General features: G+C 48.5%; 1 protein-coding gene and 1 long non-coding RNA gene across 2 annotated transcripts; one reads left to right on the forward strand and one right to left on the reverse strand.

Annotated features, from left to right (window-relative positions):
* Window positions 1–13,294: 13,294 nt before the first annotated feature.
* On the forward strand, window positions 13,295–15,435 carry LOC135978414 (uncharacterized). The gene is made up of 2 exons (XM_065579361.1): window positions 13,295–13,871; window positions 14,866–15,435. Exons 1-2 carry the CDS (start codon window positions 13,295–13,297, stop codon window positions 15,339–15,341), a joined length of 1,053 nt encoding a protein of 350 aa, XP_065435433.1. The 3' UTR covers window positions 15,342–15,435.
* A 4,512-nt stretch (window positions 15,436–19,947) lies between these two features.
* On the reverse strand, window positions 19,948–32,023 carry LOC135978415 (uncharacterized). The gene is made up of 3 exons (XR_010595805.1): window positions 31,895–32,023; window positions 29,145–29,263; window positions 19,948–20,072 (listed from the first exon to the last, which is right to left on the reverse strand). It is a non-coding gene; the product is annotated as an uncharacterized LOC135978415 (long non-coding RNA).
* Window positions 32,024–71,896: the final 39,873 nt, after the last annotated feature.

Genomic DNA, 71,896 nt, shown 5'->3' on the forward strand with positions numbered 1-71,896 from the left:
CTGGGGGGCAGTTAGGGGCAGGGGTCCCAGGAGGGGGCAGTCAGGGGACAAGGAACGGGGGGAGGGTTGAGGGTTCTGGGGGGTGGGAAGTGGGAGGGGCAGGGGTGGGGCTCCTCCCGTCCTCTGTTTTGCTTGCTGAAATATGGTAACCCTAGCTAAGCAGAACTCAAGTTTTACTATATAGTCTGCAGTCAATCAGGAAGTAGGGGGGAATGGGAACAGAGACTGTGGGTGGGGGAATTGGGATCATGTTTTGCTAAGGGCAGGAATGGGAACAGGGAATGGGAACAGGAACAGGGACACAGGCAAGGCTCTGTGGTGTCAGAGCTGGGAAGGGGGACACTAGGGTACGTCTTCACTACGCGCCGTATCGGCGGGTAGCAATCGATTTATCTGGGATCGATATATCGATCCCCGAACGTGCACACCGTCGACTCCGGAACTCCACCAGAGTGAGCGGCGGTAGTGCAGTTGACGGGGGAGCCACGGCCACCGATCCCGTGCTGTCTGGACCCCAGGTAATTCGATCCAAGATACTTCGACTTCAGCTATGCTATTCACGTAGCTGAAGTTGCGTATCTTGGATTGAGAAGGAAACTGGAATCATGCTTCCTGGAAGTTCATCGAATTGTTTGCACCTTCGGACTTTGGGTATTGTTACTCTCTGTTCATGCGAGAAGGACCAGGGAAGTGAGAGGGTGAAGGAATAAGCCCCCTAACAATGTTCCCTCAGTTATTGCCAGGCATGAATGTACATTAGCCTACTCAGTTTTGAATTACACAGAGCATCAGCATCCCTCCCTCCCCCTTTTCCAGTACGATGTCCATCATTCACTTGGTGAGGAAAGCTTCCTTGTCCATCGTGATTACCCCGCATTGCCTCCCCGTAACTCACATTTCCAGGTGTGTGGGGAACCATGTTTGGCCTGCTGGGTGCACAGCTCGGCCCCAGTTACATTTGTCTGCCTATTGACTGATCTTCCTTCAGTGGCTCCCGAAGGCCTCTCGATGAAGTGTCAGACAAATGTCTGCTCTATTTCTATCAGTGTCATAGCTTTCAACAACACTGAATCCGATAAGATACAATGTCTTGGCAGATGGTATCCAAGCCATCAGAGTGTTCTTCTCCTTAAAGTATTGAGTCAGGGTAAATGGTGATTCTGAATTGCTTTATATGGCGTATTCTGTATTATTGATTCTATCTAAATAATCTTCATTCCTGGGGAGTGAAGATTCTTGGTAATCAGAATGCAGGTCAAGATAAAACCCATACAGTTTATCTGATTTTTATTTATCTTGCCTCTTGTTAGGTGTTGAGGTTGGGGGTTCTGTCGAAAGCAGCTGTGTGTGTTACATACTGTGAGAATGTTCTTGACTTGTAATATTTATAACATACCCATACGTGTTCATATTAGGGGTCAGGAATGTACCAGCTGGGGGAAGGATAGGATTGGAAATTTAGTTGAAATTTCAGATATTTAGTGGTTTGGTTTGGTTTAATATTTATATAACACATTCGTCTAGTGTGTGTTTTTTCTAATATTAAACCTGACACAAAGTTAACAGAGTTGTCAGTTTGAGATGCTTTGAAGGGAAGGATTTTCATGGGAACAAGGGACACTTCGGTACCCAACTCCCACTATTTAAATTTGAGAAGGCTCTGAATAGAGATTGACTGAAACATATTTTTAAGGACTTTATTTGAGTGTTAGAGTAGAAGCTCCCAGGTTATTTACTGTCTATTCATTTCTGCTTGTTTGTTTGTACCGCGATCCTGCCCAAATTTTGTAAATCTCATTAATTCCTAATATAGACTGAAAGTGCATACTATTCAGAGTGTCTATGTTCAGGGGAGTTCTCATCGCTCACTTTCTCCTTGTTTCAGGGAGGAGCAGAGCCACAAGACACCAAGGTAAGTTCAGGGCCGCCCAGAGGATTCAGGGGGCCTGGGGCAAAGCAATTTTGGGGGCCCCTTCCATAAAAAAAAGTTGCAATACTATAGAATACTATATTCTCGTGGGGACCCCTGTGGCCATGGGGCAAATTGCCCCATTTGCCTCCCCCCACCCCCCGGGTGGCCCTGGGAAAAATAAACATTTAAAAACCTTCCACATCTCAGCACAAACTCAGTTTTGAGAAAACTTCTTTTCAAGTCACCTTTACAAGGTATCACTGGTTCTCAGCATCAGCTAGTGCTAAAAGGCACTAAAAGGGTTGGGAAAATATTTTCCGTCAAAACTTTTTTTGGATCGAAAACTTAGGGGTTTTTAAAAAGCAGAAAAAATCACGGACAATGTCTGCTTTCCTTCAAAATTTGTTGTGGTTTTTTTTTAATTGAAAAGCTGAAATTAGTCTGCCAAAACCTGAACATGGTTTGGGGTTTCAGAAATGTGTGGCCAAATATTTGCTGCTTGCTGTGTTTGATTGTTTAAAGAAACAATAAAAAATTCTGCTTAAAAAAAATCTAAAACTTTTGAACCACCTCAGCTTGTGACCAAACGCCTGAGCCCATCCAGTCAGAGATTCTTCCAGGTTTCTGATACTCTGCTGGCTTCCTTGACTCATATCTGTCTCCAGAACTTTGGGTTCATTTAGATTAGAACATAAGAAAGGCCGTACTGGGTCAGACCAAAGGTCCGTCCAGCCCAGTATCCTGTCTACCGACAGTGGCCAATGCCAAGTGCCCCAGAGGAAGTGAACCTAACACGTAATGATCAAGTGATCTCTCTCCTGCCATCCATCTCCACCCTCTGACAAACAGAGGCTAGGGACACCATTTGAGAAGTGAAAGGGATGGTAGCCCTAAGGGAAAAGATAACAGCTTGACTCATTGTGTTAAATAGCTGTCTGCAAGCCTCCAACTGCTGAATGAGCTTTAGGGTAGGGAAGGCTGTGCCTCCCCAAACAGCCTGGTCCTGCCCCCTATCTGACCCCCACCCACTTCCTGCCCCCCAACTGCCCCCTCAGAATCCCTGACCTATCCTTCTCCTTGTCCCCCCAACGCCCTCCCCAACCAGATGGATCAGACTGAGTAGGTTCCAAAACCTCTTGGAGGCTCTTACCTTGTAAACTGGGACGTCTGTTTTCTAGTAAAATCAGTAAAAGGAAAGGAGAAAACTCGAAAGAGGCTCCTGCTCGCACTCAAATACGTGAACCCTAATATTCTCTTAGGCCTCAAAGAGAGACCTCGAGAAGGAGACTTGCTGAAGCAAAGCCACAGGGGTCTCTGAGGTTTCCCTGGTCCTGCGCCCCTGTCCTGCCTGGCTGATGTCAGCATCTCTCTCTGAGGTCACCACCTCCCTAACACCTTTGACCAATAGGCTGAGGTCCTGCAAAAGGCCTTTGTGATGTCACTGCCACACCCACCCATCCCGTGAAGTGCTAATCACCTGCTGCTGAACAGACACTTTGAAGGTTTGAGCTACTCTCTACAGATCACCCCACTCAATGCGTCTTCATTCTAGGAAGCAAGCCGGCTAGACGGTAAAACATCAGAGGCTGCTCTCAATGCTACACTCAGTGTTTCCAAAATTAGTAGACTTTATGGCCAGAAGAGACCTTTAGAGCATTGCATCTAACCCCCTGCATATCATGGGCTTCCTGTATAGTACAATAGTTACTTTTTGGGCACACACATTCCAGAAAGACATCTAGTCTTCAATCAATGACATCAAGAGATGGAGAATCCACCACTTTCCCATTTAGTGAGTGCCAGGGGGCTCCATTTCCACTTCCACTAGCTCCCCATTTACAGTGAGCCAGAGCAGTACCTGCAGCAGGGAGCGGGAGTTGCTGATGGCCCCGCAACCCAGTGAAGTGGGTTGCGGGGAAGTTGAGATCTTGCCCCAAGTCATCCCAGACACTAATGCCAAGCCACAGGATGGCAGCATCTAGTGTCAGTGGAGTCCGAACACTATTTCAACCCCACAGTTTTCGATGAACTTCCCACAAGGGGAGGTGATGAGCACCCCCAGCAACACACACACACACACCACTCCTGGTGGTGGGAGGGGAACAGGAGAAAGGACAAAAGAAGTAAGAGATGAAGAGAAAGGAAGGAGGGATGGAGGAAAAGGTAAAACAAAAAGGACAAACCCTAATGTCCCCAGTGATTCTACGGCACAAAATCCAAGGGATGGAATAAAATTCTGCCATCTTAAACTACTGTTTTCCATGCCTAGAATTCAGCTGGCACCACGTGGATCAGACTGAGCAGCTGCCAAAACCTCTTGGAGGCTCTTACCTTCTAAACAGGGACGTCTGTTTTCTAGTAAAATCAGTAAAAGGAAAGGAGAAAACTCGAAAGAGGCTCCTGCACGCACTCACGTACGTGAACCCTAATACTCTCTCAGTCCTCAAAGAGAGACCTCGAGAAGGAGACTTGCTGAAGCAAAGCCACAGGGGTCTCTGAGGTTTCCCTGGCCCTGTGCTCCTGTCCTGCCAGGCTGATGTCAGCATCTCTCTCTGAGGTCACCACCTCCCTAACACATTTGACCAATAAGCTGACATCCTGCAAAAGGCCTTTGTGATGTCACTGCCACACCCAACCAAACCCTGAAGTGCTAATGTCCTGCTGCTGGCCTGACACTTTGAAGCTTTGAGGTTGTCATAACTATAAAGGGAAGGGTAACAGCTGTCCTGTGTACAGTACTATAAAATCCTCCTGGCCAGAGACTCCAAAATCCTTTTCCCTGTAAAGGGTTAAGAAGCTCAGGTAACCTGGCTGGCATCTGACCTAAAGGACCAATAAGGGGACAAGATACTTTCAAATCTTGGGGAGGGGAAGGCTTTTGTTTGTGTTCTTTGTTTGTGTGGGTGTTCGCCCTCGGGACTGAGAGGGACCAGACATCAATCCAGGTTCTCCACATCTTTCTAAACAAGTCTCTCCTATTTCAAACAAGGCGTGTTAGTTTTCCTTTGTTTTCTCAACTTGTAAATGTACCTTTTACTAGAGTGTTTATCTTTGTTTGCTGTACTTTGAACCTAAGACTAGAGGGGAGTCCTCTGAGCTCTTTAAGTTTGATTACCCTGTAAGGTTAATTTCCATACTGATTTTACAGAGATGATTTTTACCTTTTTCTTTAACTAAAAGCCTTATTTTTAAGAACCTGATTGATTTTTCCTTGTTTTAAGATCCAAGGAGTTTGGATCTTGATTCACCAGGAGTTGGTGGGAGGAAGGAGGGGAATGGTTAATTTCTCCTTCTTTTAGATCCAAGGGGGTTGGATCTGTATTCACCAGAAGTTGGTGGGAGGAAGGAGGGGGGACGGTTTATTTCTCCTTGTTTTAAGATCCAAGGGGTTTGGATCTGTATTCACCAGGGAATTGCTGAAAGGTTTCTCAAGGCTACCCAGGGGAGGAAATTAGCCTTGGGATGGTGGTTAAGCTTACAAGTTTTCATGCAGGCCCATACATTTGTACCCTAAACTTCAAAGTGGGGATACAGCCTTGACACAGGTACTCTCTGTGGATCACCCCACTCAATGCGTCTTCATTCTAGGAAGCAAGCCGGCTAGACAGTAAAACATCAGAGGCTGCTCCCAATACTACACTCAGTGTTTCCAAAATTTGTAGACTTTATGGCCACAAGAGACCTTTAGAGCATCTCATCTAAGCCCCTGCATATCATAGGCCTCCTGTATAGTACAATCGTTACTTTTTGGGCGCACACATTCCAGAAAGGCATCTAGTCTTCATTCAATGACATCAAGAGATGGAGAATCCACCACTTTCCCTTTTAGTGAGTGCCAGGGGGCTCCATTTCCCCTTCCACTAGCTCGCCATTTACAGGGAGACAGAGCAGTACCTGCAGCAGGGAGCGGGAGTTGCTGAAGGCCTCAGAGGCGCAGCCCCTGCAGTGTCTCAGGCACCTGGCGCAAGTGGCGGATGATGCGGGTGCATCACTTTTGCCGTGACGTCCTCCTGCTGCAAGGGAACGAGAACCTGTCAGAGACTCAAACGCCCCGAGGAATCAGGGGGAATTAAGGACACCGGGAACCAGCAGTATTTCCACTCAGCACCTGCCCACCACTGAGGGATGAATTCACCTCCTGAACCCCAGAATGGAGTCTTCTTGTCCTTTCTAGTAACCTCCAGTGCCAAATCCCCTCCTTGAAGGGTGAGCTGCTGCTACCTCCCTCTCAGTGCCCTTGACAGATGTTCCACCACCAAACCACAGCTCAAGTTATCAGAACCCTCTTCTCCACCCCCACCCAGGTTGGCCAGGGAGGTGGCTCTAGCAGGGGTGGCAGGAGGGATTCTGCCAGCAGTGAAGTGGGTTCCGGGGAGGTTGAGATCTTGCCCCAAGTCATCCCAGACACCAATGATAATCCACACGATGGCAGCATCTAGTGTCAGTGGAGTCCAAGCACTATTTCAACCACACAGGTTTGGATGAACTCCCCACAAAGGGAGGTGAAGAGCACCCCCAGCAACACACAAACACACACACACACACAAACCACTCCCGGTGGTGGGAGGGGAACAGGAGAAAGGACAAAAGAAGTAAGAGATGAAGAGAAAGGAAGGAGGGAGGGAGGAAAAGGTAAAATGAAAAGGACAAACACTAATGTCCCCAGTGATTCTACGGGACAAAATCACAGGGAGGGAATAAAATTCTGCCAGCTTGAACTAGTGTTTTCCATGCTTAGAATTCAGCTGGCACCAGGTGGATCAGACTGAACAGGATACAAACCTCTCCGAGGCACTTACTTTCCTCAAAGAGAGACCTCAAGGAGAGACTTGCTGAAGCAAAGCCAGAGGGGTCTCTGAGCTTTCCCTGGCCCTCATGTCAGCATCTCTCTCTGAGGTCAGCATCTCTCTCTGAGGTCACCACCTCCCTAACACATTTGACCAATAAGCTGACGTCCTGCAAAAGGCCTTTGTGATGTCACTGCCACACCCAACCAAACCCTGAAGTGCTAATGTCCTCCTGCTGGCCTGACACTTTGAAGGTTTGAGCTACTCTGTGTGAATCACCCCACTCAATGGGTCTTCATTCTAGGAAGCAAGCCGGCTAGACAATAAAACATCAGAGGCTGCTCCCAATGCTACACTCCGTGTTTCCAAAATTACTACACTTTATGGCCAGAAGAGACCTTTAGAGCATCTAATCTAAGCCCCTGCATATCATGGGCTTCCTGTATAGTACAATAGTTACTTTTTGGGTACAAACATTCCAGAAAGGTATCTAGTCTAAATTAAATGACATTAAGAGATGGAGAATCCATCACTTTCCCTTTTAGTGAGTGCCAGGGGGTTCCATTTCCCCTTCCACTAGCTCCCCATTTACAGTGAGCCAGAGCAGTACCTGCAACAGGGAGCGGGAGTTCCTGAAGGCCTCAGAGGCGCAGCCCCTGCAGTGTCTCAGGCACGTGGCGTAAGTGCAGGATGATGCGGAGCTGGTGCATCATTTTGGCCGTGACGTCCTCCTGCTGCAAGGGAACGAGAACCTGTCAGAGACTCAAACGCCCCGAGGAATCAGGGGGAATTAAGGGAACCTGGAACCAGCAGTATTTCCACCCAGCACCTGCCCATCAATGAGAGATGAATTCACCTCCTGAACCCCAAAATGGAGTCTTCTTGTCCTTTCTAGTAACCTCCAGAGCCAACCCCCCTCCTTGTAGGGTGAGCTCCTGCTACCTCCTGCTCAGTGCCCTTCACAGATATTCCACCTCCAAACCACAGCTCAAGTCATCAGAACCCTCTTCTCCACCCCGACACAGGTTGGGCTGGGAGGCGGCTCTAAGAGGGTGTGCAGGAGGGATTCTGACAGCAGTGAAGTAGGTTGCAGGGAGGTTGAGATCTTGACCCAAGTCATCCCAGGCACTAATGCTAAGTCACACAATGGCAGCATCTACTGTCAGTGGGGTCCAAGCACTATTTCAACCCCACAGTTTTGGATCAACTCCCCACAAGGGGAGGAGAAGAGAACCATCAGCACCACACACACACACACACACACACACACACACACACACACACCACTCCTGGTGGTGTGAGGGGAACAAGAGAAAGGACAAAAGAAGTAAGAGATGAAGAGAAAGGAAGGAGGGATGGAGGAAAAGGGAAAAGGAAAAGGACAAACCCTAATGTCCCCATGTCGGACATCAGGAATGGTAACATACATAAGCCAGTATGTGAACACTTCAATCTCCCTGGTCATTCTATTACAGATTTAAAAGTCACTATCATTGAACAAAAAAAACTTCAGAAACAGACTTCAAAGAGAAACAGCAGAACTAAAATTCATTTGCAAATTCAACACCATTAATCTGGGCTTGAATAGGGACTGGGAGTGGCTGGCTCACTACAGAAGCAGCTTTTCCTCTCCTGGAATTGACACCTCCTCATCTATTATTGGGAGTGGACTACATCCACCCTGATTTTTGAATTGGCCCTGTCAACACTGGTTCTCCACTTGTGAAGTAACTCCCTGCTCTCCATGTGTCAGTATATCATGCCTGCATCTGTAACTTTCACTCTATGCATCCGAAGAAGTGAGGTTTTTACTCACGAAAGCTTATGCCCAAATAAATCTGTTAGTCTTTAAGGTGCCACCAGACTCCTTGTTGTTTTTGTAGATACAGACTAACATGGCTACCCCCTGATACTTGACACCATGCAAGGCACTAAATTTAGCCGTATGGAGTGGAAATCCATCAACCTCAACAAAAAACTTGCACAGATACAGACAGACATCATCTTCCTCTCCAAATGCAAACAGATGGACATCATACCAAAAGGACTGAAGGTAAAAAATCCATTGCAATCAACATACTACACTGAGTATGGTGAGAGATTGTGCCACACACTCTCTCAAAGAAACTGAGGAACCACCTGATCAGCATCCTGTACAGCAGACAGGAGAAGATCAAGAATGAGCTCTCAGAACTGGAGACTCTCATACAATACCAGCCTTCTACACAAACTTCCACGTGGCTGGACTTTACAAAAATGAGACAAGCCATTTACAATACACACTTCACTTCTCTACAGAGGAAAAAGGACTGTAAGTTATCTAAACTAATACCTGCCACTAGGGGCTATAACAATGGTACCCTCAACTCATCTAACAACATTGTCAATCTTTCCAACCACACGCTTAGCCCAGCAGAAGAGTCTGTCCTATCTCGGGGACTCTCTTTCTGTCCCACCGTCCCCACGAACATGATACAGTTCTGCGGTGATCTGGAAGCCTACTTTCCTCGTCTCCGACTCAAGGAATATTTTCAACGCACCACTGAACAGTGCACTGACCCACAGGAACCCTCCTACCAACACTACAAAAAGAAGAATTCTGCGTGGACTCCTCCTGACGGTCGAAATGACAGACTGGACCTCTACATAGAGTGTTTCCGCAGACGTGCACAGGCTGAAATTGTGGACAAACAACATCACTTGTCCCATAACCTCAGCCGTACAGAACGCAATGCCATCCACAGCCTCAGAAACAACTCTGACATTATCATCAAAGGGGCTGACAAAGGAGGTGCTGTAGTCATAATGAACAGGTCAGATTATGAACAGGAGGCTGCCAGGCAACTCTCCAAGACCACATTCTACAGGCCACTATCCTCTGATCCCACTGAGGAATACCAAAAGAAACTACACCATCTGCTCAAGAAACTCCCAGCTATAGTACAGGAACAAATCTACATGGACACACCCCCAGAACCCCGACCAGGGGTATTCTATCTGCTACCCAAGATCCATAAACCCGGAAACCCTGGACGCCCCATCATCTCAGGCATTGGCACTCTGACGGCAGGATTATCTGGCTATTTGGCCTCTCTCCTCAGGCCCTATGCTACCAGCACTCCCAGCTATCTTCGAGACACCACCAACTTCCTGAGGAAACTACAATGCATTGATGTTCTTCCTGGAAACACCATCCTGGCCACCATGCATGTAGAAGCACTTTATACCAATATTCTACATGAGGATGGACTACAAGCTGTCAGGAACAGTATCCCTGATGAGGCCACAGCAAGCCTGGTGGCTGAGCTTTGTGACTTTGTCCTCACCCACAACCACTTCAGATTTGGGGACAACTTATACCTTCAAGTCAGTGGCACTGCTATGGGTACTCGCATGGCCCCACAGTATGCCAACATTTTTATGGCTGACTTAGAACAACGCTTCCTCAGCTCTCGTCCCCTAGTGCCCCTCCTCTACTTGCCCTACATTGACGACATCTTCATCATATGGACCCACGGAAAGGAGGCCCTTGAAGAATTCCACCTGGACTTCAACAATTTCCACCCCACCATCAACCTCAGCCTGGACCAGTCCACACAAGAGATCCACTTCCTGGACACTACAGTACAAATAAGTGATGGTCACATAAACACCACCCTATACCGGAAACCTACTGACCGCTAAACATACCTACATGCCTCCGGCTTCCATCCAAGACACATCACACGATCCATTGTCTACAGCCAAGCCCTAAGATACAACCGAATTTGCTCCAACCCCTCAGACAGAGACAAACACCTACAAGATCTTTATCAAGCATTCGTAAAACTACAATACCCACCTGGGGAAGTGAGGAAACAGATTGACAGAGCAAGACGGGTACCCAGAAATCACCTACTACAGGACAGGCCCAACAAGGACAATAACAGAACACCACTGGCCATCACATACAGCCCCCAGCTAAAACCTCTCCAGCGCATTATCCACGATCTACAACCTATCCTGGAAAATGATCCCTTACTCTCACAGACCTTGGGAGGCAGGCCAGTCCTCGCTTACAGACAACCCCCCAACCTGAAGCAAATACTCACCAGCAACTACACACCACACCACAGAAACACCAACCCAGGAACCTATCCCCGTAGCAAACCTCGTTGCCTACTCTGTCCCCATATCTACTCTGGCAACAGCATCAGAGGACCCAACCACATCAGCCACACCATCAGGGACTCATTCACCTGCACATCCACTAATGTCATATATGCCATCATGTGCCAGCAATGCCCCTCTCCCATGTACATTGGCCAAACCGGACAGTCCCTCCGCAAAAGAATAAATGGACACAAATCGGACATCAGGAGTGGTAACATACATAAGCCAGTAAGTGAACACTTCAATCTCCCTGGTCATTCTATTACAGATTTAAAAGTCACTATCATTGAACAAAAAAACTTCAGAAACAGACTTCAAAGAGAAACAGCAGAACTAAAATTCATTTGCAAATTCAACACCATTAATCTGGGCTTGAATAGGGACTGGGAGTGGCTGGCTCACTACAGAAGCAGCTTTTCCTCTCCTGGAATTGACACCTCCTCATCTATTATTTGGAGTGGACTACATCCACCCTGATTTTTGAATTGGCCCTGTCAACACTGGTTCTCCACTTGTGAAGTAACTCCCTGCTCTCCATGTGTCAGTATATAATGCCTGCATCTGTAACTTTCACTCTATGCATCCGAAGAAGTGAGGTTTTTACTCACGAAAGCTTATGCCCAAATAAATCTGTTAGTCTTTAAGGTGCCACCAGACTCCTTGTTGTTTTCCTAATATCCCCAGTGATTCTACGGGACAAAATCCCAGGGAGGGAATAAAATTCTGCCACCTTAAACTAGTGTTTTCCATGCCTAGAATTCAGATGGCACCAGGTGGATCAGCCTGAACAGGTTACAAACCTCTCCGAGGCACTTACTTTCTCAACAGGGACTTCTGTTTTCTAGTAAAATGGGTAAAAGGAAAGGAGAAAACTCGAAAGAGGCTCCTGCTCACACTCACATATGTGAACCCTAATACTCTCTCAGTCCTCAAAGAGAGCTCGAGAAGGAGACTTGCTGAAGCAAAGCCACAGGGGTCTCTGAGGTTTCCCTGGCCCTGCGCCCCTGTTTTGCCTGGCTGATGTGAGCATCTCTCTCTGAGGTCACCACCTCCCTAACAACTTTGACCAATAGGCTGAGCTCCTGCAAAAGGCCTTTGTGATGTCACTGCCACACCCACCCATCCCCTGAAGTGCTAATATCCTGCTGCTGGCCTGACACTTTGGAGGTTTGAGCTACTCTCTGTGGATCACCCCACTCAATGCGTCTTCATTCTAGGAAGCAAGCCGGTTAGACAGTAAAACATTAGAGGCTGCTCCCAATGCTACACTCAGTGTTTCCAAAATTAATACACTTTATGGCCAGAAGAGACCTTTAGAGCATCTCATCTAACCCCCTGCATATCATAGGCTTCCTGTATAGGACAATAGTTACTTTTTGGGCACAAACATTCCAGAAAGGCATCTAGTTTCATTCAATGACTTCAAGAGATGGAGAATCCACCACTTTCCCTTTCACTGAGTGCCAGGGGGCTCCATTTCCCCTTCCACTAGCTCCCCATTTACAGTGAGCCAGAGCAGTACCTGCAACAGAGAGCGGGAGTTGCTGAAGGCCTCAGAGGCACAACCCCTGCAGTGTCTCAGGCACCTGGCGCAAGTGATGGATGATGCGGAGCTGGTGCCTCACTTTGGCCGTGACGCCCTCCTGCTGCAAGGGAATGAGAACCTGTCAGACTCAAACGCCCCGAGGAATCAGGGGGAATTAAGGGCACCTGGAACCAGCAGTATTTCCACTCAGCACCTGCCCAACACTGAGGGATGAATTCACCTCCTGAATCCCAGAATGTAGTCTTCTTGTCCTTTCTAGTAACCTCCAGTGCCAATCCCCCTCCTTCTAGGGTGAGCTCCTGCTACCTCCCCCTCAGTGTCCTTGACAGCTGTTCCACCTCCAAACCACAGCTTAAGTCATCAGAAACCTCTTCTAGACCCCCACCAAGGTTGGGCTGGGAGGCGGGTCTAGCAGTGGGGGCAGGAGGGATTCTGGCAGCAGTGAAGTGGGTTGCGGGGAGGTTGAGATCTTGCCCAAGTCATCCAAGACACTAACGCTAAGGCCTGGTCTACACTAGGCGTTTATGTCGAAGTTAGCGCCGTTACATCGAATTAACCCTGCACCCGTCCACACTGCGATGCTATTTAGTTCGACATAGAGGTCTCTTTAATTCGACTTCTGTACTCCTCCCCGACGAGGGGAGTAGCGCCAAATTCGACATGGCCATGTCGAATTAGGCTAGGTGTGGATGGAAATCGACGCTAATAGCTCCGGGAGCTATCCCACAGTGCACCACTCTGTTGACGCTCTGGACAGCAGTGCGAGCTCGTATGCTCTGACCAGCCACACAGGAAAAGCCCCGGGAAAATTTGAATTGGAATTCCTTTTCCTGTCTGGCCAGTTTGAATCTCATTTCCTGTCTGGACATCGTGGCGAGCACAGCAGCACTGGCAACGATGCAGAGCTCTCCAGCAGTGATGGCCGTGCAGTCTGTGAATAGAAAGAGGGCCCCAGCATGGACTGATCGGGAAGTCTTGGATCTCATCGCTGTGTGGGGCGATGAGTCCGTGCTTTCCGAGCTGCGATCCAAAAGACGGAATGCAAAGATCTACGAGAAGATCTCTAAAGACATGGCAGAGAGAGGATACAGCCGGGATGCAACGCAGTGCCGCGTGAAAATCAAGGAGCTGAGACAAGGCTACCAGAAGACCAAAGAGGCAAACGGACGCTCCGGATCCCATCCCCAGACATCCCGTTTCTATGAGGCACTGCATTCCATCCTCGGTGCGGCCGCCACCACTACCCCACCAGTGACCGTGGACTCTGAGGATGGGGTAGTGTCCACGGCCGGTTCCTCGGACATGTTAGGGGACGTGGAAGATGAGGAAGGAGATGAGGAGGGCGAGGCAGTCGGCAGCGCTCACAACGCTGATTTCCCCGACAGCCAGGATCTCTTCATCACCCTTACAGAGATCCCCTACGAAGCGTCCCCAGCCGTTACCCCGGACACAGAATCTGGTGAAGGATCAGCCAGTAAGTGTTGTAAACATCTAAACATTTATTTTTAACAAAACAGGAATATTAACAATTTAAAGAATGGGTTGTTCATGATTAGTGTGCCCTATGCACTTAACGGTTTAGTCATGGGCAGTGCAAGTTTTGAAAAAAAATCTAGCAATGTCCGGTTTTCAGTGATTGTCCTGCACAAGCCGCTCTACTGTTTATTCCCTGCTACTGCAGCTACAGTAAAATGCGGTCTATATGTCCGGGGATAGAGCAGTAGTCCTCCTGGGATATCTCCACGAAGCTCTCCTGGAGGTAACTTGAAAGCCGTTCCATGAGGTTCCTGGGGAGAGCGGCCTTATTGGGTCCTCCGAAGTACGAGACGTTGCCGCGCCACGAGACTATCACGTACTCGGGAATCATTGCTCTGCATAGCAGGGCGGCATACGGCCCTGGTCTTTGGAGGCTTTCCCGGAGCATTCTCTGTCTGTCGCTCTCAGAGATCCTCATCAGGGTGATGTCGCCCATGGTGACCTGCTTTTAATTAGGTAGGGGAATGTTAGTGTTGGGACTGCTTTCCCGTTCCTTGACAGAACTGTAACCGCTGGTTTTTAGCCACGCGGTGGAGGCGGGAGAGGGGCAGCCGAAAGGGATCGTTCCCGGGGACAGCCGCGAGGGGGTGGGACAGGGGCAGAGTTCCCGCTTGCCGGATTGCTGGCTGCAGGAACTGACATAGCTTTAAATGTGAAATGAGGCCAGTGGTAATCTAAAAGTTTTAAACTGCCACAAGTGTACGGCTTACCATGTCTGCCTGCAACAGAAATTCCGTTGTGCTGCCCCGCTTCTCAAATGTGCTGTGCAAGACCCCAGGCACTGAATGCGAAGGCCGAAAATTCGACCTTGTGCTGAGTGCGCATGTGATAGGTGCTGTGCATGGTCTTGTTCACAGAGAAAGACTATGTTCTTTGTTCACAACTACATTTTTCTTTCTGAGGAATTCACTCCCTTTTTCCCATTTCCACAGCCCCATCTGTGACTGTCTCACAACCTAGCCTGGAATCACACTCCCAGAGGCTAGCGCGGATTAGGCGTAGGAAGAGGAGGACACGGGAGGACATGTTCTCTGAGCTTATGGCCTGTTCCCAAGCCCAGGCAGCACAGCAGACCCAGTGGCGGGAGAACTTGACCCGAATGCACCAAGCCAACATGGATCGGGAGGAGAGGTGGCGGCAGGAAGACCAGCAGGCGACTCAAACGCTGCTTGGACTACTGAGGGAGCAAACGGACACGCTCCGGCGCCTTGTGGATGTTCTGCAGGAACGGAGGCAGGAGGACAGAGCCCCGCTGCAGTCCATCTATAACCGCCCTCCCCTGCCACCAAGTCCCATACCCACCTCACCCAAAGTGCAAAGAAGGAGAGGCGGCAGAGTCCCTGCTAACTCTCACTCCACCCCTGCAGAGAGCTCTAGTAGCAGAAGGCTCTCATTTCCCAAAATTTGAACAGTTCTTTCCTTCCCGCCTGACACAAGCCCCCGTCCAAGTTTCACCTCCCAATGCCATGTGTAGTTGATAATAAAAAATATGTTTCTGTAAACTACTGTTTCAATCATGTTCTTTTGGAGGAGGATGGGAAAGGGGGTTGGTAATTGGACAGGACAGTCACCTTTGGCAGGGTACATAGTCGGGGGCAGGCACAGCAGCAGGGCACATACACAGTGCAGTGATGCAGTGACTAGTTACCCTGGTTAGTCTGGGAGGTTGTTTTCATGTTATGTGGTGGGGGGTGGGTTGCTCTGTGACTTTGTGGCAGGGGAGGGCAGTTACAGATCTTAAGCGGCGGTCCTTAGGCAGGATCACAGAGCCACACAGCAGGGGATCTGTAACCGTCCTCCCCCTGCCACAAAGTCACATAGACCCCCCCATACACACAGTCCCGATCAGGAGGGGTGACAGGCTCCGTTGAAACAACCATCCCACTGCAGCGGAGCCTGTCAATCCTTGAGTTTAGAAGCTGCATTCGCGTCACTACACTACACCCGCTCCGCACCACAGTCTGCGTCCCAGTTTTAAAAAATTCCCACGAAAACAGTATTAAAGAAAACGGTGTGCTTTAACAAAGTTGAACTATTTTTATTTCGCAACGTGTGTTGGAAGGGGGGTGAAGGGGGTATGTAACTGGATAGGATAGTCAACATTACCTGGGTAAAGAAACGGGGGCAGGTTTAGCTTCTCAGTACACAAACTTTAAAGTCACAGGTTACCCTGCTCACTGAGGAACTTTGCTTTCAAAGCCTCCCGGATGCACAGCGCGTCCCGCTGGTCTCTTCTAATCGCCCGGCTGTCTGGCTGTGAGTAATCAGCAGCCAGGCTATTTTCCTCAACCTCCCACCCCGCCATAAAGGTCTCCCCCTTGCTCTCACAGAGATTGTGGAGCACACAGCAAGCTGCTATAACAATGGGGATATTGGTTTCGCTGAGATCACAGCGAGTCAGTAAGCTTCTCCATCTCCCCTTGAGACGGCCAAAAGCACACTCCACCACCATTCTGCACTTGCTCAGCCGGTAGTTGAAGAGTTCTTTTTCAGTGTCCAGGGCGCCAGTATAGGGCTTCATGAGCCAGGGCATTAGCGGGTAGGCTGGGTCCCCGAGGATGACTATAGGCATCTCCACATCCCCAACAGTTATTTTGTGGTCTGGGAAGTAAATACCTTGTTGCAGCCGTCTAAACAGACCAGAGTTCCTGAAAACACGAGCGTCATGAACCTTGCCCGGCCATCCCACGTAGATGTTGGTAAAACGTCCCCTGTGGTCCACCAGTGCTTGCAGCACCATGGAAAAGTAGCCCTTTCGGTTAATGTACTGGGTGGCCTGGTGGTCCGGTGCCAGGATAGGGATGTGAGTTCCATCTATGGCCCCACCGCAGTTTGGGAATCCCATCGCTGCGAAGCCATCTATGATCGCCTCCACGTTTCCCAGGGTCACTACCTTTGGCAGCAGTACATCAACGATTGCCTTGGCTACTTGCATCACAACAACCCCCACGGTAGATTTGCCCACCCCAAACTGGTTCGCGACTGACCGGTAGCTGTCTGGCGTTGCAAGCTTCCAGAGGGCTATGGCCACTCGCTTCTGTACACTCAGTGCAGCTTGCAACCGGGTGTCACTGCGCTTCAGGGCAGGGGACAGCAACTCACAAAGTTCAAGGAAAGTTCCCTTCCGCATGCGAAAGTTTCGCAGCCACTGGGATTCATCCCAGACCTGCAGCACTATGCGGTCCCACCACTCAGTGCTTGTTTCCCGTGCCCAGAATCACCGTTCCACGGCATCAACATGACCCATTGCCACCGCGATGTCCTCGGCGCTGGGTCCCCTGCTTTCTGACAGGTCCGTGCTACTCTCAGACTTCAGGACATCACCGCGGTGCCGTAGCCTCCTTGCCTGACTTTTCTGCATCTGCCTCAGGGAAACCTGTATGATAAGCTGCGAGGCGTTGAGAGCGGCCACAACTGCAGCGATGGTCGCAGCGTGTTCCATGCTCGCAGTGCTGTGGCGTCCGCGCTGTCAATGACTGGAAAAGTGCGCGAAATGATTTCCCGCCGGCGCTTTCAGGGAGGGAGGGCAGGAGTGATGGACGGATGACGACAGTTACCCAAAAGCACCCTCGACACATTTTGTTACCCAGAAGGCATTGCCGGCTACACCCAGAATTCCAATGGGCAGAGGGGACTGCGGGAACTGTGGGATAGCTGACCACAGTGCACCGCTTCGAATGTCGACGCTTTCACCATTAGTGTGGACGCACAAAGTCGAATTACTGTCCTTAGTGTGGACACACACATTCGAATTTGCAATATCGATTACAAAAATTCGATGCAAGTAAAATCGAACTACTCTCGTAGTGTAGACAAGGCCTAAGCCACAGGATGGCAGCATCTAGTGTCTGTGGAGTCCAAGCACTATTTCAACCCCACAGTTTTGGATGAACTTCCCACAAGAGGAGGTGAAGATCATCCCCAGCAACACACACACACACACACACACACACACACCACTCCTGGTGGTGGGAGGGGAACAGGAGAAAGGACAAAAGAAGTAAGAGATGAAGAGAAAGGAAGGAGGGATGGTGGAAAAGGTAAAACGAAAAGGACAAACCCTAATGTCCCCAGTGATTCCACGGGACAAAATCCCGTGTGGACTACAAAATTCTGTCACCTTGAACTAGTGTTTTCCATGCCTAGAATTCAACGGGCACCAGGTGGATCAGACTGAGCAGGTTCAAAAACCTCTTGGAGGCTCTTACCTTCTAAACAGGGACGCCTGGGCTAACCCAAACTGACCCAGCTCCTGCTACAAGGCCTGGGCCGCTGACTGACTACTGGTTTGTTCCCCGCCCTGACCCAGGGCCGGAGCTGTTGATTGTGTGCTCAGTCCCTGCATAAGGGCCTGAGCTCTGAACTGTTGATTGTGTGCTCAGTCCCTGCACAAAGGCCTGAGCGCCGAACTGCTAATTGTGTGCTCAGCCCCTACCCAAAGGTCTGGGCCCTAGACTGTTATTCACTTTGTAGCGGGGCGGCCTGGCTCCCAGGTACCCCAGGAAGGGACGAGCCCCACCCCGGAACTACTACACTGCAAAAGGCCTTTGTGATGTCACTGCCACACCCACCCATCCCCTGAAGTGCTAATGTCCTGCTGCTGGCCTGACACTATGAAGGTTTGAGCTACTCTCTGTGGATCACCCCACTCAATGCGTCTTCATTCTAGGAAGCAAGTGGGCTAGACAGTAAAACATCAGAGGCTGCTCCCAATGCTACACTCAGTGTTTCCAAAATTAGTAGACTTTATGGCCACAAGAGACCTTTAGAGCATCTCATCTAAGCCCCTGCATATCACAGGCTTCCTGTATCGCACAATAGTTACTCTTTAGGCACACACATTCCAGAAAGGCATCTAGTCTTCATTCAATGACATCAAGAGATGGAGAATCCACCACTTTCCCTTTTAGTGAGTGCCAGGGGGTTCCATTTCCCCTTCCACTAGCACCCCATTTACAGTGAGCCAGAGCAGTACCTGCAGCAGGGAGTGGGAGTTGCTGATGTCCACAGAGGCACAGCCCTTGCAGTGTCAACTTCCCACAAGGGGAGGTGAAGAGCACCCCCAGCAACAAACACACACACACCACTCCTGGTGGTGGGAGGGGAACAAGAGAAAGCAAGGAGGGATGGAGGAAAAGGTAAAATGAAAAAGACAAACCCTAATGTCCCCAGTGATTCTACGGCACAAAATCCAAGGGATGGAATAAAATTCTGCCATCTTAAACTACTGTTTTCCATGCCTAGAATTCAGCTGGCACCACGTGGATCAGACTGAGCAGCTGCCAAAACCTCTTGGAGGCTCTTACCTTCTAAATAGGGACGTCTGTTTTCTAGTAAAATCCGTCAAAGGAAAGGAGAAAACTCGAAAGAGGCTCCTGCTCACACTCACATACGTCAACCCTAACACTCTCTCAGTCCTCAAAGAGAGACCTCGAGAAGGAGACTTGCTGAAGCAAAGCCACAGGGGTCTCTGAGGTTTCCCTGGCCCTGTGCTCCTGTCCTGCCAGGCTGATGTCAGCATCTCTCTCGGAGGTCACCACCTCCCTAACACCTTTGACCAATAGGCTGACGTCCTGCAAAAGGCCTTTGTGATATCACTGCCACACCCACCCTTCCCCGGAAGTGCTAATGTCCTGCTGCTGGCCTGACACTTTGAAGGTTTCAGCTACTCTCTGTGGATCACCCCACTCAATGCCTGTTCATTCTAGGAAGCAAGCCGGCTAGACAGTAAAACATCAGAGGCTGCTCCCAATGCTACACTCAGTGTTTCCAAAATTAGGGGACTTTATGGCCAGAAGAGACCTTTAGAGCATCTCATCTAACCCCTTGCATACCATAGGCTTGCTGTATAGTACAATAGTTACTTTTTGGGCACACACATTGCAGAAAGGCATCTAGTCTTCCTTCAATGACATCAAGAGATGGAGAATCCACCACTTTCCCTTTTAGTGAGTGCCAGGGGGCTCCATTTCCCCTTCCACTAGCTCCCCATTTACAGTGAGCCAGAGCAGTACCTGCAGCAGGGAGAGGGAGTTGCTGATGGCCTCAGAGGCACAGCCCCTGCAGTGTCTCAGGAATCTGGCGCAAGTGCCGGATGATGCGGAGCTGGTGCATCACTTTTGGCCGTGACGTCCTCCTGCTGCAAGGGAACGAGAACCTGTCAGAGACTCAAACGCCCCGAGGAATCAGCGGGAATTAAGGGCACCTGGAACCAGCACTACTTCCACCCATCACCTGCCCACCACTGAGGGATAAATTCACCTCCTGAACCCCAGAATGGAGTCTTTTTGTCCTTTCTAGTAACCTCCAGTGCCAACCCCCCTCCTTGAAGGATGAGCTCCTGCTATCTCCCCCTCAGTGCCCTTGACAGCTGTTCCACCTCCAAACCACAGCTCAAGTTATTAGTACCTTTGGACACAGACTGGCTAACCTAGTGAGGAGGGCTTTAAACTAGGTTCGACGGGGACAGGTGAGCAAAGCCCACAGGTAAGTGGGGAACATGGAGACCGGGGAGATGGGTCAAAAACGAGAGGGAGTGTGGGCTATATTGTCAGAGGGAAAGGAGGGTCAGGACAAAACTGGGAGGAAAGATCAAACCAGTATCTTAGATGCCTATATACAAATGCGAGAAGTATGGGGAATAAGCAGGAAGAACTGGAAGTGCTAATAAATAAATACAACTATGACATTGTTGGCATCACTGAAACTTGGTGGGATAATACACATGATTGGAATGTTGGTGTGGATGGGTACAGCTTGCTCAGGAAGGATAGACAGGGGAAAAAGGGAGGAGGTGTTGCCTTGTATATTAAAAATGTACACCCTTGGACTGAGGTAGAGATGGACATAGGAGACGGAAGTGTTGAGAGTCTCTGGGTTAGGCTAAAAGGGGTAAAAAACAAGGGAGATGTCATGCTAGGAGTCTACTACAGGCCACCTAACCAGGTGGAAGAGGTGGATGAGGCTTTTTTTAAGCAACTAACAAAATCATCCAAAGCCCAAGATTTGGTGGTGATGGGGGACTTCAACTATCCGGCTATATGTTGGGAAAATAACACAGCGGGGCACAGACTATCCAACAAATTCCTGGACTGCATTGGAGACAACTTTTTATTTCAGAAGGTTGAAAAAGCTACTGGGGGGAAGCTGTTCTAGACTTGATTTTAACAAATAGGGAGGAACTCGTTGAGAATTTGAAAGTAGAAGGCAGCCTGGGTGAAAGTGATCATGAAATCATAGAGTTTGCAATTCTAAGGAAGGGTAGAAGGGAGAACAGCAAAATAGAGACAATGGATTTCAGGAAGGCAGATTTTGGTAAGCTCAGAGAGCTGATAGGTAAGGTCCCATGGGAATCAAGACTGAGGGGAAAAACAACTGAGGAGAGTTGGCAGTTTTTCAAAGGGACACTATTAAGGGCCCAAAAGCAAGCTATTCCGCTGGTTAGGAAAGATAGAAACTGTGGCAAAAGACCACCTTGGCTTAACCATGAGATCTTGCATGATCTAAAAAATAAAAAGGAGTCATATAAAAAATGGAAACTGGGACAGATTACAAAGGATGAATATAGGCAAACAACACAGGAATGCAGGGGCAAGATTAGAAAGGCAAAGGCACAAAATGAGCTCAAACTAGCTACGGGAATAAAGGGAAACAAGAAGACTTTTTATCAATACATTAGAAGCAAGAGGAAGACCAAAGACAGGGTAGGCCCACTGCTTAGTGAAGAGGGAGAAACAGTAACAGGAAACTTGGAAATGGCGGAGATGCTTAATGACTTCTTTGTTTCGGTCTTCACCGAGAAGTCTGAAGGAATGCCTAACATAGTGAATGCTAATGGGAAGGGGGTAGGTTTAGCAGATAAAATAAAAAAAGAACAAGTTAAAAATCACTTAGAAAAGTTAGATGCCTGCAAGTCACCCGGGCCTGATGAAATGCATCCTAGAATACTCAAGGAGCTAATAGAGGAGGTATCTGAGCCTCTAGCTATTATCTTTGGAAAATCATGGGAGACGGGAGAGATTCCAGAAGACTGGAAAAGGGCAAATATAGTGCCCATCTATAAAAAGGGAAATAAAAACAACCCAGGAAACTACAGACCCCAGTGAGTTTAACTTCTGTGCCAGGGAAGATAATGGAGCAAGTAATTAAGGAAATCATCTGCAAACACTTGGAAGGTGGTAAGGTGATAGGGAACAGCCAGCATGGATTTGTGAAGAACAAATCATGTCAAACCAATCTGATAGCTTTCTTTGATAGGATAACGAGCCTTGTGGATAAGGGTGAGGCTGTGGATGTGGTATACCTAGACTTTAGTAAGGCATTTGATACGGTCTCGCATGATATTCTTATTGATAAACTAGGCAAATACAATTTAGATGGGGCTACTATAAGGTGGGTGCATAACTGGCTGGATAACCGTACTCAGAGAGTTGTTATTAATAGTTCCCAATCCTGCTGGAAAGCCATAACGAGTGGGGTATCGCAGGGGTCTGTTTTGGGACCGGCGCTGTTCAATATCTTCATCAACGACTTAGATATTGGCATAGAAAGTACGCTTATTAAGTTTGCGGATGATACCAAACTGGGAGGGATTGCAACTGCTTTGGAGGACAGGGTCATAATTCAAAATGATCTGGACAAATTGGAGAAATGGTCTGAGTTAAACAGGATGAAGTTTAACAAAGACAAATGCAAAGTGCTCCACTTAGGAAGGAACAATCAGTTTCACACATACAGAATGGGAAGAGACTGTCTAGGAAGGAGTATGGCAGAAAGGGATCTAGGGGTTATAGTGGACCACAAGCTAAATATGAGTCAACAGTGTGATGCTGTTGCAAAAAAAGCAAACCTGATTCTGGGATGTATTAACAGGTGTGTTGTGAGCAAGACACGAGAAGTCATTCTTCCGCTCTACTCTGCTCTGGTTAGGCCTCAGCTGGAGTATTGGGTCCAGTTCTGGGCACCGCATTTTAAAAAAGATGTGGAGAAATTGGAAAGGGTCCAGAGAAGAGCAACAAGAATGATTAAAGGTCTTGAGAACATGACCTATGAAGGAAGGCTGAAAGAATTGGCTTTGTTTAGTTTGGAAAAGAGAAGACTGAGAGGAGACATGATAGCAGTTTTCAGGTATTTAAAAGGGTGTCATAAGGAGGAGGGAGAAAACTTGTTCACCTTAGCCTCTAAGGATAGAACCAGAAGCAATGGGTTTAAAGTGCAGCAAGGGAGGTCTAGGTTGGACATTAGGAAAAAGTTCCTAACTGTCAGGGTGGTTAAACACTGGAATAAATTGCCGAGGGAGGTTGTGGAATCTCCATCTCTTGAGATATTTAAGAGTAGGTTAGATAAATGTCTATCAGGGATGGTCTAGATGGTATTTGGTCCTGCCACGCGGGCAGGGGACTGGACTCGATGACCTCTCGAGGTCCCTTCCAGTCCGATAATCTATGAATGTATGAAAAAAAACACTGTTCTCCACCCCCACCCAGGTTGGCCAGGGAGGCGGCTCTAGCAGGGGGGGCAGGAGGGATTCTGGCAGCAGTGAAGTGGGTTGCGGGGAAGTTGAGATCTTGACCCAAGTCATCCCAGACACTAATGCTAAGCCACAGGATGGCAGCATCTAGTGTCAGTGGAGTCCAAACACTCTTTCAACCCCACAGTTTTCGAGGAACAGGAGAAAGGACAAAAGAAGTAAGAGATGAAGAGAAAGGAAGGAGGGATGGAGGAAAAGGTAAAACAAAAAGGACAAACCCTAATGTCCCCAGTGATTCTACGGCACAAAATCCAAGGGATGGAATAAAATTCTGCCATCTTAAACTACTGTTTTCCATGCCTAGAATTCAGCTGGCACCAGATGGATCAGACTGAGCAGGTTCCAAAACCTCTTGGAGGCTCTTACCTTCTAAATAGGGACGTCTGTTTTCTAGTAAAATCCGTCAAAGGAAAGGAGAAAACTCGAAAGAGGCTCCTGCTCACACTCACATACTTCAACCCTAACACTCTCTCAGTCCTCAAAGAGAGACCTCGAGAAGGAGACTTGCTGAAGCAAAGCCACAGGGGTCTCTGAGGTTTCCCTGGCCCTGTGCTCCTGTCCTGCCAGGCTGATGTCAGCATCTCTCTCTGAGGTCACCACCTCCCTAACACATTTGACCAATAAGCTGACATCCTGCAAAAGGCCTTTGTGATGTCACTGCCACACCCAACCAAACCCTGAAGTGCTAATGTCCTGCTGCTGGCCTGACACTTTGAAGCTTTGAGGTTGTCATAACTATAAAGGGAAGGGTAACAGCTGTCCTGTGTACAGTACTATAAAATCCTCCTGGCCAGAGACTCCAAAATCCTTTTCCCTGTAAAGGGTTAAGAAGCTCAGGTAACCTGGCTGGCATCTGACCTAAAGGACCAATAAGGGGACAAGATACTTTCAAATCTTGGGGAGGGGAAGGCTTTTGTTTGTGTTCTTTGTTTGTGTGGGTGTTCGCCCTCGGGACTGAGAGGGACCAGACATCAATCCAGGTTCTCCACATCTTTCTAAACAAGTCTCTCCTATTTCAAACAGGGCGTGTTAGTTTTCCTTTGTTTTCTCAACTTGTAAATGTACCTTTTACTAGAGTGTTTATCTTTGTTTGCTGTACTTTGAACCTAAGACTAGAGGGGAGTCCTCTGAGCTCTTTAAGTTTGATTACCCTGTAAGGTTAATTTCCATACTGATTTTACAGAGATGATTTTTACCTTTTTCTTTAATTAAAAGCCTTATTTTTAAGAACCTGATTGATTTTTCCTTGTTTTAAGATCCAAGGAGTTTGGATCTTGATTCACCAGGAGTTGGTGGGAGGAAGGAGGGGAATGGTTAATTTCTCCTTCTTTTAGATCCAAGGGGGTTGGATCTGTATTCACCAGAAGTTGGTGGGAGGAAGGAGGGGGGACGGTTTATTTCTCCTTGTTTTAAGATCCAAGGGGTTTGGATCTGTATTCACCAGGGAATTGTTGAAAGGTTTCTCAAGGCTACCCAGGGGAGGAAATTAGCCTTGGGATGGTGGTTAAGCTTACAAGTTTTCATGCAGGCCCCTACATTTGTACCCTAAACTTCAAAGTGGGGATACAGCCTTGACACAGGTACTCTCTGTGGATCACCCCACTCAATGCGTCTTCATTCTAGGAAGCAAGCCGGCTAGACAGTAAAACATCACAGGCTGCTCCCAATACTACACTCAGTGTTTCCAAAATTTGTAGACTTTATGGCCACAAGAGACCTTTAGAGCATCTCATCTAAGCCCCTGCATATCATAGGCCTCCTGTATAGTACAATAGTTACTTTTTGGGCGCACACATTCCAGAAAGGCATCTAGTCTTCATTCAATGACATTAAGAGATGGAGAATCCACCACTTTCCCTTTTAGTGAGGGCCAGGGGGCTCCATTTCCCCTTCCACTAGCTCGCCATTTACAGGGAGACAGAGCAGTACCTGCAGCAGGGAGCGGGAGTTGCTGAAGGCCTCAGAGGCGCAGCCCCTGCAGTGTCTCAGGCACCTGGCGCAAGTGGCGGATGATTCCTCTCCAAATGCAAACAGATGGACATCATACCAAAAGGACTGAAGGTAAAAAATCCATTGCAATCAACCTACTACACTGAGTATGGTGAGAGATTGTGCCACACACTCTCTCAAAGAAACTGAGGAACCACCTGATCAGCATCCTGTACAGCAGACAGGAGAAGATCAAGAATGAACTCTCAGAACTGGAGACTCTCATACAATACCAGCCTTCTACACAAACTTCCACGTGGCTGGACTTTACAAAAATGAGACAAGCCATTTACAATGCACACTTCACTTCTCTACAGAGGAAAAAGGACTGTAAGTTATCTAAACTAATACCTGCCACTAGGGGCTATAACAATGGTACCCTCAACTCATCTAACAACATTGTCAATCTTTCCAACCACACGCTTAGCCCAGCAGAAGAGTCTGTCCTATCTCGGGGACTCTCTTTCTGTCCCACCGTCCCCACGAACATGATACAGTTCTGCGGTGATCTGGAAGCCTACTTTCCTCGTCTCCGACTCAAGGAATATTTTCAACGCACCACTGAACAGTGCACTGACCCACAGGAACCCTCCTACCAACACTACAAAAAGAAGAATTCTGCGTGGACTCCTCCTGACGGTCGAAATGACAGACTGGACCTCTACATAGAGTGTTTCCGCAGACGTGCACAGGCTGAAATTGTGGACAAACAACATCACTTGTCCCATAACCTCAGCCGTACAGAACGCAATGCCATCCACAGCCTCAGAAACAACTCTGACATTATCATCAAAGGGGCTGACAAAGGAGGTGCTGTAGTCATAATGAACAGGTCAGATTATGAACAGGAGGCTGCCAGGCAACTCTCCAAGACCACATTCTACAGGCCACTATCCTCTGATCCCACTGAGGAATACCAAAAGAAACTACACCATCTGCTCAAGAAACTCCCAGCTATAGTACGGGAACAAATCTACATGGACACACCCCCAGAACCCCGACCAGGGGTATTCTATCTGCTACCCAAGATCCATAAACCCGGAAACCCTGGACGCCCCATCATCTCAGGCATTGGCACTCTGACGGCAGGATTATCTGGCTATTTGGCCTCTCTCCTCAGGCCCTATGCTACCAGCACTCCCAGCTATCTTCGAGACACCACCAACTTCCTGAGGAAACTACAATGCATTGATGTTCTTCCTGGAAACACCATCCTGGCCACCATGCATGTAGAAGCACTTTATACCAATATTCTACATGAGGATGGACTACAAGCTGTCAGGAACAGTATCCCTGATGAGGCCACAGCAAGCCTGGTGGCTGAGCTTTGTGACTTTGTCCTCACCCACAACCACTTCAGATTTGGGGACAACTTATACCTTCAAGTCAGTGGCACTGCTATGGGTACTCGCATGGCCCCACAGTATGCCAACATTTTTATGGCTGACTTAGAACAACGCTTCCTCAGCTCTCGTCCCCTAGTGCCCCTCCTCTACTTGCCCTACATTGACGACATCTTCATCATATGGACCCACGGAAAGGAGGCCCTTGAAGAATTCCACCTGGACTTCAACAATTTCCACCCCACCATCAACCTCAGCCTGGACCAGTCCACACAAGAGATCCACTTCCTGGACACTACAGTACAAATAAGTGATGGTCACATAAACACCACCCTATACCGGAAACCTACTGACCGCTATACGTACCTACATGCCTCCGGCTTCCATCCAAGACACATCACACGATCCATTGTCTACAGCCAAGCCCTAAGATACAACCGAATTTGCTCCAACCCCTCAGACAGAGACAAACACCTACAAGATCTTTATCAAGCATTCGTAAAACTACAATACCCACCTGGGGAAGTGAGGAAACAGATTGACAGAGCAAGACGGGTACCCAGAAATCACCTACTACAGGACAGGCCCAACAAGGACAATAACAGAACACCACTGGCCATCACATACAGCCCCCAGCTAAAACCTCTCCAGCGCATTATCCACGATCTACAACCTATCCTGGAAAATGATCCCTTACTCTCACAGACCTTGGGAGGCAGGCCAGTCCTCGCTTACAGACAACCCCCCAACCTGAAGCAAATACTCACCAGCAACTACACACCACACCACAGAAACACCAACCCAGGAACCTATCCCCGTAGCAAACCTCGTTGCCTACTCTGTCCCCATATCTACTCTGGCAACAGCATCAGAGGACCCAACCACATCAGCCACACCATCAGGGACTCATTCACCTGCACATCCACTAATGTCATATATGCCATCATGTGCCAGCAATGCCCCTCTCCCATGTACATTGGCCAAACCGGACAGTCCCTCCGCAAAAGAATAAATGGACACAAATCGGACATCAGGAGTGGTAACATACATAAGCCAGTAAGTGAACACTTCAATCTCCCTGGTCATTCTATTACAGATTTAAAAGTCACTATCATTGAACAAAAAAACTTCAGAAACAGACTTCAAAGAGAAACAGCAGAACTAAAATTCATTTGCAAATTCAACACCATTAATCTGGGCTTGAATAGGGACTGGGAGTGGCTGGCTCACTACAGAAGCAGCTTTTCCTCTCCTGGAATTGACACCTCCTCATCTATTATTGGGAGTGGACTACATCCACCCTGATTTTTGAATTGGCCCTGTCAACACTGGTTCTCCACTTGTGAAGTAACTCCCTGCTCTCCATGTGTCAGTATATAATGCCTGCATCTGTAACTTTCACTCTATGCATCCGAAGAAGTGAGGTTTTTACTCACGAAAGCTTATGCCCAAATAAATCTGTTAGTCTTTAAGGTGCCACCAGACTCCTTGTTGTTTTCCTAATATCCCCAGTGATTCTACGGGACAAAATCCCAGGGAGGGAATAAAATTCTGCCACCTTAAACTAGTGTTTTCCATGCCTAGAATTCAGATGGCACCAGGTGGATCAGCCTGAACAGGTTACAAACCTCTCCGAGGCACTTACTTTCTCAACAGGGACTTCTGTTTTCTAGTAAAATGGGTAAAAGGAAAGGAGAAAACTCAAAAGAGGCTCCTGCTCACACTCACATATGTGAACCCTAATACTCTCTCAGTCCTCAAAGAGAGCTCGAGAAGGAGACTTGCTGAAGCAAAGCCACAGGGGTCTCTGAGGTTTCCCTGGCCCTGCGCCCCTGTTTTGCCTGGCTGATGTGAGCATCTCTCTCTGAGGTCACCACCTCCCTAACAACTTTGACCAATAGGCTGAGCTCCTGCAAAAGGCCTTTGTGATGTCACTGCCACACCCACCCATCCCCTGAAGTGCTAATATCCTGCTGCTGGCCTGACACTTTGGAGGTTTGAGCTACTCTCTGTGGATCACCCCACTCAATGCGTCTTCATTCTAGGAAGCAAGCCGGTTAGACAGTAAAACATTAGAGGCTGCTCCCAATGCTACACTCAGTGTTTCCAAAATTAAAACACTTTATGGCCAGAAGAGACCTTTAGAGCATCTCATCTAACCCCCTGCATATCATAGGCTTCCTGTATAGGACAATAGTTACTGTTTGGGCACAAACATTCCAGAAAGGCATCTAGTTTCATTCAATGACTTCAAGAGATGGAGAATCCACCACTTTCCCTTTTAGTGAGTGCCAGGGGGCTCCATTTCCCCTTCCACTAGCTCCCCATTTACAGTGAGCCAGAGCAGTACCTGCAACAGAGAGCGGGAGTTGCTGAAGGCCTCAGAGGCACAACCCCTGCAGTGTCTCAGGCACCTGGCGCAAGTGATGGATGATGCGGGTGCATCACTTTGGCCGTGACGTCCTCCTCCTGCAAAGGAACGAAAACCTGTCAGAGACTCAAACGCCCCGAGGAATCAGGGGGAATTAAGGGCACCTGGAACCAGCAGTATTTAAACTGACTACCTGCCCACCACTGAGGGATGAATTCACCTCCTGAACCCCAGAATGGAGTCTTCTTGTCCTTTCTAGTAACCTCCAGTGCCAACCCACCACCTTGTAGGGTGAGCTCCTGCTACCTCAGTACCCTTGACAGCTGTTCTACCTCCAAACCACAGCTCAACTTATCAGAACCCTCTTCTCCACCCCAACCCAGGTTGCACAGGGAGGCGGCCCTAGCAGGGGGGGCAGGAGGGATTCTGCCAGCAGTGAAGTGGGTTGCGGGGAAGTTGAGATCTTGCCCCAAGTTGTCCCAGACACTAATGCTAAGCTACAGGATGGCAGCATCTAGTGTCAGTGGAGTCCAAGCACTATTTGAACCCGACAGTTTTGGATCAATTTCACACAAGGGGAGGTGAAGAGCACCCCCAGCAACACACACACCACTCCTGGAGGTGTGAGGGGAACAAGAGAAAGGACAAAAGAAGTAAGAGATGAAGAGAAAGGAAGGAGGGATGGAGGAAAAGGTAAAATGAAAAGGACAAACGCTAATATCCCTAGTGATTCTACGGGATAAAATCCCAGGGACGGAATAAAATTCTGCCACCTTGAACTAGTGTTTTCCATGCCTAGAATTCAGCTGGCACCAGATGGATCAGACTGTGGAGGTTGCAAAACCTATTGGAGGCTCTTACCTTCTCAACAGGGAAGTCTGTTTTCATAGAATCATAAAATCATACAATATCAGAGTTGGAACGGACCTCAAGAGGTCATCTAGTCCAACCCCCTACTCAGAGAAGGACCAATTCCCAGCTAAATCATCCCAGCCAGGGCTTTGTCAAGCCGGGCCTTAAAAACCTCCAAGGAAGGAGACTCCATTTTTTTTCCCCATCTTATATGGAACCAATCACCAGAGACCCCAACCATCAAAAAATCACCAAATGTGCTTTGTTGCTTCTAACTGATTTCTAGTAAAATCAGTAAAAGGAAAGGAGAAAACTCGAAAGAGGCTCCTGCTCCCACTCACATACGTGAACCCTAATACTCTGTCAGTCCTCAAAGAGAGACCTCGAGAAGGAGACTTGCTGAAGCAAAATCACAGGGGTCTCTGAGGTTTCCCTGGCCCTGCCCCCCTGTCCTGCTTGGCTCATGTCAGCATCTCTCTCTGAGGTCACCACCTCCCTAACACCTTTGAGCAATTCACCTCCTCAACCCCAGAATGGAATCTTCTTGACCTTTCTAGTAACCTCCAGTGCCAACCCCACTCCTTGTAGGATGAGCTCCTGCTACCTCCCGCTCAGTGTCCTTGACAGCTGTTCCACCTCCAAACCACAGCTCAAGTTATCAGAACCCTCTTCTCCACCCCCACCCAGGTTGGGCAGGGAGGCGGATCTAGGAGGGGGGGCAGCAGGGATTCTGAAAGCAGAAAAGTGCGTTGCGGGGAGGTTGAGACCTTGCCCGAAGTCATCCCAGACAGTAATGTTAAGCCACAGGATGGGAGCATCTAGTGTCAGTGGAGTCCAAGCACTATTTCAACCTCACAGTATTGGATCAACTTTCCACAAGGGGAGGTGAAGCGCACCCCCAGCAACACACACACACCCCACTCCTGGTGGTGGGAGGGGAACAGGAGAAAGGACAAAAGAAGTAAGAGTTGAAGAGAAAGGAAGGAGGGATGGAGGAAAAGGTAAAACGAAAAGGACAAAACCTAATGTCCCCAGTGATTCCACGGGACAAAATCCCAGGGAGGGAATAAAATTCTGCCACCTTAAACTAGTGTTTTCCATGCCTAGAATTCAGCTGGCACGAGACATATCAGACTGAGCAGGTTCCAAAACCTCTTGGAGCCTCTTACCTTCTAAACAGGGACGTCTGTTTTCTAGGAAAATCATTAAAAGGAAAGGAGAAAACTGGAGAGAGGCTCCTGCTCGCACTCACATACGTGAACCCTAATACTCTCTCAGTCCTCAAAGAGAGACCTCGAGAAGGAGACTTGCTGAAGCAAAGCCACAGGAGTCTCTGAGGTTTCCCTGGCCCTGCCCCCCTGTCCTGCCTGGCTCATGTCAGCATCTCTCTCTGAGGTCACCACCTTCCTAACACCTTTGACCAGTACGCTGAGGTCCTTGAAAAAGCCTTTGTGATATCACTGCCACACCCAACCAAACCCTAAAGTGCTCATGTCCTGCTGTTGGCCTGACACTTTGAAGGTTTGAGCTACTCTCTGTGGATCACCCCACTCAATGCGTCTTCATTCTAGGAAGCAAGCCGGCTAGACAGTAAAACATCACAGGCTGCTCCCAATGCTACACTCAGTGTTTCCAAAATTACTACACTTTCTGGCCACAAGAGACCTTTAGAGCATCTCATCTAACCCCCTCCATATCATAGGCTTCCAGTATAGTATAATAGTTACTTTTTGGGCACACACATTCCAGAGAGGCATCTAGTCTTCATGAAATGACATCAAGAGATGGAGAATCCACCACTTTCCATTTTAGTGAGTGCCAGGTTGCTCCATTTCCCCTTCCACTAGCTCCCCATTTACAGTGAGCCAGAACAGTACCTGCAGCAGGGAGCAGGAGTTGCTGAAGGCCTCAGAGGCACAGCCCCTGCAGCGTCACAGGCACCTGGCGCAAGTGCCGGATGATGCGGAGCTGGTGCATCACTTTGGCCGTGACGTCCTCCTGCTGCAAGGGAACGAGAACCTGTCAGAGACTCAAACGCCCAGAGGTATCAGGGGGAATTAAGGCCACCTGGAAGCAGCAGTATTTCCACCCAGCACCTGCCCACCACTGAGGGATGAATTCTCCTCCTCAACACCAGAATGGAGTCTTCTTCTCCTTTCCGGTAACCTCCAGTGCCAACCCCCATCCTTGTAGGATTAGCATCTGCTACCTCCCCCTCAGTGCCCTTGACAGCTGTTCCACCTCCAAACCACAGCTCAAGTTATCAAAACCCTCTTCTCCACCCCCACCCAGGTTGGGCAGGGAGGTGGCTCTAGCAGGGGGGGCAGGAGGGATTCTGGCAGCAGTGAAGTGGGTTGCGGGGAGGTTGAGATCTTGCTCCAAGTCATCCCAGACACTAATGCTAAGCCACAGGATGGCAGCATCTAGTGTCAGTGGAGTCGAAGCACTATTTCAACCTCACAGTATTGGATCAACTTTCCACAAGGGGAGGTGAAGAGCACCCCCAGCAACACACACACACCCCACTCCTGGTGGTGGGAGGGGAACAGGAGAAAGGACAAAAGAAGTAAGAGTTGAAGAGAAAGGAAGGAGGGATGGAGGAAAAGGTAAAACAAAAAGGACAAAACCTAATGTCCCCAGTGATTCCACGGGACAAAATCCCAGGGAGGGAATAAAATTCTGCCACCTTGAGCTAGTGTTTTCCATGCCTAGAATTCAGCTGGCACCAGGTGGATCAGACTGAAAAGGTTACAAACCTCTCCGAGGCTCTTACCTTCTTAACAGGGACGTCTGTTTTCTAGTAAAATCAGTAAAGAGAAAGGAGAAATCTCGAAAGAGGCTCCTGCTCGTACTCACATACGTCAGCCCTAATACTCTCTCAGTCCTCAAAGAGAGACCTCGAGAAGGAGACTTGCTGAAGCAAAGCCACAGGTGTCTCTGAGGTTTCCCTGGCCCTCTGCTCCTGTCATGCCTGGCTGATGTCAGCATCTCTCTCTGAGGTCACCACCTCCCTAACAACTTTGACCAATAGGCTGAGCTCCTGCAAATGTCCTTTGTGATGTCACTGTCACACCCAACCATCCCCTGAAGTGCTAATGTCCTGCTGCTGGCCTGACACTATGAAGGTTTGAGCTACTCTCTGGGGATCACCCCACTCCATGCGTCTTCATTCTACGAAGCAAGCCGGCCAAACAGTAAAACATCAGAGGCTGCTCCCAATGCTACACTCAGTGTTTCCAAAATTAGTAGACTTGATGGGCAGAAGAGACCTTTAGAGCATCTAATCTAAGCCCCTGCATATCATAGGCTTCCTGTATAGTACAATAGTTACTTTTTGGGCACACACATTCCAGAAAGGCATCTTGTCTTGATTAAATGACATCAAGAGATGGAGAATCCATCACTTTCCCTTTTAGTGAGTGCCAGGGGGCTCCATTTCCCCTTCCACTAGCTCGCCATTTACAGTGAGCCAGAGCAGTACCTGCAGCAGGGAGTGGGAGTTGCTAAGGCCTCAGAGGAACAGCCCCTGCAGTGTCTCAGGCACCTGGCACAAGTGCCGGATGATGCGGAGCTGGTGCATCACTTTGGCCGTGGGGGGGGGAGGCTTTTGTTTGTGTTCTTTGTTTTGGTTGTGCGTTCGCTCTCGGGACTGAGGGAGACCAGACATCAATCCAGGTTCTCCACATCTTTCTAAACAAGTCTCTCCTATTTCTAACTTCTAAGTAAATAGCCAGGCAAGGCGTGTTAGTTTTCCTTTGTTTTCTCAACATGTAAATGTACCTTTTACTAGAGTGTTTATCTTTGTTTGCTGTACTTTGAACCTAAAACTAGAGGGGAGTCCTCTGAGCTCTTTAAGTTTGATTACCCTGTATGGTTATTTCCATACTGATTTTACAGAGATGATTTTTACCTTTTTCTTTAATTAAAAACCTTCTTTTTAAGAACCTGATCGATTTTTTCCTTGTTTTAGATCCAAGGGGGTTGGATCTGTATTCACCAGGAGTTGGTGGGAGAAAGAAGTGGGAATGGTTAATTTCTCCTTGTTTTAAGATCCAAGGGGTTTGGATCTGTATTCACCAGGGAATTGGTGAAGGTCTCTCAAGGCTACCCAGGGAAGGAAATTAGCCTTGGGATGGTTGCAGCGGACCAGAGCTAAGCTGGTAGTTAAGCTTAGAAGTTTTCATGCAGGCCCCTACATTTGTACCCTAAAGTTCAAAGTGGGGATACAGCCTTGACATGGTGGTAGCGGTGGGATCATTTTAAACCCAAAGCCAGTGAGATTTTTTTTTTCTTTCTAGCTGCTTGAAAAGCAGAGCTGGAGATAGATGCATATCTTCTCTCTCCTTGCCTGAAGGCAGAGGTGTTAAGTTTTTTTTAACAAGGTCCTTTGTTAAGAGAAGTATTCAAATGAGCAAACGACAGGGTAAAAGGAATTTACAAGCTGAATTGGTTTTTTTTTCTTTTTACATCCTCGGGAGTAGCTAGTTAGAAAGTCTCTCTTAACTCAGCAGCAGCCAGAGCTGAGAGCTTCCCAGTTTCAGTCAACTGCAGAGGGGGTGACCCAGCACAAGAAAACAGGAAAATGACTACCAAAGAAGTAGCTAAAAAAATAGAACTGGCCAAACTAAAAGCAGAAGAAAATGAAAGAAAACATCAGAGACTGCTTCAATTAACAAAACTCAAGACACAGCAGAGAAAAAGAGAAGAAAAAGCCAAAGAGGAGGCCCACAAGAGAGAGATGAAGTTGAAAGAAAAAGAAATGGAGCTGAAAACAAAAAGAGATGGAGGAGAGAGAAAAAGAAAGGAAGCATGAACTGGAAGTAGCAAAGGCTAAGCAAGCTTTCACCCCCATCCCTGTTCCTGAGCCGTCCACCAGGGCCCCGGCTGTGTTACCAGAGACCCAGACAAAGGTGGTGGAACCGGATCCCCTGCCAACGACTGCAACAGCCGTAGTGAATCCAATCCCAGAGACCCAGCCAAAGCCAGTCCCAGAACCGGAACTGGCAACGCAACCAGCACCAGGACCATTGCCAGCACTGAGTCCAGCGCTTGCAAACCCGTCTACAACTCCAACGCCAGAGGGCACCAGCGAGCCTGACCTGGCGGAAGCAGCAGATAACCCTACCCAAGAGGCTCAGCCAGAGCCTGAGATACCACATAGTGCACCAGTGGACAGCGGATCACAGTCAATGGAAACAGCCCCAGCACCTGCATCACTTCCAGAGGGACCAAGCCCCAGTCCACAATCCAAGGAGGAACTGATGTCTCCAGCATCAAGGAAACAGTTCCAGGCCGAGCAGGAAGCAGATAACAGCCTTCAGAAAGTTTGGGCGGCGGCGTGGAGCACCCCACCGCCTCTCAGCTCTTCTAACCGATCCCGGTTTGTTATAGAACAAGGACTTTTATACAAGGAGACTCTTTCTGGTGGGCACCAGAAAAACTGGCATCCTCAAAGACAGTTGGTAGTTCCCACTAAGTATCGGGTAAAGCTCTTGAGCTTAGCCCACGATCATCCCAGTGGCCATTCTGGGGTGAACAGAACCAAGGACCGGTTGGGGAAGTCCTTCCACTGGGAGGGAATGGGCAAGGACATTGCTAATTATGTCCAGTCTTGTGAGGTGTACCAACGAGTGGAAAAGCCCCAAGACCAGGTTAAAGCCCCTCTCCAGCCACTACCCATAATTAAGGTCCCATTTCAGCACGTAGCTGTGAATATTCTGGGTCCTTTTCCCAAAAAGACACCCAAAGGAAAGCAGTACGTACTGACTTTCATGGATTTTGTTACCCGATGGCCGGAAGCAGTACCCTTAAGCAACACCAGGGCTAAAAGTGTGTGCCAGGCATTAACAGACATTTTTGCCGGGGTAGATTGGCCCTCCAACATCCTTGCAGATTCGGGAACTAATTTCCTGGCAGGGACCATGAAAAACCTGTGGGAAGCTCATGGGGTGAATCACTTGGTTGCCACCCCTTACCACCATAAAACCAATGGCCTGGTGGAGAGGTTTAATAAAACTTTGGGGGCCATAATATGTAAATTCATAAATGAACACTCCAATAATTGGGACCTAGTGTTGCAGCAGTTGCTTTTCGCCTACAGGGCTGTACCACATCCCAGTTTAGGGTTTTCACCATTTGAACTTGTGTATGGCCGCGAGGTTAAGGGGCCATTACAGTTGGTGAAACAGCAATGGGAGGGGCTTACGCCTTCTCCAGGAACTAACATTCTAAACTTTGTAAGCAACCTACAAAGCACCCTCCGACACTCTTTAGCCCTTGCTAAAGAAAACCTAAAAAATGCTCAGAAAGAGTAAAAAGGCCTGGTATGATAAACATTCCAGAGAACGGTCCTTCAAAGTAGGAAACCAAGTCATGGTCTTAAAGGCGCTCCAGGCCCATAAAATGGAAGCGTCGTGGAAAGGACCATTCGCGGTCCAGGAGCGCCTAGGAGCTGTTAATTATCTCATAGCCTCCCCCACCTCCAACATAAAGCCCAAGGTATACCATGTTAATTCTCTTAAGCCCTTTTATTCCAAAAAATTAAACGTTTGCCAGTTTACAGCCCAGAAAACAAATAACGCAAAGTGGCCTAAAGGTGTCTATTACGAAGAAAAAAAGGATGGTGGCGTAGAAGAGGTGAACCTCTCCACGACCCTTGGACGTCTGCAGCGACAGCAGATCAAGGAGCTGTGCACAAGCTTTGCACCAATTTTCTCAGCCACTCCAAAACGGACCGAACGGGCATACCACTCCATTAACACAGGTAATGCTCACCCAATTAGAACCCCACCCTACCGGGAGTCACCTCATGACAAAACTGCTATACAAAGGGAGATCCAGGACATACTACTGATGGGTATAATCCGCCCCTCTAATAGGTGGTGGGAGGGGAACAGGAGAAAGGACAAAAGAAGTAAGAGATGAAGAGAAAGGAAGGAGGGATGGAGGAAAAGGTAAAACGAAAAGGACAAACCCTAATGTCCCCAGTGATTCTACGGGACAAAATCCCAGGGAGGGAATAAAATTCTGACACATTAAACTAGTGTTTTCCATGCCTAGAATTCAGCTGGCACCAGATGGATCAGACTGAGCAGGTTCCAAAACCTCTTGGAGGCTCTTACCTTCTCAACAGGGACGTCTGTTTTCTAGTAAAATCAGTAAAAGGAAAGGAAAAAACTCGAAAGAGGCTCCTGCTCGCACTCAAATACGTGAACCCTAATACTCTCTCAGTCCTCAAAGAGAGACTTGGAGAAGGAGCGGCGAACAGCAGAGGCTAAGAGCGGGAGTTTGACTGGGAGTTCGCTTGGGGAGAGCTCACTGAGGCTTACATCTGCAGGTTTCTCTGAGTAGTTCCTGCAACAGTTGAGGAAGTTCTTAAGAAGATGGTGTTGTGGAAGGTGAGCGATCAGAGATGACCTTGAGTGGATCACTGCAGACTATGTGGCTCTGGGAAGAAGGATAAAGGAGTTTGAGGCGCAAGTGGTGTTCTCGTCCATCCTCCCTGTGCAAGGAAAAGGCCGGGGTAGAGACCGTCGAATCGTGGAAGTCAACGAATGGCTACACAGGTGGTGTTGGAGACAAGGCTTTGGATTCTTCAACCATGGGATGGTGTTCCAAGAAGGAGGAGTGCTAGGCAGAGACGGGCTCCACCTAACGAAGAGAGAGAAGAGCATCTTCGCCAGCAGGCTGGCTAACCTAGTGAGGAGGGCTTTAAACTAGGTTCACCGGGGGAAGGAGACCAAAGCCCTGAGGTAAGTGGGGAAATGGGATCCTGGGAGGAAGCACAAGCAGGAGAGCGCAAGGGGGGAGGACTCCTGTCTCATGCTGAGAAAGAGGGACGATCGATGAGTTATCTTAAGTGCCTATACACAAATGCAAGAAGCCTGGGAAACAAGCTGGGAGAACTGGAAGTCCTGGCACAGTCAGGGAACTATGATGTGATTGGAATAACAGAGACTTGGTGGAATAACTCACGTGACTGGAGTACTGTCATGGATGGATATAAACTGTTCAGGAAGGACAGGCAGGGCAGAAAAGGTGGGGGAGTTGCATTGTATGTAAGAGAGGAGTATGACTGCTCAGAGGTCCGGTATGAAACTGTAGAAAAACCTGAGAGTCTCTGGATAAAGTTGAAAAGTGTGAGCAACAAGGGGGATGTCGTGGTTGGAGTCTGGTATAGACCACCAGACCAGGGGGATGAGGTGGACGAGGCTTTCTTCTGGCAACTAGCAGAAGTTGCTAGATCGCAGGCCCTGGTTCTCATGGGAGACTTTAATCACCCTGATATCTGCTAGGAGAGCAATACAGCGGTGAACAGACAATCCAGGAAGTTTTTGGAACGTGTAGGGCACAATTTCCTGGTGCAAGTGCTGGAGGAACCAACTAGGGGCAGAGCTTTTCTTGACCTGCTGCTCACAAACAGGGAAGAATTAGTAGGGGAAGCAAAAGTGGATGGGTACCTGGGAGGCAGTGACCATGAGATGGTCGAGTTCAGGATCCTGACACAAGGAAGAAAGGAGAGCAGCAGAATACGGACCCTGGACTTCAGAAAAGCAGACTTTGACTTCCTCAGGGAACAGATGGGCAGGATCCCCTGGGAGAATAACATGAAGGGCAAAGGGGTCCAGGAGAGCTGGCTGTATTTTAAAGAATCCTTATTGCGGTTGCAGGAACAAACCATCCCGATGTGTAGAAAGAATAGTAAATATGGCAGGCGACCAGCTTGGCTAAACAGTGAAATCCTTGCTGATCTTAAACGCAAAAAAGAAGCTTACAAGAAGTGGAAGATTGGAGAAATGACCAGGGAGGAGTATAAAAATATTGCTCAGGCATGCAGGAGTGAAATCAGGAAGGCCAAATCACACTTGGAGTTGCAGCTAGCAAGAGATGTTAAGAGTAACAAGAAGGGTTTCTTCAGGTATGTTAGCAACAAGAAGAAAGTCAAGGAAAGTGTGGGCCCCTTACTGAATGAGGGAGGCAACCTAGTGACCGAGGATGTGGAAAAAGCTAATGTACTCAATGCTTTTTTTGCCTCTGTCTTCACGAACAAGGTCAGCTCCCAGACTGCTGCACTGGGCAGCACAATATGGGGAGAAGGTGACCAGCCCTCTGTGGAGAAAGAAGTGGTTCGGGACTATTTAGAAAAACTGGACGTGCACAACTCCATGGGGCTGGATGCGCTGCATCCGAGGGTGCTAAAGGAGTTGGCGGATGAGATTGAACAGCCATTAGCCATTATTTTTGAAAACTCATGGCGATCGAGGGAGGTCCCGGATGACTGGAAAAAGGCTAATGTAGTGCCCATCTTTAAAAAAGGGAAGGAGGAGGATCCGGGGAACTACAGGCCAGTCAGCCTCACCTCAGTCCCTGGAAAAATCATGGAGCAGGTCCTCAAGGAATCAATGATGAAACACTTAGAGGAGAGGAAAGTGATCAGGAACAGTCAGCATGGATTCACCAAGGGGAAGTCATGCCTGACTAACCTAATTGCCTTCTATGATGAGATAACTGGCTCTGTGGATGAGGGGAAAGCAGTGGATGTGTTATTCCTTAACTTTAGCAAAGCTTTTGATATGCTCTCCCACAGTATTCTTGCCACCAAGTTAAAGAAGTATGGGCTGGATGAATGGACTGTAAGGTGGATAGAAAGCTGGCTGGATCGTCGGGCTCAACGGGTAGTGATCAATGGCTCCATGTCTAGTCGGCAGCCGGTTTCAAGCGGAGTAGCGCCCCAAGGGTCGGTCCTGGGGCCGGTTTTGTTTAATATCTTTATTAATGATCTGGAGGATGGTGTGGACTGCACTCTCAGCAAGTTTGCAGATGACACTAAACTAGGAGGCGTGGTAGATACGCTAGAGGGTAGGGATCGGATACAGAGGGACCTAGACAAATTAGAGGATTGGGCCAAAAAAAACCTGATGAAGTTCAACAAGGACAAGTGCAGAGTCCTGCACTTAGGACGGAAGAATCCCATGCACTGCTACAGACTAGGGACCGAATGGCTAGGTAGCAGTTCTGCAGAAAAGGACCTAGGGGTCACAGTGGACGAGAAGCTGGATATGAGTCAACAGTGTGCTCTTGTTGCCAAGAAGGCTAACGGCATTTTGGGCTGTATAAGTAGGGGCATTGCCAGCAGATCGAGGAACGTGATCGTTCCCCTTTATTCGACATTGGTGAGGCCTCATCTAGAATACTGTGTCCAGTTTTGGGCCTGTGGAAGCAGAGAAAGAGCTGACAGGAAGGGGATGCAATGAATGACAGTTCGTTAGCAAGAGTTAGGCTAACTGTAACCCTAATAACGCGAGATTTGTAGAAGCGAGGAATGTGTGAGGCGGGTGAGAAAGAACTGTGTAAGAAGTCATTATGACCTGGTATAGATAAGGTGTAGAAGACCTTGTGTAGATAAGGTATAGAAAATATTGTATGTTGGCAAGAGTCAAAACAAGTGAAGAAATGAGATATCAAGATGGCCTATGTATAAACAAAACGCAGCTGTCCCTCGTTATTTCTGTAATGAAAGGTATAAATGCTTGCTGTAATTAGTTACCTGGGAGAGACGTGCTTAGCTCTCTCCCTCTGGGCAATTGTGAGAGTTAATAAAGCATCTGACTTGCTGTACCTAAACAAATAGTGAGAACTCTGTTTTTATCCGACAGGCCCCACACTACAAGAAGGATGTGGAAAAATTGGAGAGCAACAAAAATGATTAGGGGTCTGGAGCACATGACTTTTGAGGAGAGGCTGAGGGAACTGGGATTGTTTAGTCTCCAGAAGAGAAGAATGAGGGGGGATTTGATAGCAGCCTTCAACTACGTGAAGGGGGGTTCCAAAGAGGATGGAGCTCGGTTGTTCTCAGTGGTGGCAGATGACAGAACAAGGAGCAATGGTCTCAAGTTGCAGTGGGGGAGGTCCAGGTTGGATATTAGGAAACACTATTTCACTAGGAGGGTGGTGAAGCACTGGAATGCGTTACCTAGGGAGGTGGTGGAGTCTCCTTCCTTGGAGGTTTTTAAGGCCCGGCTTGACAAAGCCCTGGCTGGGATGATTTAGTTGGGAATTGGTCCTGCTTTGAGGAGGGGGTTGGACTAGATGACCTCTTGAGGTCCCTTCCAACCCTGATATTCTATGATTCTATGATTCTATGAAAGCCACAGGGGTGTCTGAGGTTTCCCTGGCCCTAAGCCCCTGTCCTGCCTGGCTGATGTCAGCATCTCTCTCGGAGGTCACCACCTCCCTAACACCTTTGACCAATAGGCTGAGGTCCTGAAAAGGCCTTTGTGATGTCACTACTACACCCATCCATTCCCGGAAGTGCTAATGTCCTGCTGCTGGCCTGACACTTTGAAGGTTTGAGCTACTCTGTGTGGATCACCCCACTCAATGCGTCTTCATTCTAGGAAGCAATCCGGCTAGACACTAAAACATCAGGGGCTGCTCCCAATGCTACACTCAGTGTTTCCAAAATTAGGAGACTTTATGGCCACAAGAGACCTTTAGAGCATCTCATCTAACCCCCTGCATATCATAGGCTTCCTGTCGAGCACAACAGTTACTTTCTTAGAAAACACATTCCAGAAAGGCATCTAGTCTTCATTCAATGACATCAAGAGATGGAGAATCCACCACTTTCCCATTTAGTGAGTGCCAGGGGGCTCCATTTCCCCTTCCACTAGCTCCCCATTTACAGTAAACCAAAGCAGTACCTGCAGCAGGGAGCGGGAGTTGCTGATGGCCTCAGAGGCACAGCCCCTGCAGTGTCTCAGGCACCTGGCGCAAGTGATGGATGATGCGGAGCTGGTGCATCGCTTTGGCCGTGACGTCCTCCTGCTGCAAGGGAACGAGAACCTGTCAGAGACTCAAACGCCCCGAGGAATCAGGAGGAATTAAGGGCACCTGGAACCAGCAGTATTTCCACCCAGCACCTGCCGACCACTGAGGGATGAATTCACCTCCTCAACCCCAGAATGGAGTCTTCTTGTCCTTTCTAGTAACCTCCAGTGACAACCCCCCTCCTTGTAGGGTGAGCTCCTGCTACCTCTCCCTCAGTGCCCTTGACAGCTGTTCCACCTCCAAACCACAGCTCAAGTTATTAGTACCTTTGGACACAGACTGGCTAACCTAGTGAGGAGGGCTTTAAACTAGGTTCGACGGGGACAGGTGAGCAAAGCCCACAGGTAAGTGGGGAACATGGAGACCGGGGAGATGGGTCAAAAACGAGAGGGAGTGTGGGCTATATTGTCAGAGGGAAAGGAGGGTCAGGACAAAACTGGGAGGAAACATCAAACCAGTATCTTAGATGTCTATATACAAATGCGAGAAGTATGGGGAATAAGCAGGAAGAACTGGAAGTGCTAATAAATAAATACAACTATGACATTGTTGGCATTACTGAAACTTGGTGGGATAATACACATGATTGGAATGTTGGTGTGGATGGGTACAGCTTGCTCAGGAAGGATAGACAGGGGAAAAAGGGAGGAGGTGTTGCCTTGTATATTAAAAATGTACACCCTTGGACTGAGGTAGAGATGGACATAGGAGACGGAAGTGTTGAGAGTCTCTGGGTTAGGCTAAAAGGGGTAAAAAACAAGGGAGATGTCATGCTAGGAGTCTACTACAGGCCACCTAATCAGGTGGAAGAGGTGGATGAGGCTTTTTTTAAGCAACTAACAAAATCATCCAAAGCCCAAGATTTGGTGGTGATGGGGGACTTCAACTATCCGGCTATATGTTGGGAAAATAACACAGCGGGGCACAGACTATCCAACAAATTCCTGGACTGCATTGGAGACAACTTTTTATTTCAGAAGGTTGAAAAAGCTACTGGGGGGAAGCTGTTCTAGACTTGATTTTAACAAATAGGGAGGAACTCATTGAGAATTTGAAAGTAGAAGGCAGCCTGGGTGAAAGTGATCATGAAATCATAGAGTTTGCAATTCTAAGGAAGGGTAGAAGGGAGAACAGCAAAATAGAGACAATGGATTTCAGGAAGGCAGATTTTGGTAAGCTCAGAGAGCTGATAGGTAAGGTCCCATGGGAATCAAGACTGAGGGGAAAAACAACTGAGGAGAGTTGGCAGTTTTTCAAAGGGACACTATTAAGGGCCCAAAAGCAAGCTATTCCGCTGGTTAGGAAAGATAGAAACTGTGGCAAAAGACCACCTTGGCTTAACCATGAGATCTTGCATGATCTAAAAAATAAAAAGGAGTCATATAAAAAATGGAAACTGGGACAGATTACAAAGGATGAATATAGGCAAACAACACAGGAATGCAGGGGCAAGATTAGAAAGGCAAAGGCACAAAATGAGCTCAAACTAGCTACGGGAATAAAGGGAAACAAGAAGACTTTTTATCAATACATTAGAAGCAAGAGGAAGACCAAAGACAGGGTAGGCCCACTGCTTAGTGAAGAGGGAGAAACAGTAACAGGAAACTTGGAAATGGCGGAGATGCTTAATGACTTCTTTGTTTCGGTCTTCACCGAGAAGTCTGAAGGAATGCCTAACATAGTGAATGCTAATGGAAAGGGGGTAGGTTTAGCAGATAAAATAAAAAAAGAACAAGTTAAAAATCACTTAGAAAAGTTAGATGCCTGCAAGTCACCCGGGCCTGATGAAATGCATCCTAGAATACTCAAGGAGCTAGTAGAGGAGGTATCTGAGCCTCTAGCTATTATCTTTGGAAAATCATGGGAGATGGGAGAGATTCCAGAAGACTGGAAAAGGGCAAATATAGTGCCCATCTATAAAAAGGGAAATAAAAACAACCCAGGAAACTACAGACCCCAGTGAGTTTAACTTCTGTGCCAGGGAAGATAATGGAGCAAGTAATTAAGGAAATCATCTGCAAACACTTGGAAGGTGGTAAGGTGATAGGGAACAGCCAGCATGGATTTGTGAAGAACAAATCATGTCAAACCAATCTGATAGCTTTCTTTGATAGGATAACGAGCCTTGTGGATAAGGGTGAGGCTGTGGATGTGGTATACCTAGACTTTAGTAAGGCATTTGATACGGTCTCGCATGATATTCTTATTGATAAACTAGGCAAATACAATTTAGATGGGGCTACTATAAGGTGGGTGCATAACTGGCTGGATAACCGTACTCAGAGAGTTGTTATTAATAGTTCCCAATCCTGCTGGAAAGCCATAACGAGTGGGGTATCGCAGGGGTCTGTTTTGGGACCGGCGCTGTTCAATATCTTCATCAACGACTTAGATATTGGCATAGAAAGTACGCTTATTAAGTTTGCGGATGATACCAAACTGGGAGGGATTGCAACTGCTTTGGAGGACAGGGTGACAGATAATTCAAAATGATCTGGACAAATTGGAGAAATGGTCTGAGTTAAACAGGATGAAGTTTAACAAAGACAAATGCAAAGTGCTCCACTTAGGAAGGAACAATCAGTTTCACACATACAGAATGGGAAGAGACTGTCTAGGAAGGAGTACGGCAGAAAGGGATCTAGGGGTTATAGTGGACCACAAGCTAAATATGAGTCAACAGTGTGATGCTCTTGCAAAAAAAGCAAACCTGATTCTGGGATGTATTAACAGGTCTGTTGTGAGCAAGACACGAGAAGTCATTCTTCCGCTCTACTCTGCTCTGGTTAGGCCTCAGCTGGAGTATTGTGTCCAGTTCTGGGCACCGCATTTTAAAAAAGATGTGGAGAAATTGGAAAGGGTCCAGAGAAGAGCAACAAGAATGATTAAAGGTCTTGAGAACATGACCTATGAAGGAAGGCTGAAAGAATTGGCTTTGTTTAGTTTGGAAAAGAGAAGACTGAGAGGAGACATGATAGCAGTTTTCAGGTATTTAAAAGGGTGTCATAAGGAGGTGGGAGAAAACTTGTTCACCTTAGCCTCTAAGGATAGAACCAGAAGCAATGGGTTTAAAGTGCAGCAAGGGAGGTCTAGGTTGGACATTAGGAAAAAGTTCCTAACTGTCAGGGTGGTTAAACACTGGAATAAATTGCCGAGGGAGGTTGTGGAATCTCCATCTCTTGAGATATTTAAGAGGAGGTTAGATAAATGTCTATCAGGGATGGTATTTGGTCTCATAGACTCATAGACTTTAAGGTCAGAAGGGACCATTATGATCATCTGGTCTGACCCCCTGCATGCTGCAGGCCACAAGACCCTTCCCTGGACTGTGCCGTTGAAGTCCCCAATCCTGTGTTTTAGTGACTTCAATCGGCAGGGACCCTCCTGCTAGTGATCCCTGCCCCATGCTGCGGAGGAAGGCGAAAAACCTCCAGAGGCTCAGCCAATCTACCCTGGAGGAAAATTCCTTCCCGACCCCAAATATGGCGATCAGTAATACCCCGAGCATGTAGGCAAGAGTCTCTAGCCTGACCCTTGTTTGCCATTATGCTATTTACGTACCATTGCTTGGTTTTCATAGAATTATAGAATCATAGAATCATAGAATATCAGAGTTGGAAGGGACCTCAAGAGGTCATCTAGTCCAACCCCCTGCTCAAAGCAGGACCAATTCCCAGCTAAATCATCCCAGCCAGGGCTTTGTCAAGCCGGGCCTTAAAAACCTCCAAGGAAGGAGACTCCACCACCTCCCTAGGTAACGCATTCCAGTGTTTCACCACCCTCCTAGTGAAATAGTTTTTCCTGATATCCAATCTGGACCTCCCCCACTGCAACTTGAGACCATTCCTCCTTATTCTGTCATCTGCCACCACTGAGAACAGCCGAGCTCCATCCTCTTTGGAACCCCCCTTCACGTAGTTGAAGGCTGCTATCAAATTCCCCCTCATTCTTCTCTTCTGGAGACTAAACAATCCCAGTTCTCTCAGCCTCTCCTCATAAGTCATGTGCTCCAGACCCCTAATCATTTTTGTTGCCCTCAGCTGGACTCTTTCCAATTTTTCCACATCCTTCTTGTAGTGTGGGGCCCAAAACTGGACACAGTATTCCAGATGAGGCCTCACCAATGTCGAATAAAGGGGAACGATCACGTTCCTCGATCTGCTGGCAATGCCCCTACTTATACAGCCCAAAATGCCGTTAGCCTTCTTGGCAACAAGAGCACACTGTTGACTCATATCCAGCTTCTCGTCCACTGTGACCCCTAGGTCCTTTTCTGCAGAACTGCTACCTAGCCATTCGGTCCCTAGTCTGTAGCAGTGCATGGGATTCTTCCGTCCTAAGTGCAGGACTCTGCACTTGTCCTTGTTGAACCTCATCAGGTTTTTTTCTGCCCAATCCTCTAATTTGTCTAGGTCCCTCTGTATCCGATCCCTACCCTCTAGTGTATCTACCACGCCTCCTAGTTTAGTGTCATCTGCAAACTTGCTGAGAGTGCAGTCCACACCATCCTCCAGATCATTAATAAAGATATTAAACAAAACCGGCCCCAGGACCGACCCTTGGGGCACTCCACTTGAAACCGGCTGCCAACTAGACATGGAGCCATTGATCACTACCCGTTGAGCCCGACGATCTAGCCAGCTTTCTATCCACCTTACAGTCCATTCATCCAGCCCATACTTCTTTAACTTGGTGGCAAGAATACTGTGGGAGACAGTATCAAAAGCTTTGCTAAAGTCAAGAAATAACACATCCACTGCTTTCCCCTCATCCACAGAGCCAGTTATCTCATCATAGAAGGCAATTAGGTTAGTCAGGCACGACTTCCCCTTCGTGAATCCATGCTGACTGTTCCTGATCACTTTCCTTTCCTCTAAATGTTTCATAATTGATTCCTTGAGGACCTGCTCCATAATTTTTCCAGGGACTGAGGTGAGGCTGACTGGCCTGTAGTTCCCTGGATCCTCCTTCCTCCCTTTTTTAAAGATGGGCACTACATTAGCCTTTCTCCAGTCATCTGGGACCTCCCCCGATCGCCATGAGTTTTCAAAAATAATGGCTAATGGCTCTGCAATCTCACCCGCCAACTCCTTTAGCACCCTCGGATGCAGCGCATCCGGCCCCATGGACTTGTGCACGTCCAGTTTTTCTAAATAGTCCCGAACCACTTCTTTTTCCACAGAGGGCTGGTCACCTTCTCCCCATGCTGTACTGCCCAGTGCAGCAATCTGGGAGCTGACCTTGTGCGTGAAGACAGAGGCAAAAAAATCATTGAGTACATTAGCTTTTTCCACATCCTCGGTCACTAGGTTGCCTCCCTCATTCAGTAAGGGGCCCACACTTTCCTTGATTTTCTTCTTGTTGCTAACATACCTGAAGAAACCCTTCTTGTTACTCTTAACATCTCTTGCTAACTGCAACTCCAAGTGTGATTTGGCCTTCCTGATTTCACTCCTGCACGCCTGAGCAATATTTTTATACTCCTCCCTGGTCATTTGTCCAATCTTCCACTTCTTATAAGCCTCTTTTTTGCGTTTAAGATCAGCAAGGATTTCACTGTTTAGCCAAGCTGGTCGCCTGCCATATTTACTATTCTTTCTACACATCGGGATGGTTTGTTCCTGCAACCTCAATAAGGATTCTTTAAAATACAGCCAGCTCTCCTGGACCCCTTTGCCCTTCATGTTATTCTCCCAGGGGATCCTGCCCATCTGTTCCCTGAGGGAGTCAAAGTCTGCTTTTCTGAAGTCCAGGGTCCGTATTCTGCTGCTCTCCTTTCTTCCTTGTGTCAGGATCCTGAACTCGACCATCTCATGGTCACTGCCTCCCAGGTTCCCATCCACTTTTGCTTCCCCTACTAGTTCTTCCCTGTTTGTGAGCAGCAGGTCAAGAAAAGCTTTGCCCCTAGTTGGTTCCTCCAGCACTTGCACCAGCAAATTGTCCCCTACGCTTTCCAAAAATTTCCTGGATTGCCTGTGCACCGCTGTATTGCTCTCCCAGCAGATATCAGGGTGATTAAAGTCTCCCATGAGAACCAGGGCCTGCGATCTAGCAACTTCTGCTAGTTGCCAGAAGAAAGCCTCGTCCACCTCATCCCCCTGGTCTGGTGGTCTATAGCAGACTCCGACCACGACATCACCCTTGTTGCTCCCACTTCTCAACTTTATCCAGAGACTCTCAGGTTTTTCTGCAGTATCATACCGGAGCTCTGAGCAGTCATACTCCTCTCTTACATACAACGCAACTCCCCCACCTTTTCTGCCCTGCCTGTCCTTCCTGAACAGTTTATATCCATCCATGACAGTACTCCAGTCATGTGAGTTATCCCACCAAGTCTCTGTTATTCCAATCACATCATAGTTCCCTGACTGTGCCAGGACTTCCAGTTCTCCCTGCTTGTTTCCCAGGCTTCTTGCATTTGTGTATAGGCACTTAAGATAACTCAATGATCGTCCCTCTTTCTCAGCATGAGACAGGAGTCCTCCCCTCTTGCGCTCTCCTGCTTGTGCTTCCTCCCAGGATCCCATTTCCCCACTTACCTCAGGGCTTTGGTCTCCTTCCCCCGGTGAACCTAGTTTAAAGCCCTCCTCACTAGGTTAGCCAGCCTGCTGGCGAAGATGCTCTTCCCTCTCTTCGTTAGGTGGAGCCCGTCTCTGCCTAGCACTCCTTCTTCTTGGAACACCATCCCATGGTCGAAGAATCCAAAGCCTTCTCTCCGACACCACCTGCGTAGCCATTCGTTGACTTCCACGATTCGACGGTCTCTACCCCGGCCTTTTCCTTGCACAGGGAGGATGGACGAGAACACCACTTGCGCCTCAAACTCCTTTATCCTTCTTCCCAGAACCACGTAGTCTGCAGTGATCCGCTCAAGGTCATTCTTGGCAGTATCATTGGTGCCCATGTGGAGAAGCAGGAAGGGGTAGCGATCCGAGGGCTTGATGAGTCTCGGCAGTCTCTCCGTCACATCGTGTATCCTAGCTCCTGGCAAGCAGCAGACCTCTCGGTTTTCCCGGTCAGGGCGGCAGATAGATGACTCAGTCCCCCTGAGGAGGGGACTCGGCTACTATGTTTTACCATTAAACCATTCCCTCCGTAAACTTATCCAACTTAATCTTAAAACCAGACAGGTCCGTCGCCCCCACCGTTTCCCTCGGAAGGCCGTTCCAATATTTCACCCCTCTGACGGTCAGAAACCTTCGTCTGATTTCAAGCCTGAACTTCCCCACGGCCAGTTTATATCCATTGGTTCTCGTGTCCACATTAGTACTCAGCTGAAATAATTCCTCTCCCTCCCTTGTATTTATCCCTCTGATATATTTAAAGATAGCAATCATATCCCCCCTCAGCCTTCGTTTTGTCAGACTAAACAACCCGAGCTCCTCTAATCTCTTTTCATACGACAGGTTTTCCATTCCTCTGATCATCCTAGTCGCCCTTCTCTGCACCCGTTCCAATTTGAGTTCATCTTTTTTAAACATGGGAGACCAGAACTACACACAGTACTCCAAATGAGGTCTCACCAGCGCCGTATACAACGGAAGCAGGACCTCCTTATCCCTACTAGATATACCTCGCCTAATACATCCCAAGACTGCATTGGCTTTTTTCACAGCCACGTCACATTGTCGACTCATAGTCATCCTGCGGTCTACAAGGACCCCTAGGTCCTTCTCCTCTTCCGTTACTTCTAACCAATGCGTCCCCATCTTGTAACTAAAATTGTTATTAGTCATCCCCAAGTGCATCACCTTACACTTTTCACTATTAAATTTCATCTTATTTCTGACACTCCAATTCACAAGCTCATTCAAGTCTCCCTGCAGAATATCCCTATCCTCCTCCGAATTTGCAACTCCTCCCACCTTCGTATCATCCGCAAACTTTATCAGCCCACTCTTGCAATCGGTTCCGAGGTCAGTTATAAATAGATTAAATAAAATGGGTCCCAAAACCGAACCTTGAGGCACTCCACTAGTAACCTCCCTCCAACCCGACAGTTCACCCTTTAATACGACCCGCTGCATTCTCCCCATTAACCAATTCTTTATCCACCTCTGGATTTTCATATCGATCCCCATGTTTTCCAGTTTAACCAATAATTCCTCATGGGGTACAGTATCAAACGCTTTACTGAAATCCAGGTATATTAGGTCCACCGCATTTCCCTTATCTAATAAGTCCGTTACATGGTCCTGCCATGCGGGCAGGGGACTGGACTCGATGACCTCTCGAGGTCCCTTCCAGTCCTAGAATCTATGAATGTATGAAAAAAACACTGTTCTCCACCCCCACCCAGGTTGGCCAGGGAGGCGGCTCTAGCAGGGGGGGCAGGAGGGATTCTGGCAGCAGTGAAGTGGGTTGCGGGGAAGTTGAGATCTTGACCCAAGTCATCCCAGACACTAATGCTAAGCCACAGGATGGCAGCATCTAGTGTCAGTGGATTCCAAACACTATTTCAACCCAACAGTTTTCGATGAACTTCCCACAAGGAGAGGTGATGAGCACCCCCAGCAACACACACACACACCACTCCTGGTGGTGGGAGGGGAACAGGAGAAAGGACAAAAGAAGTAAGAGATGAAGAGAAAGGAAGGAGGGATGGAGGAAAAGGTAAAACAAAAAGGACAAACCCTAATGTCCCCAGTGATTCTACGGCACAAAATCCAAGGGATGGAATAAAATTCTGCCATCTTAAACTACTGTTTTCCAAGCCTAGAATTCAGCTGGCACCACGTGGATCAGACTGAGCAGCTGCCAAAACCTCTTGGAGGCTCTTACCTTCTAAACAGGGACGCCTGTTTTCTAGTAAAATCAGTAAAAGGAAAGGAGAAAACTCGAAAGAGGCTCCTGCACGCACTCACGTACGTGAACCCTAATACTCTCTCAGTCCTCAAAGAAAGACCCCGAGAAGGAGACTTGCTGAAGCAAAGCCACAGGGTCTCTGAGGTTTCCCTGGCCCTGTGCTCCTGTCCTGCCAGGCTGATGTCAGCATCTCTCTCTGAGGTCACCACCTCCCTAACACATTTGACCAATAAGCTGACATCCTGCAAAAGGCCTTTGTGATGTCACTGCCACACCCAACCAAACCCTGAAGTGCTAATGTCCTGCTGCTGGCCTGACACTTTGAAGGTTTGAGGTTGTCATAACTATAAAGGGAAGGGTAACAGCTGTCCTGTGTACAGTACTATAAAATCCTCCTGGCCAGAGACTCCAAAATCCTTTTCCCTGTAAAGGGTTAAGAAGCTCAGGTAACCTGGCTGGCATCTGACCTAAAGGACCAATAAGGGGACAAGATACTTTCAAATCTTGGGGAGGGGAAGGCTTTTGTTTGTGTTCTTTGTTTGTGTGGGTGTTCGCCCTCAGGACTGAGAGGGACCAGACATCAATCCAGGTTCTCCACATCTTTCTAAACAAGTCTCTCCTATTTCAAACAAGGCGTGTTAGTTTTCCTTTGTTTTCTCAACTTGTAAATGTACCTTTTACTAGAGTGTTTATCTTTGTTTGCTGTACTTTGAACCTAAGACTAGAGGGGAGTCCTCTGAGCTCTTTAAGTTTGATTACCCTGTAAGGTAAATTTCCATACTGATTTTACAGAGATGATTTTTACGTTTTTCTTTAATTAAAAGCCTTATTTTTAAGAACCTGATTGATTTTTCCTTGTTTTAAGATCCAAGGAGTTTGGATCTTGATTCACCAGGAGTTGGTGGGAGGAAGGAGGGGAATGGTTAATTTCTCCTTCTTTTAGATCCAAGGGGGTTGGATCTGTATTCACCAGAAGTTGGTGGGAGGAAGGAGGGGGGATGGTTTAATTCTCCTTGTTTTAAGATCCAAGGGGTTTGGATCTGTATTCACCAGGGAATTGGTGAAAGGTTTCTCAAGGCTACCCAGGGGAGGAAATTAGCCTTGGGATGGTGGTTAAGCTTAGAAGTTTTCATGCAGGCCCCTACATTTGTACCCTAAACTTCAAAGTGGGGATACAGCCTTGACACAGGTACTCTCTGTGGATCACCCCACTCAATGTGTCTTCATTCTAGGAAGCAAGCCGGCTAGACAGTAAAACATCAGAGGCTGCTCCCAATGCTACACTCAGTGTTTCCAAAATTAGTAGACTTTATGGCCACAAGAGACCTTTAGAGCATCTCATCTAACCCCTGCATATCATAGGCCTCCTGTATACTACAATAGTTACTTTTTGGGCACACACATTCCAGAAAGGCATCTAGTCTTCATTCAATGACATCAAGAGATGGAGAATCCACCACTTTCCCTTTTAGTGAGTGCCAGGGGGCTCCATTTCCCCTTCCACTAGCTCCCTATTTACAGAGAGACAGAACAGTACCTGCAGCAGGGAGCGGGAGTTGCTGAAGGCCTCAGAGGCGCAGCCCCTGCAGTGTCTCAGGCACCTGGCGCAAGTGGCGGATAATGCGGGTGCATCACTTTGGCCGTGACGTCCTCCTGCAAGGGAACGAGAACCTGTCAGAGACTCAAACGCCCCGAGGAATCAGGGGGAATTAAGGGCACCTGGAACCAGCAGTATTTAAACTGACTACCTGCCCACCGCTGAGGGATGAATTCACCTCCTGAACCCCAGAATGGAGTCTTCTTGACCTTTCTAGTAACCTCCAGTGCCAACCCACCACCTTGTAGGGTGAGCTCCTGCTACCTCCCCCTCAGTACCCTTGACAGCTGTTCTACCTCCAAACCACAGCTCAAGTTATCAGAACCCTCTTCTCCACCCCAACCCAGGTTGCGAAGGGAGGCGGCCCTAGCAGGGGGGGCAGGAGAGATTCTGCCAGCAGTGAAGTGGGTTGCGGGGAAGTTGAGATCTTGCCCCAAGTTGTCCCAGACACTAATGCTAAGCCACAGGATGGCAGCATCTAGTGTCAGTGGAGTCCAAGCACTATTTGAACCCGACAGTTTTGGATCAACTTCCCACAAGGGGAGGTGAAGAGCACCCCCAGCAACACACACACCACTCCTGGAGGTGGGAGGGGAACAAGAGAAAGGACAAAAGAAGTAAGAGATGAAGAGAAAGGAAGGAGGGATGGAGGAAAAGGTAAAACGAAAAGGACAAACCCTAGTGTCCCCAGTGATTCCACGGGACAAAATTCCAGGGAGGGAAGAAAATTCTGCCACCTTAAACTACTGTTTTCCATGCCGAGAATTCAGCTGGCACCAGATGGATCAGACTGAGCAGGTTCCAAAACCTCTTGGAGGCTCTTACCTTCTAATTTTCAAGTAAAATCAGTAAAAGGAAAGGAGAAAACTCGAAAGAGGCTCCTGCTCGCACTCACATACATCAACCCTAACACTCTCTCAGTCCTCAAAGAGAGACCTCGAGAAGGAGACTTGCTGAAGCAAAGCCACAGGGGTCTCTGAGGTTTCCCTGGTCGTAAGCCCCTGTCCTCCCTGGCTGAAGACAGCATCTCTCTCTGAGGTCACCACCTCCCTAACACCTTTGACCAGTACGCTGAGGTCCTTGAAAAAGCCTTTGTGATATCACTGCCACCAACCAAACCCTAAAGTGCTCATGTCCTGCTGCTGGCCTGACACTTTGAAGGTTTGAGCTACGCTCTGTGGATCACACCACAAAATTCATCTTCATTCTAGGAAGCAAGCTAGCTAGACAGTAAAACATCAGAGGCTGCTCCCAATACTACACTCAGTGTTTCCAAAAGTAGGAGACTTTCTGGCCAGAAGAGACCTTTACAGCATCTCATCTAACCCCCTCCATATCATAGGCTTCCAGTATAGTACAATAGTTACTTTTTGGGCACACACATTCCAGAAAGGCATCTAGTCTTCAATCAATGACATCAAGAGTTGGAGAATCCACCACTTTCCCTTTTAGTGAGTGCCAGGGGGCTCCATTTCCCCTTCCACTAGCTCCCCATTTACAGTGAGCCAGAGCAGTACCTGCACCAGGGAGAGGGAGTTGCTAAGGCCTCAGAGGAACAGCCCCTGCAGTGTCTCAGGCACATGGCGTAAGTGCCGGATGATGCGGAGCTGGTGCATCCCTTTGGCCGTGAGGTCCTCCTCCTGCAAGGGAACGAGAACCTGTCAGAGACTCAAATGCCCCGAGGAATCAGGGGCAATTAAGGACACCTGGAACCAGCAGTATTTACACGCAGCACCTGCCCACCACTGAGGGATGAATTCACCTCCTGAACCCCGAATGGAGTCGTCTTCTCCTTTCTAGTAATCTCCAGTGCCAACCCCCGTCCTTGTAGGGTGAGCTCCTGCTACCTCCCCCTCAGTGCCCTTGACAGCTGTTCCACCTCCAAACCACAGCTCAAGTTATCAGAACCCTCTTCTCCACCCCCACCCAGGTTGGCCAGGGAGGCGGCTCTAGCAGGGGGGGCAGGTGGGATTCTGGCAGCAGTGAAGTGGGTTGCGGGGAGGTTGAGATCTTGCCCCAAGTCATCCCAGACACTAATGCTAAACCAGACGATGGCAGCATCTAGTGTCAGTGGAGTCCAAGCACTATTTCAACCATACAGTTTTGGATCAACTCCCAACAAGGGGAGGTGAAGAGCACCATCAGCACCACACACACACACACACACACACACATACCACTCCTGGAGGTGGGAGGGGAACAAGAGAAAGGACAAAAGAAGTAAGAGATAAAGAGAAAGGAAGGAGGGATGGAGGAAAAGGTAAAACGAAAAGGACAAACCCTAATGTCCCCAGTGATTCTACCAGACAAAATTACAGGGAGGGATTAAAATTCTACCACCTTGAACTAGTGTTTTCCATGCCGAGAATTCAGCTGGCACCAGATGGATCAGACTGAGCAGGTTCCAAAACCTCTTGGAGGCTCTTACTTTCTAAACAGGGATGTCTGTTTTCTAGTAAAATCAGTAAAAGGAAAGGAGACAACTCGAAAGAGGCTCCTGCTCTCACTCAAATACGTGAATCCTAATACTCTCAGTCCTCAAGAGAAACCTCGAGAAGGAGACTTGCTGAAGCAAAGCCACAGGGGTCTCTGAGGTTTCCCTGGCCATGCGCCCCTGTCCTGCCTCGCTGATGGCAGCATCTCTGTCTGAGGTTACCACCTCCCTAACACCTTTGACCAATATCCTGAGGTCCTGCAAAAGACCTTTGTGATATCACTGCCACCAATCAAACCCTAAAGTGCTAATGTCCTGCTGCTGGCCTGACACTATGAAGGTTTGAGCTACTCTCTGTGGATCACCCCACTCAATGCGTCTTCATTCTAGGAAGCAAGTGGGCTAGACAGTAAAACATCAGAGGCTGCTCCCAATGCTACACTCAGTGTTTCCAAAATTAGTAGACTTTATGGCCACAAGAGACCTTTAGAGCATCTAATCTAAGCCCCTACATATCATAGGCTTTCTGTATAGTACAATAGTTACTCTTTGGGCACACACATTCCAGAAAGGCATCTAGTCTTCATTCAATGACATCAAGAGTTGGAGAATCCACCACTTTCCCTTTTAGTGAGTGCCAGGGGGCTCCATTTCCCCTTCCACTAGCTCCCCATTTACAGTGAGCCAGAGCAGTACCTGCAGCAGGGAGAGGGAGTTGCTAAGGCCTCAGAGGAACAGCCCCTGCAGTGTCTCAGGCACCTGGCGCAAGTGCCGGATGATGCGGAGCTGGTGCATCACTTTGGCCGTGACGTCCTCCTGCTGCAAGGGAACGAGAACCTGTCAGAGAGTCAAAGGCCCCGAGGAATCAGGGGGAATTAAGGGCACCTGGAACCAGCAGTATTTCCACCCACCACCTGCCCACCGCTGAGGGATGAATTCACCTCCTGAACCCCAGAATGGAGTCTTCTTGTCCTTTCTAGTATCCTCCAGTGCCAACCCCCCTCCTTGTAGGATTAGCTCCTGCTAACTCCCCCTCAGTGTTCTTCACAGCTGTTCCACCTCCAAACCAAACCTCAAGTTATCAGAACCCTCTTCTGCACCCCCAACCAGGTTGGGCATCGAGGCGGCTCTAGCGGGGGGGCAGGAGGGATTCTGCCAGAAGTGAAGTGGGTTGAGGGGAGGTTGAGATCTTGCCCCAAGTCATCCCAGACACTAATGCTAAGCCACAGGATGGCCGCATCTAGTGTCAGTGGAGTCCAAGCACTATTTCAACCATACAGTTTTGGATGAACTCCCTACAAGGGGAGGTGAAGAGCACCCCCAGCATCACACACACAAACACACACACACACACACCACTCCTGGAGGTGAAAGGGGAACAGGAGAAAGGACAAAAGAAGTAAGAGATGAAGAGAAAGGAAGGAGGGATGAGGAGGTTCCAAAACCTCTTGGAGGCTCTTACCTTCTAAATAGGGACGTCTGTTTTCTAGTAAAATCCGTCAAAGGAAAGGAGAAAACTCGAAAGAGGCTCCTGCTCACATTCACATACGTCAACCCTAACACTCTCTCAGTCCTCAAACAGAGACCTCGAGAAGGAGACTTGCTGAAGCAAAGCCACAGGGGTCTCTGAGGTTTCCCTGGCCCTGTGCTCCTGTCCTGCCAGGCTGATGTCAGCATCTCTCTCGGAGGTCACCACCTCCCTAACACCTTTGACCAACAGGCTGACATCCTGGAAAAGGCCTTTGTGATATCACTGCCACACCCACCCTTCCCCGGAAGTGCTAATGTCCTGCTGCTGGCCTGACACTTTGAAGGTTTCAGCTACTCTCTGTGGATCACCCCACTCAATGCCTGTTCATTCTAGGAAGCAAGCCGGCTAGACGGTAAAACATCAGAGGCTGCTCCCAATGCTACACTCAGTGTTTCCAAAATTAGGGGACTTTATGGCCAGAAGAGACCTTTAGAGCATCTCATCTAACCCCTTGCATACCATAGGCTTGCTGTATAGTACAATAGTTACTCTTTGGGCACACACATTCCAGAAAGGCATCTAGTCTTCCTTCAATGACATCAAGAGATGGAGAATCCACCACTTTCCCTTTTAGTGAGGGCCAGGGGGCTCCATTTCCCCTTCCACTAGCTCCCCATTTACAGTGAGCCAGAGCAGTACCTGCAGCAGGGAGCGGGAGTTGCTGATGGCCTCAGAGGCACAGCCCCTGCAGTGTCTCAGGAATCTGGCGCAAGTGCCGGATGATGCGGAGCTGGTGCATCACTTTTGGCCGTGACGTCCTCTGCTGCAAGGGAACGAGAACCTGTCAGAGACTCAAACACCCCGAGGAATCAGCGGGAATTAAGGGCACCTGGAACCAGCACTACTTCCACCCATCACCTGCCCACCACTGAGGGATAAATTCACCTCCTGAACCCCAGAATGGAGTCTTCTTGTCCTTTCTAGTAACCTCCAGTGCCAACCCCCCTCCTTGAAGGATGAGCTCCTGCTATCTCCCCCTCAGTGCCCTTGACAGCTGTTCCACCTCCAAACCACAGCTCAAGTTATTAGTACCTTTGGACACAGACTGGCTAACCTAGTGAGGAGGGCTTTAAACTAGGTTCGACGGGGACAGGTGAGCAAAGCCCACAGGTAAGTGGGGAACATGGAGACCGGGGAGATGGGTCAAAAACGAGAGGGAGTGTGGGCTATATTGTCAGAGGGAAAGGAGGGTCAGGACAAAACTGGGAGGAAAGATCAAACCAGTATCTTAGATGTCTATATACAAATGCGAGAAGTATGGGGAATAAGCAGGAAGAACTGGAAGTGCTAATAAATAAATACAACTATGACATTGTTGGCATCACTGAAACTTGGTGGGATAATACACATGATTGGAATGTTGGTGTGGATGGGTACAGCTTGCTCAGGAAGGATAGACAGGGGAAAAAGGGAGGAGGTGTTGCCTTGTATATTAAAAATGTACACACTTGGACTGAGGTAGAGATGGACATAGGAGACGGAAGTGTTGAGAGTCTCTGGGTTAGGCTAAAAGGGGTAAAAAACAAGGGAGATGTCATGCTAGGAGTCTACTACAGGCCACCTAACCAGGTGGAAGAGGTGGATGAGGCTTTTTTTAAGCAACTAACAAAATCATCCAAAGCCCAAGATTTGGTGGTGATGGGGGACTTCAACTATCCGGCTATATGTTGGGAAAATAACACAGCGGGGCACAGACTATCCAACAAATTCCTGGACTGCATTGGAGACAACTTTTTATTTCAGAAGGTTGAAAAAGCTACTGGGGGGAAGCTGTTCTAGACTTGATTTTAACAAATAGGGAGGAACTCGTTGAGAATTTGAAAGTAGAAGGCAGCCTGGGTGAAAGTGATCATGAAATCATAGAGTTTGCAATTCTAAGGAAGGGTAGAAGGGAGAACAGCAAAATAGAGACAATGGATTTCAGGAAGGCAGATTTTGGTAAGCCCAGAGAGCTGATAGGTAAGGTCCCATGGGAATCAAGACTGAGGGGAAAAACAACTGAGGAGAGTTGGCAGTTTTTCAAAGGGACACTATTAAGGGCCCAAAAGCAAGCTATTCCGCTGGTTAGGAAAGATAGAAAATGTGGCAAAAGACCACCTTGGCTTAACCATGAGATCTTGCATGATCTAAAAAATAAAAAGGAGTCATATAAAAAATGGAAACTGGGACAGATTACAAAGGATGAATATAGGCAAACAACACAGGAATGCAGGGGCAAGATTAGAAAGGCAAAGGCACAAAATGAGCTCAAACTAGCTACGGGAATAAAGGGAAACAAGAAGACTTTTTATCAATACATTAGAAGCAAGAGGAAGACCAAAGACAGGGTAGGCCCACTGCTTAGTGAAGAGGGAGAAACAGTAACAGGAAACTTGGAAATGGCGGAGATGCTTAATGACTTCTTTGTTTCGGTCTTCACCGAGAAGTCTGAAGGAATGCCTAACATAGTGAATGCTAATGGGAAGGGGGTAGGTTTAGCAGATAAAATAAAAAAAGAACAAGTTAAAAATCACTTAGAAAAGTTAAGTATCAGAGGGGTAGCCGTGTTAGTCTGAATCTGTAAAAAGCAACAGAGGGTCCTGTGGCACCTTTGAGACTAACAGAAGTATTGGGAGCATAAGCTTTCGTGGGTAAGAACCTCACTTCTTCAGATGCAAGAAGTGAGGTTCTTACCCACGAAAGCTTATACTCCCAATACTTCTGTTAGTCTCAAAGGTGCCACAGGACCCTCTGTTGCTTTTTAGAAAAGTTAGATGCCTGCAAGTCACCCGGGCCTGATGAAATGCATCCTAGAATACTCAAGGAGCTAATAGAGGAGGTATCTGAGCCTCTAGCTATTATCTTTGGAAAATCATGGGAGACGGGAGAGATTCCAGAAGACTGGAAAAGGGCAAGTATAGTGCCCATCTATAAAAAGGGAAATAAAAACAACCCAGGAAACTACAGACCAGTGAGTTTAACTTCTGTGCCAGGGAAGATAACGGAGCAAGTAATTAAGGAAATCATCTGCAAACACTTGGAAGGTGGTAAGGTGATAGGGAACAGCCAGCATGGATTTGTGAAGAACAAATCACGTCAAACCAATCTGATAGCTTTCTTTGATAGGATAACGAGCCTTGTAAAGAAGGGTGAGGCTGTGGATGTGGTATACCTAGACTTTAGTAAGGCATTTGATACGGTCTCGCATGATATTCTTATTGATAAACTAGGCAAATACAATTTAGATGGGGCTGCTATAAGGTGGGTGCATAACTGGCTGGATAACCGTACTCAGGGAGTTGTTATTAATAGTTCCCAATCCTGCTGGAAAGGCATAACGAGTGGGGTATCGCAGGGGTCTATTTTGGGACCGGCGCTGTTCAATATCTTCATCAACGACTTAGATATTGGCATAGAAAGTACGCTTATTAAGTTTGCGGATGATACCAAACTGGGAGGGATTGCAACTGCTTTGGAGGACAGGGTCATAATTCAAAATGATCTGGACAAATTGGAGAAATGGTCTGAGTTAAACAGGATGAAGTTTAACAAAGACAAATGCAAAGTGCTCCACTTAGGAAGGAACAATCAGTTTCACACATACAGAATGGGAAGAGACTGTCTAGGAAGGAGTACGGCAGAAAGGGATCTAGGGGTTATAGTGGACCACAAGCTAAATATGAGTCAACAGTGTGATGCTGTTGCAAAAAAAGCAAACCTGATTCTGGGATGTATTAACAGGTGTGTTGTGAGCAAGACACGAAAAGTCATTCTTCCGCTCTACTCTGGTTAGGCCTCAGCTGGAGTATTGTGTCCAGTTCTGGGCACCGCATTTTAAAAAAGATGTGGAGAAATTGGAAAGGGTCCAGAGAAGAGAAACAAGAATGATTAAAGGTCTTGAGAACATGACCTATGAAGGAAGGCTGAAAGAATTGGCTTTGTTTAGTTTGGAAAAGAGAAGACTGAGAGGAGACATGATAGCAGTTTTCAGGTATTTAAAAGGGTGTCATAAGGAGGAGGGAGAAAACTTGTTCACCTTAGCCTCTAAGGATAGAACCAGAAGCAATGGGTTTAAACTACAGCAAGGGAGGTCTAGGTGAGACATTAGGAAAAAGTTCCTAACTGTCAGGGTGGTTAAACACTGGAATAAATTGAAGAGGGAGGTTGTGGAATCTCCATCTCTTGAGATATTTAAGAGTAGGTTAGATAAATGTCTATCAGGGATGGTCTAGATGGTATTTGGTCCTGCCATGCGGGCAGGGGACTGGACTCGATGACCTCTCGAGGTCCCTTCCAGTCCGATAATCTATGAATGTATGAAAAAAACACTGTTCTCCACCCCCACCAAGGTTGGCCAGGGAGGCGGCTCTAGCGGGGGGGCAGGAGGGATTCTGGCAGCAGTGAAGTGGGTTGCGGGGAAGTTGAGATCTTGCCCCAAGTCATCCCAGACACTAATGCTAAGCCACAGGATGGCAGCATCTAGTGTCATTGGAGTTCAAGCACTATTTCAACCCCACAGTTTTGGATCAACTTCCCACAAGGGGAAGTGAAGAGCACCCCCAGCAACACACACCACTCCTGGTGGTGGGAGGGGAACAGGAGAAAGGACAAAAGAAGTAAGAGATGAAGAGAAAGGAAGGAGGGATGGAGGAAAAGGTAAAACAAAAAGGACAAACCCTAATGTCCCCAGTGATTCTACGGCACAAAATCCAAGGGATGGAATAAAATTCTGCCATCTTAAACTACTGTTTTCCATGCCTAGAATTCAGCTGGCACCACGTGGATCAGACTGAGCAGCTGCCAAAACCTCTTGGAGGCTCTTACCTTCTAAACAGGGACGTCTGTTTTCTAGTAAAATCAGTAAAAGGAAAGGAGAAAACTCGAAAGAGGCTCCTGCACGCACTCACGTACGTGAACCCTAATACTCTCTCAGTCCTCAAAGAAAGACCCCGAGAAGGAGACTTGCTGAAGCAAAGCCACAGGGTCTCTGAGGTTTCCCTGGCCCTGTGCTCCTGTCCTGCCAGGCTGATGTCAGCATCTCTCTCTGAGGTCACCACCTCCCTAACACCTTTGACCAATACGCTGAGATACTGCATGTAGCGGGGCGGCCTGGCTCCCAGGTGCCCCAGGAAGTCAAGGCCACCGCGGCCTGTCCCCACCCCCCGGAAGTCAAGGGGAGGGACAGGAAGTATAAAGGCCAAGCCACAGCGCTCAGTAGCTGGCCGGCAGCGGGAGAGGACAGACGCTGGTGCCCGAGCTCCCGCGGACCTGAGCCTGCCGAGAGCCCGGTATCCTGAGGAGGACTGGCCAGAAGGGACGAGCCCCACCCCGGAACTACTACACTGCAAAAGGCCTTTGTGATGTCACTGCCACACCCACTCATCCCCTGAAGTGCTAATGTCCTGCTGCTGGCCTGACACTTTGAAGGTTTCAGCTACTCTCTGAGGATCACCCCACTCGATGCGTCTTCATTCTAGGAAGCAAGCCAGCTAGACAGTAAAGCATCAGAGGCTGCTCCCAATGCTACACTCAGTGTTTCCAAAATTACTACACTTTATGGCCAGAAGAGACCTTTAGAGCATCTAATCTAAGCCCCTCCATATCATAGGCCTCCTGTATAGTACAATAGTTACTTTTTGGGCACACACATTCCAGAAAGGCATCTAGTCTTCATTCAATGACATCAAGAGATGGAGAATCCACCACTTTCCCTTTTAGTGAGTGCCAGGGGGCTCCATTTCCCCTTCCACTAGCTCGCCATTTACAGGGAGACAGAGCAGTACCTGCAGCAGGCAGCGGGAGTTGCTGAAGGCCTCAGAGGCGCAGCCCCTGCAGTGTCTCAGGCACCTGGCGCAAGTGGCGGATGATGCGGGTGCATCGCTTTGGCCGTGACGTCCTCCTCCTGCAAGGGAACGAGAACCTGTCAGAGACTCAAATGCCCCGAGGAATCAGGGGCAATTAAGAACACCTGGAACCAGCAGTATTTACACCCAGCACCTGCCCACCACTGAGGGATGAATTCACCTCCTGAACCCCAGAATGGAGTCGTCTTCTCCTTTCTAGTAATCTCCAGTGTCAACCCCCGTCCTTGTAGGGTGAGCTCCTGCTACCTCCCCCTCAGTGCCCTTGACAGCTGTTCCACCTCCAAACCACAGCTCAAGTTATCAGAACCCTCTTCTCCACCCCCACCCAGGTTGGGCAGGGAGGCGGCTCTAGCAGGGGGGGCAGGTGGGATTCTGGCAGCAGTGAAGTGGGTTGCGGGGAGGTTGAGATCTTGCCCCAAGTCATCCCAGACACTAATGCTAAACCACACGATGGCAGCATCTAGTGTCAGTGAAGTCCAAGCATTATTTCAACTATACAGTTTTGGATGAACTCCCCACAAGGGGAGGTGAAGAGCACCCCCAGCAACACACACACAAACACACACACACAAACCATTCCCGGTGGTGGGAGGGGAACAGGAGAAAGGACAAAAGAAGTAAGAGATGAAGAGAAAGGAAGGAGGGAGGGAGGAAAAGGTAAAACGAAAAGGACAAACACTAATGTCCCCAGTGATTCTACGGGACAAAATCACAGGGAGGGAATAAAATTCTGCCACCTTGAACTAGTGTTTTCCATGCTTAGAATTCAGCTGGCACCAGGTGGATCAGACTGAACACGATACAAACCTCTCCGAGGCACTTACTTTCCTCAAAGAGAGACCTCAAGGAGGAGACTTGCTGAAGCAAAGCCAGAGGGGTCTCTGAGGTTTCCCTGGCCCTCATGTCAGCATCTCTCTCTGATGTCAGCATCTCTCTCTGAGGTCACCACCTCCCTAACACATTTGACCAATAAGCTGACGTCCTGCAAAAGGCCTTTGTGATGTCACTGCCACACCCAACCAAACCCTGAAGTGCTAATGTCCTCCTGCTGGCCTGAGACTTTGAAGGTTTGAGCTACTCTGTGTGAATCACCCCACTCAATGGGTCTTCATTCTAGGAAGCAAGCCGGCTAGACAGTAAAACATCAGAGGCTGCTCCCAATGCTACACTCCGTGTTTCCAAAATTACTACACTTTATGGCCAGAAGAGACCTTTAGAGCATCTAATCTAAGCCCCTGCATATCATGGGCTTCCTGTATAGTACAATAGTTACTTTTTGGGTACAAACATTCCAGAAAGGTATCTAGTCTAAATTAAATGACATTAAGAGATGGAGAATCCATCACTTTCCCTTTTAGTGAGTGCCAGGGGGCTCCATTTCCCCTTCCACTAGCTCCCCATTTACAGTGAGTCAGAGCAGTACCTGCAGCAGGGAGCGGGAGTTCCTGAAGGCCTCAGAGGCGCAGCCCGTGCAGTGTCTCAGGCACGTGGCGTAAGTGCAGGATGATGCGGATCTGGTGCATCATTTTGGCCGTGACGTCCTCCTGCTGCAAGGGAACGAGAACCTGTCAGAGACTCAAACGCCCCGAGGAATCAGGGGGAATTAAGGGAACCTGGAACCAGCAGTATTTCCACCCAGCACCTGCCCATCAATGAGAGATGAATTCACCTCCTGAACCCCAAAATGGAGTCTACTTGTCCTTTCTAGAAACCTCCAGAGCCAACCCCCCTCCTTGTAGGGTGAGCTCCTGCTACCTCCTGCTCAGTGCCCTTCACAGATATTCCACCTCCAAACCACAGCTCAAGTCATCAGAACCCTCTTCTCCACCCCGACACAGGTTGGGCTGGGAGGCGGCTCTAACAGGGTGTGCAGGAGGGATTCTGACAGCAGTGAAGTAGGTTGCAGGGAGGTTGAGATCTTGACCCAAGTCATCCCAGGCACTAATGCTAAGTCACACAATGGCAGCATCTACTGTCAGTGGGGTCCAAGCACTATTTCAACCCCACAGTTTTGGATCAACTCCCCACAAGGGGAGGAGAAGAGAACCATCAGCACCACACACACACACACACACACACACACACACCACTCCTGGTGGTGTGAGGGGAACAAGGGAAAGGACAAAAGAAGTAAGAGATGAAGAGAAAGGAAGGAGGGATGGAGGAAAAGGGAAAAGGAAAAGGACAAACCCTAATGTCCCCATGTCGGACATCAGGAATGGTAACATACATAAGCCAGTATGTGAACACTTCAATCTCCCTGGTCATTCTATTACAGATTTAAAAGTCACTATCATGAACAAAAAAAACTTCAGAAACAGACTTCAAAGAGAAACAGCAGAACTAAAATTCATTTGCAAATTCAACACCATTAATCTGGGCTTGAATAGGGACTGGGAGTGGCTGGCTCACTACAGAAGCAGCTTTTCCTCTCCTGGAATTGACACCTCCTCATCTATTATTGGGAGTGGACTACATCCACCCTGATTTTTGAATTGGCCCTGTCAACACTGGTTCTCCACTTGTGAAGTAACTCCCTGCTCTCCATGTGTCAGTATATAATGCCTGCATCTGTAACTTTCACTCTATGCATCCGAAGAAGTGAGGTTTTTACTCACGAAAGCTTATGCCCAAATAAATCTGTTAGTCTTTAAGGTGCCACCAGACTCCTTGTTGTTTTTGTAGATACAGACTAACATGGCTACCCCCTGATACTTGACACCATGCAAGGCACTAAATTTAGCCGTATGGAGTGGAAATCCATCAACCCCAACAAAAAACTTGCACAGATACAGACAGACATCATCTTCCTCTCCAAATGCAAACAGATGGACATCATACCAAAAGGACTGAAGGTAAAAAATCCATTGCAATCAACATACTACACTGAGTATGGTGAGAGATTGTGCCACACACTCTCTCAAAGAAACTGAGGAACCACCTGATCAGCATCCTGTACAGCAGACAGGAGAAGATCAAGAATGAGCTCTCAGAACTGGAGACTCTCATACAATACCAGCCTTCTACACAAACTTCCACGTGGCTGGACTTTACAAAAATGAGACAAGCCATTTACAATGCACACTTCACTTCTCTACAGAGGAAAAAGGACTGTAAGTTATCTAAACTAATACCTGCCACTAGGGGCTATAACAATGGTACCCTCAACTCATCTAACAACATTGTCAATCTTTCCAACCACACGCTTAGCCCAGCAGAAGAGTCTGTCCTATCTCGGGGACTCTCTTTCTGTCCCACCGTCCCCACGAACATGATACAGTTCTGCGGTGATCTGGAAGCCTACTTTCCTCGTCTCCGACTCAAGGAATATTTTCAACGCACCACTGAACAGTGCACTGACCCACAGGAACCCTCCTACCAACACTACAAAAAGAAGAATTCTGCGTGGACTCCTCCTGACGGTCGAAATGACAGACTGGACCTCTACATAGAGTGTTTCCGCAGACGTGCACAGGCTGAAATTGTGGACAAACAACATCACTTGTCCCATAACCTCAGCCGTACAGAACGCAATGCCATCCACAGCCTCAGAAACAACTCTGACATTATCATCAAAGGGGCTGACAAAGGAGGTGCTGTAGTCATAATGAACAGGTCAGATTATGAACAGGAGGCTGCCAGGCAACTCTCCAAGAGCACATTCTACAGGCCACTATCCTCTGATCCCACTGAGGAATACCAAAAGAAACTACACCATCTGCTCAAGAAACTCCCAGCTACAGTACGGGAACAAATCTACATGGACACACCCCCAGAACCCCGACCAGGGGTATTCTATCTGCTACCCAAGATCCATAAACCCGGAAACCCTGGACGCCCCATCATCTCAGGCATTGGCACTCTGACGGCAGGATTATCTGGCTATTTGGCCTCTCTCCTCAGGCCCTATGCTACCAGCACTCCCAGCTATCTTCGAGACACCACCAACTTCCTGAGGAAACTACAATGCATTGATGTTCTTCCTGGAAACACCATCCTGGCCACCATGCATGTAGAAGCACTTTATACCAATATTCTACATGAGGATGGACTACAAGCTGTCAGGAACAGTATCCCTGATGAGGCCACAGCAAGCCTGGTGGCTGAGCTTTGTGACTTTGTCCTCACCCACAACCACTTCAGATTTGGGGACAACTTATACCTTCAAGTCAGTGGCACTGCTATGGGTACTCGCATGGCCCCACAGTATGCCAACATTTTTATGGCTGACTTAGAACAACGCTTCCTCAGCTCTCGTCCCCTAGTGCCCCTCCTCTACTTGCCCTACATTGACGACATCTTCATCATATGGACCCACGGAAAGGAGGCCCTTGAAGAATTCCACCTGGACTTCAACAATTTCCACCCCACCATCAACCTCAGCCTGGACCAGTCCACACAAGAGATCCACTTCCTGGACACTACAGTACAAATAAGTGATGGTCACATAAACACCACCCTATACCGGAAACCTACTGACCGCTATACGTACCTACATGCCTCCGGCTTCCATCCAAGACACATCACACGATCCATTGTCTACAGCCAAGCCCTAAGATACAACCGAATTTGCTCCAACCCCTCAGACAGAGACAAACACCTACAAGATCTTTATCAAGCATTCGTAAAACTACAATACCCACCTGGGGAAGTGAGGAAACAGATTGACAGAGCAAGACGGGTACCCAGAAATCACCTACTACAGGACAGGCCCAACAAGGACAATAACAGAACACCACTGGCCATCACATACAGCCCCCAGCTAAAACCTCTCCAGCGCATTATCCACGATCTACAACCTATCCTGGAAAATGATCCCTCACTCTCACAGACCTTGGGAGGCAGGCCAGTCCTCGCTTACAGACAACCCCCCAACCTGAAGCAAATACTCACCAGCAACTACACACCACACCACAGAAACACCAACCCAGGAACCTATCCCCGTAGCAAACCTCGTTGCCTACTCTGTCCCCATATCTACTCTGGCAACAGCATCAGAGGACCCAACCACATCAGCCACACCATCAGGGACTCATTCACCTGCACATCCACTAATGTCATATATGCCATCATGTGCCAGCAATGCCCCTCTCCCATGTACATTGGCCAAACCGAACAGTCCCCCCGCAAAAGAATAAATGGACACAAATCGGACATCAGGAGTGGTAACATACATAAGCCAGTAAGTGAACACTTCAATCTCCCTGGTCATTCTATTACAGATTTAAAAGTCACTATCATTGAACAAAAAAACTTCAGAAACAGACTTCAAAGAGAAACAGCAGAACTAAAATTCATTTGCAAATTCAACACCATTAATCTGGGCTTGAATAGGGACTGGGAGTGGCTGGCTCACTACAGAAGCAGCTTTTCCTCTCCTGGAATTGACACCTCCTCATCTATTATTTGGAGTGGACTACATCCACCCTGATTTTTGAATTGGCCCTGTCAACACTGGTTCTCCACTTGTGAAGTAACTCCCTGCTCTCCATGTGTCAGTATATAATGCCTGCATCTGTAACTTTCACTCTATGCATCCGAAGAAGTGAGGTTTTTACTCACGAAAGCTTATGCCCAAATAAATCTGTTAGTCTTTAAGGTGCCACCAGACTCCTTGTTGTTTTCCTAATATCCCCAGTGATTCTACGGGACAAAATCCCAGGGAGGGAATAAAATTCTGCCACCTTAAACTAGTGTTTTCCATGCCTAGAATTCAGATGGCACCAGGTGGATCAGACTGAACAGGTTACAAACCTCTCCGAGGCACTTACTTTCTCAACAGGGACTTCTGTTTTCTAGTAAAATGGGTAAAAGGAAAGGAGAAAACTCGAAAGAGGCTCCTGCTCACACTCACATATGTGAACCCTAATACTCTCTCAGTCCTCAAAGAGAGCTCGAGAAGGAGACTTGCTGAAGCAAAGCCACAGGGGTCTCTGAGGTTTCCCTGGCCCTGCGCCCCTGTTTTGCCTGGCTGATGTGGGCATCTCTCTCTGAGGTCACCACCTCCCTAACAACTTTGACCAATAGGCTGAGCTCCTGCAAAAGGCCTTTGTGATGTCACTGCCACACCCACCCATCCCCTGAAGTGCTAATATCCTGCTGCTGGCCTGACACTTTGGAGGTTTGAGCTACTCTCTGTGGATCACCCCACTCAATGCGTCTTCATTCTGGGAAGCAAGCCGGTTAGACATTAAAAATTAGAGGCTGCTCCCAATGCTACACTCAGTGTTTCCAAAATTAATACACTTTATGGCCAGAAGAGACCTTTAGAGCAAGTCATCTAACCCCCTGCATATCATAGGCTTCCTGTATAGGACAATAGTTACTTTTTGGGCACAAACATTCCAGAAAGGCATCTAGTTTCATTCAATGACTTCAAGAGATGGAGAATCCACCACTTTCCCTTTTAGTGAGTGCCAGGGGGCTCCATTTCCCCTTCCACTAGCTCCCCATTTACAGTGAGCCAGAGCAGTACCTGCAACAGAGAGCGGGAGTTGCTGAAGGCCTCAGAGGCACAACCCCTGCAGTGTCTCAGGCACCTGGCGCAAGTGATGGATGATGCGGAGCTGGTGCCTCACTTTGGCCGTGACGCCCTCCTGCTGCAAGGGAATGAGAACCTGTCAGATTCAAACGCCCCGAGGAATCAGGGGGAATTAAGGGCACCTGGAACCAGCAGTATTTCCACTCAGCACCTGCCCAACACTGAGGGATGAATTCACCTCCTGAATCCCAGAATGGAGTCTTCTTGTCCTTTCTAGTAACCTCCAGTGCCAATCCCCCTCCTTCTAGGGTGAGCTCCTGCTACCTCCCCCTCAGTGTCCTTGACAGCTGTTCCACCTCCAAACCACAGCTTAAGTCATCAGAAACCTCTTCTAGACCCCCACCAAGGTTGGGCTGGGAGGCGGGTCTAGCAGTGGGGGCAGGAGGGATTCTGGCAGCAGTGAAGTGGGTTGCGGGGAGGTTGAGATCTTGCCCAAGTCATCCAAGACACTAACGCTAAGCCACAGGATGGCAGCATCTAGTGTCTGTGGAGTCCAAGCACTATTTCAACCCCACAGTTTTGGATGAACTTCCCACAAGAGGAGGTGAAGATCATCCCCAGCAACACACACACACACACACACACACACACACACACACACACACACCACTCCTGGTGGTGGGAGGGGAACAGGAGAAAGGACAAAAGAAGTAAGAGATGAAGAGAAAGGAAGGAGGGATGGTGGAAAAGGTAAAACGAAAAGGACAAACCCTAATGTCCCCAGTGATTCCACGGGACAAAATCCCGTGTGGACTACAAAATTCTGTCACCTTGAACTAGTGTTTTCCATGCCTAGAATTCAACGGGCACCAGGTGGATCAGACTGAGCAGGTTCAAAAACCTCTTGGAGGCTCTTACCTTCTAAACAGGGACGTCTGTTTTCTAGTAAAATCAGTAAAAGGGAAGGAGAAAACTCGAAAGAGGCTCCTGCTCGCACTCACATACGTGAACCCTAATACTCTCTCAGTACTCAAAGAGAGACCTCGAGAAGGAGACTTGCTAAAGCAAAGCCACAGGGTCTCTGAGGTTTCCCTGGCCCTGCGCCCCTGACTGATGTCAGCATCTCTCTCTGAGGTCACCACCTCCCTAACACCTTTGACCAATACGCTGAGATACTGCATGTAGCGGGGCGGCCTGGCTCCCAGGCGCCCCAGGAAGTCAAGGCCACCGCGGCCTGTCCCCACCCCCCGGAAGTCAAGGGGCGGGACAGGAAGTATAAAGGCCAAGCCACAGCGCTCAGTAGCTGGCCGGCAGCGAGAGAGGACAGACGCTGGTGCCCGAGCTCCCGCGGACCTGAGCCTGCCGAGAGCCCGGTATCCTGAGGAACGGTCTGAGCTTCCCCCCGCCAAGGGCCCAGAGGGAGTGACAGACCTACCTGCTGCTCGGGGCCCGGAGCAGCCCATGATCTGCGACCCAGCAGACGGAACTCAGGAGGAACAGGTACCCATGGAGGAGGAGATGGGAAGTGGCCCGGGGATAGCAGACCCCGAACCCATGTCAGTGTGTTGCGGTCAGGATCCCCACTGACTGCGCGGCAGACGGACTGCTGCGGATAGGGCCCCGGGCTGGAACACAGTGGAGTGGGTGGGCCTGTGTTCCCCCCTGCCACCCCGTGCTGGGTGGCAGTCTCTCCTCCTCCTTGTCCAAGGGGCCTGGGCCTCTGACTGACGATTGGTTTGCTGCCCCGCCCTGACCTAGGGCCTGGGCTAACCCAAACTGACCCAGCTCCTGCTACAAGGCCTGGGCCGCTGACTGACTACTGGTTTGTTCCCCGCCCTGACCCAGGGCCGGAGCTGTTGATTGTGTGCTCAGTCCCTGCATAAGGGCCTGAGCTCTGAACTGTTGATTGTGTGCTCAGTCCCTGCATAAGGGCCTGAGCTCTGAACTGTTGATTGTGTGCTCAGTCCCTGCACAAAGGCCTGAGCGCCGAACTGCTAATTGTGTGCTCAGCCCCTACCCAAAGGTCTGGGCCCTAGACTGTTATTCGCTTTGTAGCGGGGCGGCCTGGCTCCCAGGTACCCCAGGAAGGGACGAGCCCCACCCCGGAACTACTACACAGCAAAAGGCCTTTGTGATGTCACTGCCACACCCACCCATCCCCTGAAGTGCTAATGTCCTGCTGCTGGCCTGACACTTTGAAGGTTTCAGCTACTCTCTGTGGATCACCCCACTCGATGCGTCTTCATTCTAGGAAGCAAGCCAGCTAGACAGTAAAGCATCAGAGGCTGCTCCCAATGCTACACTCAGTGTTTCCAAAATTGCTACACTTTATGGCCAGAAGAGACGTTTAGAACATCTCATCTAACCCCCTGCATATCATAGGCTTCCTGTATAGTACAATAGGTACTTTTTGGGCACACACATTCCAGAAAGGCATCTAGTCTTCATGAAATGACATCAAGAGATGGAGAATCCACCACTTTCCCTTTTACTGAGTGCCAGGGGGCTCCATTTCCCCTTCCACTAGCACCCCATTTACAGTGAGCCAGAGCAGTACCTGCAGCAGGGAGCGGGAGTTGCTGATGGCCTCAGAGGCACAGCCCCTGCAGTGTCTAAGGCACCTGGCACAAGTGCCGGATGATGCGGAGCTGGTGCATCACTCTGGCCATGACGTCCTCCTGCTGCAAGGGAACGAGAACCTGTCAAAGACTCAAACCCCCTAGTGGAAGGGGAAATGGAGCCCCCTGGCACTCACTAAATGGGAAAGTGGTGGATTCTCCATCTCTTGATGTCATTTAATGAAGACTAGATGCCTTTCTGGAATGTGTTTTCTAAGAAAGTAACTGTTGTGCTCTACAGGAAGCCTATGATATGCAGGGGGTTAGATGAGATGCTCTAAAGGTCTCTTGTGGCCATAAAGTCTCCTAATTTTGGAAACACTGAGTGTAGCATTGGGAGCAGCCCCTGATGTTTTAGTGTCTAACCGGCTTGCTTCCTAGAATGAAGACGCATTGAGTGGGGTGATCCACACAGAGTAGCTCAAACCTTCAAAGTGTCAGGCCAGCAGCAGGACATTAGCACTTCCGGGGATGGGTGGGTGTGGTAGTGACATCACAAAGGCCTTTTCAGGACCTCAGCCTATTGGTCAAAGGTGTTAGGGAGGTGGTGACCTCCGAGAGAGATGCTGACATCAGCCAGGCAGGGCCAGGGAAACCTCAGACACCCCTGTGGCTTTCATAGAATCATAGAATCATAGAATATCAGGGTTGGAAGGGACCTCAAGAGGTCATCTAGTCCAACCCCCTCCTCAAAGCAGGACCAATTCCCAACTAAATCATCCCAGCCAGGGCTTTGTCAAG

Source organism: Chrysemys picta, unplaced genomic scaffold, assembly GCF_011386835.1.
Source record: "Chrysemys picta bellii isolate R12L10 unplaced genomic scaffold, ASM1138683v2 scaf250, whole genome shotgun sequence".
Taxonomy (NCBI): domain Eukaryota; kingdom Metazoa; phylum Chordata; order Testudines; family Emydidae; genus Chrysemys; species Chrysemys picta.

Excerpts from the sequence above, each read along its gene's own strand:
- LOC135978414 (XM_065579361.1), top strand. The coding sequence starts at position 13,295 with ATGCAGAGCTCTCCAGCAGTGATGGCCGTGCAGTCTGTGAATAGAAAG. Across the intron at positions 13,872-14,865 it reads ATCTGGTGAAGGATCAGCCA|CCCCATCTGTGACTGTCTCA; the intron begins GTAAGTGTTGTA and ends CCATTTCCACAG.